Genomic DNA, 71,925 nt, shown 5'->3' with positions numbered 1-71,925 from the left:
AAGGTTCTGTTCCTCCGTTCCGACACACCGTTCCATTGTGGTGTTCCAGGAGGAGTCAATTCTGATAGAATTCCACATTCTTTCAGATGGTCATCAAATTCATAGCTCAGATATTCACCGCCTCTATCAGACCGCAGTGCCTTAATCTTCTTGCCTAATTGATTCTCTACTTCACTCTGAAATTCCTTGAATTTGTCAAAGGATTCAGACTTATGCTTCATTAGGTAGACATAACCATACCTACTGAAGTCATCAGTGAAAGTGATAAAGTAGCTGAAACCACCTCTAGCATTTGTACTCATTGGTCCACATACATCTGTATGGATTAAACCCAATATTTCATTTGCTCTTTCTCCAACTTTAGAGAAAGGTTGCTTTGTCATTTTGCCAAGTAAACATGATTCGCATTTACCATAATCCTCTAAGTCAAATGGTTCTAGAATTCCTTCCTTTTGAAGTCTTTCTAAGCGTTTCAAGTTTATATGGCCTAATCGACAATGCCACAGATAGGTGAGATCTGAATCATCCTTTTTGGCCTTTTTGGTATTTATGTTATATACTTGTTTGTCGTGATCTAATAAATAAAGTCCATTGACTAATCTAGCAGATCCATAAAACATCTCTTTAAAATAAAACGAACAACTATTGTCTTTTATTAAAAAGGAAAATCTCTTAGCATCTAAGCAAGAAACTGAAATGATGTTTTTAGTAAGACTTGGAACATGGAAACATTCTTCCAGTTCCAAAACTAGCCCGGAGGGCAACGACAAATAATAAGTTCCTACAGCTAATGCAGCAATCCGTGCTCCATTTCCCACTCGTAGGTCGACTTCACCCTTGCTTAACTTTCTACTTCTTCTTAGTCCCTGTGGATTGGAACATAAGTGTGAGCCACAACCTGTATCTAATACCCAAGAAGTTGAATTAGCAAGTATACAGTCTATAACGAAAATACCTGAAGATGGAACGACTGTTCCGTTCTTCTGATCTTCCTTTAGCTTTGGACATTCTCTTTTGTAATGGCCTATTCCATCATAATAAAGACAGCTTGATGTGGATTTGTCCTGCTTTGATTTAGCATTGCCCTTGGACTTTCCACCTTTCTTGAACGGTCTCCTTGTAGCCTTGAGTAAATCTTTGGCTTCACAGTCCAGTATTATTTCAGCCTTTCTGACAAGGTGAACAAATTCTGCAACTGTTTCTTCTCTTGGTTCACTTAGGTATAGTTGCTTGAAGCGACCAAACCCACTGTGTAGTGAATTGAGCAAGATAGAGACTGCCATCCTTTCGCTTATTGGTGTTCCTAGTAGACTTAGGCAATCAAAGTGTGAACGCATAAGATCCACATGGAACCTCAGTGGGACGCCTACCCTCTGTTTAGTGCGAAGGAGCTGAACATGTGTTTCTTGGACCTCCATCCTATAACACCTGTTGGGAGAACTAACCTTTAGACCAGACATTGATTCAATCAACTCATGGACGTTCAGGTCCCTGTCCTCCGTGCTTCCACGACAGATATCCCTCAGATTCTTGATGAGCGTAAAAGGTTCATAGGCTACAAACCTTCTAGCCCAATCATCAGGGATATTGTTCAGCATGAGACTCATAACCTTTTTGAGATCCGCATCCCAGGCGTAAAATCTCTCAGGGGTCATGTCTCTGGCATAGTAGCTTGGCTTGGGATGTGACAGTACATACTCAAGTCCATTGAGTTTGACTATTTCAACTAGCTTAGCTTCCCATTCAAGAAAATTTGCCAGGTTCAGCTTGACCATAAGCTCAGAACCTATGATGATGTTTTGATTGTTGTTTGCCATATTTAAAACTACAATTGAAAAAGAATAAACAAATAAATAACCATTCACAGTTTCTCTTAATAAACTTAAATTCTAGCATACATGCATAATTCAATGTTTATTAAGCATTTTATTCAAGTTATGTGTTCCGGCAGGAGTGAATAAAATGATTCCAAGATCCTAAAATCATTGAAGAACTAAGCACAGTTTGTCGACTTAATCCTAAAACATCTTAGGTAAGCAAAAGCCTTTTGCTAATAGTCTAGAAACTATTCTTGGTTGATAGGTACGTCTAAGAACTTATTAGGTAAACCTATCGATTTTGCCACGACATAAAAGGACTCCTTACTTATATCGTTGAGTTTCACCAAAACTAACATGTACTCACAATTATTTGTGTACCTTGCCCCTTTAGGACCAATAAGTAACACCTCGCTGAGCGAAAACTATTACTAGATTGATGTAAAGGATATCCAAGCAAGTGTATATTTTGGCATGGCACCTTTTAACTCAATTTTTAAGTTTGGAACTTAAGGCTCTTACTATGTTGGTTAGATTTTAAGTGAACTAAAATCCTTAATCATGCAACATAATCAAGCTTTTGATCTCATGCATTTTAAGACATATTTAAAAGCAATAAATAACTTAAAACATGCATAAGATAAATGTGATCTAGTTTGGCCCGACTTCATCTTTAAGCTTCAACTTTAAAGTCCGTCTCGAAAATCTCCGTGGGAGGCACCATTTTCTTCAAATAGGATAAGCTATAATTAAAACTAATTACAACTATTTGATGGTACGCAGACCATATTTGAATTGAAAAACGACTTTGGTACTGTAGACCAATTACATTCAAATTAATGGTACGCAGACCATATTTTCTATCCTATTTGGGCCATACTAGTCACTTCATAACCTGCAAAACAGTACATATACAATATATACCATTCACCCATTCATTATCATGAATGGCCCACATAGTTGGTTAGTAAAACACATTATGCATCACGTAAACATTTGCAGCAATTAATCAAGGGCACCAATAATCTACCAATTATTCAGTCCTTATTAATTCTAATCAAGTTGTTTTAACCTTAAGGATTTGTAGACCTAATCAAGAGTTTATGACTAAAAGCGCTCCCACTTAAACCAATAAATTCATATGCTTTACTAATTTTAAACATAAAAATGTATTTCTAGTCTAACCGGAAACATACAAATTTAATTAAAATTTAAAGCTTATATAAGTTTATAATTGAATCCAAAAAAAAAAAATTAATTTAATTTCAGTCGTATTTAAATTAATTCGTGATTTTAATTTTAGTAAAATAATTAGAATAAATAAAATTTATTATAATTATAATATTCAAAATTAAAATCCAAGAAAATAATTTAAATTATTAATTTTAAAATTAATTAAAATTACGTAAACTGAAAATTTCAAATTAAAATTTCAAAACGATCTAATCGCAACGCAAACACCTCACGCATCACACGCCCATGGGCCACACGCACACAGCCATCGCTGGCCATGTGCGCGCAGCCCATGCGCTGCGTCGCATAGCTGCTGCTTCTACCCTTCGCAAGCCATCCCGCGAGCTGGTGCTCGCTGCGCGCGCGCCAGCGCTCGATGCACGCGAGCCATCGCTCGCTGCGTTCGCTCGCTAGCGCTCGCTGCACGCGGGCCAGCGCTAGCTTCGTGCGCTCGCCAGCGCATGCTGTGCGCGCTCGCTTGGTGCGAGCCAGCGCTCGCTGCGCGCGGCATCGTCGCTGGGCGCAGCATTCGTGGCACGCGAGCTTGCGCTCGCTGCGCGCGAGGCTGCGCGCGCTTGCGCGAGGCAGTGCGCGTTGTGGCGCAGCTCGCTTGCTGCCCACACGCGACTGCCGTGCCTTGCCTTCGCCCATGCCCATTCGTCCATTGCTCATAGCCCACGACACAAGGCAGGGCTGCTGCCTTGTGCTCGTCGTCACATGCCCGCTCTATACAACACCCCTTAAGGGTAACACGTAGCGTCCATTGCTTTGTGCGTGCAAGTTATATAAACGAATCGCATAAAATTTAAAAAATTTATACTTAAAATTAATGAAAAATTAATAAATAATATTAATTTCATAATTTTAGGGCGAAAAATCGAAAATTTATTATTCAATTGATTTCCGATTAACATGGATTCAAGTCTAGGTCATAAAAATTTAAAATTTATCATAAATTTACAATTTTTATGGTGGTTTTTAATCATAGGTATCTAATTAAATTATAATTAATTATGAAAATCAAATTAATTCTAAATTATTCTAATTTTCAACAAATTAATCATAATTACAAATTAGATTGCATAATTAACAAGGCTAGGCATTCAAACTTGTTAAACATATACAGTAGGTCAATCAAAAATTCAAGATTTACCAACAAGAATTGCAAATATTTAATTTAACATCTTAAATTTACAAAATTTTGCATTCGAAAAACTAAAACCTTCGAAAAGTCATAGTTAGGCTTCGAATTTGAGAATTCTGGGTTCGGCCGAAAAAACCTATTTTTGTCAAAATTTTAGAATGGCTTTTACATGCGAAATTGACACAAAAATCACTCATTTTGGATGAGTAACGAAGAAACTGCCGAAAAACTGCGTACGTATAATTAAATAAACGCAATTTGCAATTAATTAACAATTACGAAAATTAATCACCCCTTTTAATTCTTGCAAATTTGTAATATTTAATCATGTTTATGCAATTTAGATTATGAAAATAATAAGAGGCTCGTGATACCACTGTTAGGTTATGATACATATGGCAATTCATAAATCATGCGGAAACAACCATTAAGCCAGGAATACATATTATTTACACATAATCATATAGCATAGTTTAGAAGCATACTCTTTGTTGCGTGCCTTCCCTAGCTGCGCCCGAACTGGACAAGAACAAGTCTTTAGGACTCCAAGTGTCGTCCCTCCGTAGATAGTCCACAGCACGTCCGGATCCGCCTTAAGATTGACCAACTAGAATCGCCCTTAAGGTACTAATAATTTCGGCACTTTTAGGCAAGGTATGTGACTGAATTTTTCTCTCAAAAACTCACTTTGAATACTTGAAAAAAACGTTATAAATTGTGAACCCAGGCCACATATTTATAGGGGTATGGAAAGAGAATTGGAATCCTACTAGGATACGAATTAATTAAATTAGAATCCTAGTAGAACTCTTATTTAATTAATTTATCTTTTAGGATTAGGAATTTAATCATTAAACGAATTCTATACGCTTTAGGATTCGAGTAACACACTTCGAGTAATACGCTAGCACCGCACGCAGGCCTTGCGGCCCACGCACAGCGCCAGCCCACTCGTCGCAGCCCCGCGCGCGCGCCCAAGCTTCGGCTGGGCCTGGCTTTTGCGCTGGGCCTGGTCGTATGCTTGGCGTGTGGTTGTTGCGCTTGGCTTGCTGGGCGATGGCCCCGGCTTTGTGCTGGGCCTTCGTCTGGCAGGCCTCGTCCGATGCTAATTCGTACGATGCGCTTCCGATTAAATTCTCGATTCCGGAATTCATTTCCGATACGAACAATATTTAATATTTCCGATTCCGGAATTAATTTCCGTTTCGAACAAATATTTAATATTTCCGTTTCCGGAATTATTTTCCGATTCCGATAATATTTCCGATTCAGACAATATTTCCGTTTCCGGCAATATTTCCGATTCCGGCAATATTTCTATTTCCGATAATATTTTCCGATACGTACCATGTTTCCGTTTCCGGCAACATCTACGACTTGGATAATATTTATATTTCCGATACAATCCATATTTCCGTTTCCGGCAATATCATCGTTTCCGGAGTATTCATTTGCTTGCCTTTGACGATCTCAGCTCCCACTGGAACCAAGATCCGTCGATTCCGAATATCCATAGATGGAGTATTTAATGCCATTAAATACTTGATCCGTTTACGTACTATTTGTGTGACCCTACGGGTTCAGTCAAGAGTAAGCTGTGGATTAATATCATTAATTCCACTTGAACTGAAGCGGCCTCTAGCCAGGCATTCAGCTCACTTGATCTCACTGAATTATTAACTTGTTAATTAATACTGAACCGCATTTATTAGACTTAACATTGAATGCATACTTGGACCAAGGGCATTATTTCCTTCATAAACTTCTTATAAATCTATAAGAATCATGTACATTTTATGAAACTAAAATACTTATTAGCTTCACTAAAATACAATTCCAATTCCCAATTGCTTGCTTAAATCTGTACTTAGATTTTATAAGCTAGCTTTCCTTTTCAAGCATTTATTTGGATCCACAAATCCTATGAAATACCATGTACATAGTTTATTCCAACATTTGATTGAGGAATACGTTTTGTCATCCAATTGCTATATGTACCAATATGCAATCATTGCTTGAATTATAGACTTGAGCATTACGATTATGCATGAGGTTTCAACACAATCCACACCGTGAATTTGCTTGTAACCTTTTAGCAACTAATCTAGCTTTGTGTTGTGAATACAATTTCATGTTTGATGGTTTTTATCCTTAAAACAAACTTGCAACCAATAGGTGTGAAATTATTCTTGCAAATCAACAAAATTTCAATTTTGTCATCAAAACATTGAGTATGTTTTATGGCCTCTAACCATTTAAAACATTTGAGTCTATATATGGCCTCTAACCATGTTAGGGAATCTGGGTTTCGTCATAGCTTTCTTACAGGTCACAAACTCATTAATCTACATGATAATAGTTTGACTGTAAATTGTAGGTTTCTTCACTATCTAATAGAAGAATTTCATAGTTTCAGTGACCCGAACTCCATGTTTTTCACTATCTAATAGAAGAATCTCATAGTTTCAGTGATTTGAATTCTATGCCTACTTGGGTATAGAACATCAAACAATAGAATATCAATAGCCACTTGAAAGTCCTTTGAATATTCTGTTCTCCTTGAAGCACTTGTAAAGTCTTCTAAGAGATGTCTATTCTTTAAAGCCACTTCTAAAGTCCTTAAAGAATAAGTTCGGATTTTCTGAAGCACTTCGAAAAGCCTCCGGAATGTCCGTTTATGTTTGTTGTTCGCCTCGAAAACTTTCGAGGTCTATTTTCTCCCACTTGTCATTTTGGAAACGAATCTCCAAAAGGACATTATTTCGAGCAAACAAACATTATGTTCTCAAAAATTCGTGGTAGAAACAATACCCTTGTGTCTCATTTGAATAAATCACTATGAAACATATATCTATACTTGGGCCTTAGTTTGTTGAATAACAAACACTAAGCTCCCACTGAGTTTAGGAACTCTTTAGATATATTATGAAAAGATATTCTGAAATTACTTTTCAATAGCTTTGACGAATTTGGTTTAGTTTGGTGGTAGTTGAGCATTTTGTTTTAGAAATTATAGGAAAAGTCTTTAGGATTCATCATTGATCGAATCAAGTACTAATTGACTTCGATCATTCCAACGTAGATATGCCATATCTTATGGAGCTAGATTGTGAAATTACAACACACAATCATTGATGATCATATTTGGTCTCAAGTAATCATCAACATGATCTAACCTAGATCTTTATGATTTCTTGCTAAGTGGATTTTATACTTCTGAATCTTTGAACTAGCCAAACAGATTCAACTTATATCACATTTGAGTAAATAAACCTATATTCACTCAAATCCATGTGAAATAATAAAGTCATAAAATCTTTCTTTAGCTTTGAACTCTATCGTCTAGGCGTTCTAACAATAGTTCATATCTTTTGTTACTTTCAACAAGTAAGACTAGTTGTCTTAAATTTATCTAGAAATCAATCAACTTTCAAAAGTCCATCAAAATAGAGCTTTTGAATGTTAACTTGTTGATATGGTCTAAGCAACAATGCCAAAGATTAGTGGAACTCAAATCAAGGGGTTGATTTGAACCTAGTAAAGTTTTATTGTTAAAGAATTATTTGTTTTAATCAAGCATATTGACTCAACCCGTAATTGACCATTTCATTCAAATAAACAAACAAACAAACATTGTTTTTGTTTTCTTGAATGTGAGTCTTTCTGTGTTTGAAACAGAAATTTAGGTATGCTGATTATGGAACAAAATAGCCATTAAGTTCCAGCCTTGAAGGACTTAAAACAAACTAGATGACCCTACAACTAATGTAGCATTGCCATGCTTCATTTTTCACTTGTAGGCCATTAGTGTAGCCTAGCTTCCATTATTTGAGTTATTACCGAAGTAAGAACCTCAAGCGGTATATGATACCAAGGAAGTTTGATTGCTAGGCCACTTCTCTTTAAACATAAACTTATAGGTAGAACCGGAATCGTAAATTCCTTTCATTTGTTCCTTTGTTTTCCTATTTCTTGTACCCTTTCTTATAGTCTTAAGAATTGAATTCTCTAGTGTTGAATTTTATACTTTGTTAGACATATCCAATGTCATTTTATCAAAGTTCTTACCATTTATGTTGAATATTCTGTTTCAACTAGATGATCTTACCAGAAGCTTCTAAAGTTCTCTAAGCATCGATCTATTCGAATGTCTAGGAACTAGACTCATTCGAGAATTAAATGGAAAAAGGATTTTAGGTTGTTAACCATTGGTAAAGCTGAGAGTTTAAACTCAATGCTTTATGATCTCAAAACTACATTGTATTTTGAATTCACAAGCACCAATTGGTTTGCCATTCGATTTTGATATTCGAAAACAACCAGAAAAGTCGATAAAAGAAACGTACATTTTAAATTGCTCATTTTCTCTCATTTCCGTGAATCGTTCTTGGATTCACTACCAATCGAGGAAATTTACTGTTACCTTTCTAAAAGGATTTACTGCAGTGCAAGATATTTAATTATAAACAATAATTAAAACATACATTGAAGCATGCAAATTCTAAACATTTATCATGAGTAATAACTTGAAAAGCAATCATGCAATTTAAACAAGTTATTAGCATTTTATTCGAATTTATTGTTCCGGCAGGTGTGAATAAAATGATTCCAAGACCCTAAAATCATTGAAGAATTAAGCACAGTTTGTCGACTCAATCCTAAAACATTTTAGGTAAGCAAAAACCTTTTGCTAATAGTCTAGAAACTATTCTTGGTTGATAGGTACGTCTAAGAGCTTATTAGGTAAACCTATCGATTTTGCCACGACATAAAAGGACTCCTTACTTATATCGTTGAGTTTCACCAAAACTAACATGTACTCACAATTATTTGTGTACCTTGCCCCTTTAGGACCAATAAGTAACACCTCGCTGAGCGAAAACTATTACTAGATTGATGTAAAGGATATCCAAGCAAGTGTATATTTTGGCATGGCACCTTTTAACTCAATTTTTAAGTTTGGAAATTAAGGCTCTTACTATGTTGGTTAGATTTTAAGTGAACTAAAATCCTTAATCATGCAACATAATCAAGCCACAATCTCATGCATAATTAAGACATATTTAAAGCAATAAATAACTTAAAGCATGCATAAGATAAATGTGATCTAGTATGGTCCGACTTCATCTTGAAGCTTCAACTTCAAAGTCCGTCTCGAAAATCTCCGTGGGAGGCACCATTTTCTTCAAATAGGATAAGCTATAATTAAACTAATTACAACTATTTGATGGTACGCAGACCATATTTGAATTGAAAAACAATTTTGGTACTTTAGACCAATTACATTCAAATTAATGGTACGCATACCATATTTTCTATCCTATTTGGGCCATACTAGTCACTTCATAACCTGCAAAACAGTACATATACAATATATACCATTCACCCATTCATTATCATGAATGGCCCACATAGCTGGTTAGTCAAACACATTATGCATCACATAAACATTTGCAGCAATTAATCAAGGGCACCAATAATCTACAAATTATTCAGTCCTTATTAATTCTAATCAAGTTGTTTTAACCTTAAGGATTTGTAGACCTAATCAAGAGTTTATGACTAAAAAAGGGCTCCCACTTAAACCAATAAATTCATATGCTTTACTAATTTTAAACATAAAAATGTATTTCTAGTCTAACCGGAAACATACAAATTTAATTAAAATTTAAAGCTCATATAAATTTATAATTGAATCCAAAAAGTTTAATTTAATTTCAGTCGTATTTAAATTAATTCATGATTTTAATTTTAGTAAAATAATTAGAATAAATAAAATTTATTATAATTACAATATTCAAAATTAAAATCCAAGAAAATAATTTAAATTATTAATTTTAAAATTAATTAAAATTACGTAAACTGAAAATTTCAAATTAAAATTTCAAAACGATCTAATCGCAACGCAACAATCCCACGCAACGTACGCCCATGGGCCACACGCACACAGCCATCGCTGGCCATGTACGCGCAGCCCATGCGCTGCGTCGCATCGCTGCTGCTCACCATCGCAAGGCATCAATCGAACACGCGAGCTGGTGCTCGCTGCGCGCGCCAGCGCTCGATGCACGCGAGCCATCGCTCGCTGCGCTCGCTTGCCAGCGCTCGATCCATGCGAGCCATCGCTCGCTGCGCGCCTGCCTTTCCCGCACGCGAGCTTGCGCTCATCGCACGAGGCAGCAGTATGCGAGCTGGCGCTCGCTGCGCGCGAGCCATCGACGCTGTGCGTAGCGCTCGTGGCACGCGAGCTTGCGCTCGCTGCGCGCGAGGCTCCGCATGCTTGCGCGAGGCAGTGCGCGATGTGGCGCAGCACGCTTGCTGCCCACACGCGACTGCTCGTGCCTTGCTCTCGCCCCTGCCGACACGCCCATTGCTCACAGCCCACGACACAAGGAAGGGCTACTGCCTTGTGCTCGTGCACCATGCCCTTGCTCGCTGCATTCGTACCGCATGGGCGACGAGCTCCCTTGCTCGTCGTCGCATGCCCGCACTATACAACACCCCTTAAGGGTTACACGTAGCATCCATTGCTTTGTGCGTGCAAGTTATATGAGCGAGTCGCATAAAAATTAAAAATTTATATTCAAAATTAATGACAAATTAATAAATAATATTAATTTCATAATTTTAGGGCGAAAAAATCGAAAATTTATTATTTAATTGATTTCCGATTAACATGGATTCAAGTCTAGGTCATAAAAATTTAAAATTTAACATAAATTTACAATTTTTATGGTGGTTTTTAATCATAGGTATCTAATTAAATTATAACTAATTATGAAAATCAAATTAATTCTAAATTATTCCAATTTTCAACAAATTAATCATAATTACAAATTAGATTACATAATTAACAAGGCTAGGCGTTCAAACTTGTTAAACATATACAGTAGGTCAATCAAAAATTCAAGATTTATCAACAAGAATCGCAAATATTTAATTTAACATCTTAAATTTACGAAATTTTGCATTCGAAAAACTAAAACCTCCGAAAAGTCATAGTTAAGCTTCGAATTTGAGAATTCTGGGTTCGGCCGAAAAATAATATTTTTGTCAAAATTTTAGAATGCCTTTTACATGCGGAATTGACACAAAAATCACTCGATTTGGATGAGTAACGAAGAAACTGCCGAACAACTGCGTACGTATAATTAAATAAACGCAATTTGCAATTAATTAACAATTACGAAAATTAATCACCCCTTTTAATTCTTGCAAATTTGTAATATTTAACCATGTTCATGCAATTTAGATTATGAAAATAATAAGAGGCTCGTGATACCACTGTTAGGTTATGATTCATATGACAAAACATAAATCATGCGGAAAAACCATAAAGCCAGGAAAGCATATTATTTACACATAATCATTTAGCATAGTTTAGATGCATACACTTTGTTCCGTGCCTTCCCTAGCTGCGCCCGAACCGAACAAGAACAAGTCTTTAGGAGTCCAAGTGTCGTCCCTCCGTAGATAGTCCACAGCACGTCCGGATCCGCCTTAAGCTTGACCAACTAGGATCGCCCTTAAGGTACTTAGAATTATCGGCTATTGTAGGCAATTATATGACTGAATTTTTGCTCTCAAAAATCACTTTGAATACTTGAATACTCGATGTAAATTATGAGCCTTTAACTCATATTTATAGACCATGGAATAAGTAATCGAATCCTACTAGGATACGAATTAATTAAATTAGAATCCTAGTAGAATTCTTATTTGATTAATTTATCCTTTAGGATTAGGAATTTTAATCATTAAACAAATCCTATACTCTTTAGGTTTCGTATGTGAACACAAACTCTACACGAGCATGACCCGCAAGCGTGTAGGCCATGTCTGCGCACAGCCCACACGGCCGCTCGGCCCACGCGAGCTACAAGCCCACGCGAGCTGCAGCAATGCTCGCAGCCCATTGCTGAGCGCGCTGCGCGCGCTGCCATGGCCTGCTGGGCCTGGCGTGGCCTTGGCTGTTCGTGTGGCGCGCTTGGCTTGCTGGGCGATGGCCTGGCTTCGTGCTGGGCCCTCGTCCGCCAGGCCTCGTCCGATGCTTATTCGTACGATACGCTTCCGATTAAATTCCCGGTTCCGGAATTCATTTCCGATACGAACAATATTTAATATTTCCGATTTTGGAATTAATTTCCGTTTCGAACAAATATTTAATATTTCCGTTTCCGGAATTATTTTCCGATTCCGATAATATTTCCGATTCTGACAATATTTCCGTTTCCGGCAATATTTCCGATTCCGGCAATATTTCCATTTCCGATAATATTTTCCGATACGTACCATGTTTCCGTTTCCGGCAACATCTACGACTTGGATAATATTTATATTTCCGATACGATCCATATTTCCGTTTCCGGCAATATCATCGTTTCCGGAGTATTCATTTCTTGCCTGTGACGATCTCAGCTCCCACTGAAACCAAGACCCGTCGATTCCGAATATCCATAGATGGAGTATTTAATGCCATTAAATACTTGATCCGTTTACGTACTATTTGTGTGACCCTACGGGTTCAGTCAAGAGTAAGCCGTGGATTAATATCATTAATTCCACTTGAACTGAAGCGGCCTCTAGCTAGGCATTCAGCTCACTTGATCTCACTGAATTATTAACTTGTTAATTAATACTGAACCGCACTTATTAGACTTAAAATAGAATGCATACTTGGACCAAGAGAATTATTTCCTTCACATAATCATTTGAACCCTTGGCTTTTAGTATTTCATTCATCACATATTGGTATGATAACCAAACATTTTCAAGTGTTCTTGCCTCTAACTCATAATAAGCTTGGTTAACTGCATCCATCATGTCATCAACATCCTTTGGCATTTTATTGTGCATTAAACTTTGGATACTTCTGAAAAAACCCAAGTCTAATATGTTCAAGTCCGGACTGTTTGGTGGTTGTTGAACTAGAATGAAAGTGAAGTCACCTTGTTGATGTGCTTGTTGCCATATTGCATCAGATTGAGTGATGTGTGTTCTTACGTTGTCTTGTTGTATGAATATTGTTTTTGGCCCTTCACTTGGAGGCCATTTTTGCATGATTGCTGGAACGATTTGATTGATGAGCATGTCCCTTGTCTCTTCTTTTCTGACTGATTCAACTACTTTAGTCACCATTGTCCCCTTCTCTCTGTTTTTTGAATTCCTCTTTGCTGCTTCTTGATATGTGAATGGAAAGATCCCCAACTTTCCATCAAATATACATTCATTTTGAGCATTAAATCTAGGCCTTGCAACTGCTGCTGTGAACATTACCTTTAGTATGAATTTGCTTGACTTTCCAGATCTGTATTTTCCCCTTTCATGCTTCCCCAAATACACCCTTTGTGTTTTTTTGCTCAAGTAGAACCACTTTTCATCAATCTGCAAGAAATCAAACATTGGTTGGTATTGCCTCTTTGTTTGTGGACTGTCCCCTTCTAGTAAATCTAGGACCCACTGGACCCTTTGTAGCATGTTGGGGTCTTGCAAACCCGGATGTAGTGGATTTGTGTGTGCCCTAACATCACCCCTTTTTATCATTCTCCAAAGTGTTGTTGGTCCAATACCTAGCATCATTGCCAAGTCCCTAATGCATGTTCTGTCCCCCATGGTTAGACTTGTGATTGTGTCTTGTTCAACTAGAATGCGTTTTCTGCAAGCATTTTTTTGCATTTGTTGACACGTTGTATATCTAGAATGCCTCTTTTTGTGCCCTTGCTTGCTTCCAAATTCTTCTGACTGTTCTTGGATGCACATTGTACATTTGAGCAATATGTTTATATGCTCCATAATATGGTTTGTTTTTGTCCCTTTTTCGATGGTTGTTCAACAACCACATCAGAATTTGCACCCTTGTGTCACAGCTGTGCCTTGGCTTCTTCTTGCGTTGATGACCCCGTGTTCCTACATGTTGTTGCTGAAAATGTTGTTCATGCTGCACTGGTGTCTCATTTAGATCAAATGGAAACACTATGTGTTCCATGTCCCCTGTTTCTTCTGCTGCTTCATTCAAGTCGAAAAAAGTCCCCTCCTCATCAACGTGGTCACCATCATCATCTGATTCTGGTATCCACGCATCATTAATGTTCCAAGCAGCATCTTCCCATTCAGCATCTTCCTCCATTTTGTCTGAGCAGAAGAAGCCAAGTGCAATGAAGCTACCAGCCCCTGTTTTGAAGAAATGCTCTGTGTTTTTGTATTTTTTGGATAAAAAATTCTCTCTCCTGATGTATATAAAAATTTTGGAGGGAAAAGTCCCTTTTCTGCTAAAAATTTCCCCCCAAAAAGTGAGAAGTCCCCACTTTTGTTGGTTGATCCATGTAATCTTATTGCTGTTTTCTTATTGGCTGTTGGATTTTTGGAATCAGAATTCTATTGGTTGGTTTTTGAGTTAGTGGATTGCTGACTTGACACCTTTTTACTTTTCTGATTTTCTCTCCTCTTTTTTATGATTTCTTTTTGTACTTTATACAATAAACAATTATCTACTTTTTCCTTTCTCCCAAAAAAACATTCTCAATCATTACCTCTTACACACCATTCAATTTTATAAATTACCGTGTAAATGTCCAAAGTGGACACGTATTTAGGAACGGAGGGAGTAATAAGTATATGTACGAAGTAAGTTAACACCACCGATTATTTGCATAATTTTAAATAATGATATTTTGATAATATGCATCGTGAATAATCTAATACAATTCCTAAGGAAAAAGTCACTTAAAAAAAAAAAGAAAAAAAAGGTGTATGAATAATGTAAAACAAACCTTTAATTTGCATCTAAAGAAACCGAGGAAGTATTAAACCTTTTTTTAAAAAGATTTTTTTTTTTTTGAAAATGTCTCTTTTGTAGACACGGTGTTACCTTTAGGGAATCGCCCATTAAAATATTATATTGTCAACTTTATCTTCTGGTTTTTTATGAATAATTTTTCTATTTATAATCGATTGTACCTTGTGCAGGGAATGACAAAGATTGTTCTTTTTCCACAGGTACTTGTAGCTTTTACCATGCGTGCACATGCATGGAAAAAAACATAGCACCAGTAATACGGTGAAAATCCTCTTACTGATAGAGACATAGGGTAACCGCAATTAAATACGAAGTACAAAATATTTCTTCTGCATTTACGCCTTGTTCTTTTGGATTTCTAGTTTAATTCAGTTCATTAGATACATAACCTTACCATTATTAAATTAATAATCAATGCTTATCACCAAACAACCATTGGTAATGATTAGTCCAGTCCTTTTTGTAGTGCCAATTTCATTCAAAAACCAAAATGAACAACTAGCTAGGTCCAAAATTTGACAAAAAGGGTAATCTTTTTGTTAGGGCAGACCAAAAATGTATGACATTGTTGTCTGTTTTCGTTTGGCTTCCATATATTTAAAGTATAGTTGAATGTTTAAAATATAATGTTAGTCCAGTGAATATATGTGCGTCTGGTACTAAGATGAGACGATAAGTATCTTGTGCACATGCTTGCATTCATAACTTCAAAGCATTAATTTAAGGCGCTATTTGTTTCAACTGAAAACATTTTTATCACGAGATATAATGTTTAAGGGAAAACGCAAGTTTAAGGGAAAATAAACAAATACTTCCTCCGTCCCGGAATACTCGACCCGGTTTGACCGGCACAGAGTTTAAGGAACTTGAATTGACTTATTTAATTTAATAGGTAGTAGTTGATAGTGGAGTATTATTTTATTGTAGTTAGTGGGAAATGTGTAAAGGGGTGGGGTTGGGGGAGAGTAGGGGTTGAATTTTTAATTATTTTTTGTATGGAGTAGGGGGTAGGTGGGTTAATAGGGGTGGAGTGAGAAATAATATAATATTGTTAGAATATTTCCATTTTTAGAAACAGGTCAAGTATTAAGGGACGGCCCGATAAGGAAAACAGGTCAAGTATTCCGGGACGGAGGGAGTAGTTTTTCTATATTTGTTTTCTTACCAGAAAAGTTAGTGAATGAGGAAATAGAAGTTGAAATAAAGGTTATTACGGGTTATCAAAATCGTGATTCTACTTTGAATCGGAATGAACTATTAGAATCGAATCGTAAGATTCTACAAACAAATATAATCAAGATTTTATTCTCAAATTTTATTTAAAGTGCTTATATTATAGGAAAAAACTTAATAATTGAAATATATAGTTGTTAAATAGTTATATAAGTAATAATTAACAATATTTTTCTATTATTTACTTTCTCTACATATTCAAATTTGCAAGATTTTCGTTAGTCAAGAAAAAAGTGTAGAATCGTAAATCGAATCGTAAGACATATTTGAATCGTAAAATCGTAAGATTCTATGATTTGAATCGCGATTTTATTATTTTAATAACCATCTTGAAATGACAAGATAGATGGGGGGAGAGAAAAACAAATGTAAGGGAGTAGAGAGGAAGACGTGGCCAAGTCACCGACATTCTTCTTTCCAAAAGGAAAATATTTTCCAGCTTCAAAGTTTTTGTTGGAAAAATTAATTAAGTAATAGAAAATAAAAAATTATTTTTCCGTAAATATTTTCGTCAAAACAAACTGAGCCTAAACAAACAACGATGAGGACTATCATATTGCAACCGGATTATTCCCGTAAAAGTTACAAAGTATGCACATTGTGTTTAGGATTCACATACTGTCTTTTAGTTCTTAGCTTGTATGTCTGGAATTTGGAATCATAATCAGATTCTACTTTTTAAAGTTTTGTTATTTTGACATTACATGATTCTCATTACATGGATCATAATTAGATTCTTTTAATATCAAGTCAACATGAAATTTATATACAACGTACGTGAGCTACAAGGCTACTATCTTTCTTTTATTAAAACAAGAAGATGAAGATATGTTTTAATATAATGGTCATGACGAAGTCGAGAAAGATAAATTAAGAACGTAAATAAAGAATATAAAATTTAACGTGGTTTATTAATGATGTGTTAGCTTAACTTGTTTACAAAAGAGCGAAGGAACGCTTCCCCGTGTTGGCCTGGTTGTTCGAAATGAGACTTTACCCGTTCAGGTTCAGGCGTTCAGCGAGACCTCGTGCTAGGTTGTTCGAATTGGGACTTAAAGCTGACAACGAGACCCCGTGCTAGCTAGGTTGTTTGAAATGAGACTCAACTTGGTTGGCGAGAACCCCATGTTTGGTTGTTCGAAAGTAATTTAATCGATTAAAGACATATTCTCACAACAACAGTGCTTATTTGTTATCATGGCGCACTTAATAAAAATTGCTATTTCGTATTAAAATTAAAATGTTTTGCCGTCAATATCAAAATATGAAAATATAAAAGTAGCACGTACGAAGTGGTACATAATAAAAGTGTATCGTTATTCGACGCCCGCGTACGCTAAAATCGCCCGCTTTATTTATATGAAAGGACAATTCTACCTCCTTTTGTTTTCACCTCAAACTGTCTTTCTCCGACGGCTCTCTTATTTTCCGGCGAGCAACATCGTCTACCATCACCATATTTTTCCGGCGATGCTCTTGCCATCTTCTTCCACCTTCCCCTCTCCTTCACTACCATCTCCATCCACCTTCTTCCACCTCCCCCCTGTTTCCATGGCCTGCGCACAGCTTTTGCGTGATTTCCTTGGCCGCCGCGCAGAATATGTGCGCCGGTGACACGGGAGTCGTGCACCAGATCTGCATGACTCCCGTGTCGCTGGCGCACTGGCTGTGCGCGGCGGTCATGGAAGCCACGCAAAACCCGTGCGCGGCCACCACTAAATTTTAAAAAAAAATTAAAAAAAGCTTGAATTTACCGACGATAAGTACAGAGGGGAGCGGCGACCATAACCACTACTCCGGTCGATAAAAAGAGAATGGAGCGTCGAGATGGAGCACTTCTCCGGTCGGGTTTTGCTCGGCAATTGTGGACGAAAATAAGGGGTGGCTGACTGGTTTAGGGTTTAGGGAAATGAGGGAGGTGAAAAGAGAGGTGTGGAAGGGAGAACAAACCCGACCGGGGTGGCTGACTTGTTTGCCGGAATAGAGGTGGCTGACTGGTGGCACGAAGGAGGATGGAGGGAGGAAAAGAGCAGAGGTGAAGGAGAGATGGAAAGAGAGAGGGCAAATTCGTACTTTCATGCAAAAAATAAGGGCGTTTTTAACGGATTAGGATGTCGAATAAAAGTCCCCTAATAAAATTTGTTGTTCCAAGTAGATATGGAGTATCAGTAAAGTCATACCAAATACTGAAATACGTAGTAGTTGGATAAGATGATAAGTATAGTTCTATACCTCACATCTTGTTCATCTCATGTTCAAGAATAGCTAGCTTACTAGGTTAGGAGTTCCACGTGTCATGTATATATTTGATTAGAAACGCTTTTTAATACTTTATCCATTCGTTTTTATTTGCAATGTTGGTCAGTTACACGTACGCCAATGACCAACTTTGATAGTTAATATCTTAAATCCTCTTAAAGCAAAAATTATAAAAGTTGATATTTTGAAAATACATATTGAGACGATCTGACCAGATCTCACATGACTATGTTTTATTTGACATATAAATCACCAACAATAGTCAAACTAGAATATGTAAATAGTGTAAAAATTACAAACTTTGCGTATTTCCAAACAGATGAAGTATAAGGGTATTATTGGTGATAAAATCCTCGATGAAGACCATTTAAAGAATAAAATTAATGTAACTTCAAAATCTAAAATTTGCAATAGATAGACAAAAAGAGAGAAATAGGGTGGGTGGTTGCTCGTTGGTGAGGCAGGTAGCTAAGGTCGAATTGTCTATTTATGGTGGGGTTTTGTAGATCGATAGGGTTGGGTTCACTTGCTCAGTTGCTTGTATATATCACGTGTGTTAGGCTTTTTAGATTTCAGTTCATCTCTTGTCTCTTGAGGTTGTCATTTCCCCATCTCGTATTAAAAACCTTTGTGTGTGCTTTCTTTAAAATAAGTTAATTGTTTGAGAAAAATGTGTGTCTTTTTCTTTTCTTTATCTGTAAGTAATGTAGTAATATTATTGTCACTATCAAACAAAAAAAAATAGTATCAAAATAATCAAACATATAATCAAGATATCAAGAGAAGGGAACAACTTTTTAGGAAAGACCCCCTCTTCCAGACCAGTCAACAGGAGGAAGTCTCTGCGGCTATCCGTTATTTGTTTGCTAACAAATAACAAAGTATAGGTAAATAGAAATGAAAATAATTTGGGGAGAAAATGAAATTGTACAGTAAATAACACATGAACCTCTTGCTTACAATGGTATTTTCTTTCAAAGAAATGGTATGTCTTTTTAGAGAAATTGTACTTTTTTAATGAAATGGTACTCTTTTTAACGAAAAGGTACTGATTTTTTTTTTTTTTTTTTTTGTATTTTCCTACTACTACCTTTGCTTCTTTTGTCATTTAGTGAGTGTTATATTTTTGCAATAAATCACGGATAGCCGCAACGACGAGCCCCTGCTAAAGATGGTTGTGGGCCGGACCGGGCCGTGCTTCGTGCCGAGCCCACGGGTCGTGGGCCTAAACGTGTCGGGCCCACGTCAGGCGCACGTTGTTTCATGACGTGCCGTGCCGGGCCGAAAAGTTAAAAATAAGGCCCAGGCCCGGCCCAAGCCCACGTGCTTCCGTGCCGTGCCGGGCCGGCCTGCGTGCCTAAGGCTAATTTGACTAAATTTAACGTGCTTTGTCGTGCCGGGTCGAGTCGTGCCGTGCCTTGTCGTGCTTTTTACAAAAAAATAAGGCCCAGGCCCGGCCCACGGCCCACGACTTCGTGCCCGTGCCGGGCCGTGCTTTATACGTGCTCGTGTCGGGCCGTGCTTTTTTCGTGTCGGGTCGGGTCGGGCTTCGGGCCGGCCCGGCCCACAGCCATCTTTAGCCCCTGCCAACAGCCAAAGCCATACAACAAAATACAACTAATGAACTTTAGACCATATTTCAGAATTTTAGTCTCAATTTAAAAGAACAGATTTAACAACCTGGGACACCTTTTCACTACTACAAAAATGGGCTAAGGAACCATTGATAGGGCACCGTATAAGTCACTTATTAGGTTTCTTAGATGAAGAAACCAATTATCTTAGAAGTGCGGTTTCTTAGGAAAAAATATAAGAAACCTTGTACGTGAAATATATGGTTTCCTAGAAAATATTATATTTAAAAAAAATCAAAGAAACCGTAGATTTTTTAAAATCGGTCTCTTACTCATATATTTCAAATTTTCATTTTTATTTTTTTAATGTAATTAATTAAGGTTGTGTCCTTGTTAATTAAAAAAAATAAGAACAAGAAAAAACGAATTTCCTAATTAACCCAAAATATTCTAACCTCAGAAAACCCTCTTCAATCTCTCTTTCTTCCCCTCCACACCCAGCACGCATTTGGGCAAACCAAAACCCTAAATTACATTTCTTAATTTGTTCGAATTCGATCTTCAAATTTCGTTGATTTTACCAGTAAATTTAAGAGTTGAGGAAACCCTTCAAATTTCTCCTAGATCGGAAAAATTTCTCAGTTTTTGAAGTGTGGGAAAAATGTCGGAGTGTTGTTGTTGGAGATCCGGTTTACATCCCCACCGTCCTTGAGTACCTAGCTTGTTTCGATCTGAGGTATTTTCTCTCTCCTTACCGTGATTTCCATATTCTTTTAATTTTGCAACTTTTTAATATTGTTTTAATGAATCTAGGGTTTGATTGTGTTAGTTGGGGATTTTGATTATTTTTTGTCGATTGTTTAGAACTCTCAGTTTAGGATTTTGATTTCAGATGCTTGTTGTTGGTTTATTGGAGTGATTTAAACATATGCGTATATATTATCAAAGGAAGCAGGTAGCGCACTTCGATTTGACGGAGTCTCTGGCTTAGGGTCCGGCCATCATGTCGTTTTAACGCTGAAGCGTGCAACAAGCAATGCATCGTTATGGATTGGGTTAATTTCAGCAGAAGCAGCGCATCCAGTATTCTCATCTGTGTAATTACTTAAGTTGGTACTTGTATCCATCTTCCCTTCAATCATTGCCCATTTTGTGTTCTCGATGATCTCTTTCTTCCTAGTTTCAACATACACCTGAAATATGAATTGTACAGAGTTCTCCATATCAATCTTAAGGTTTGAATTGTTTTTGTTTGCTCTTGATTAAACTACAAATATAATCTTTGGCTTGTAGGCTTGTAAATGATAGTAATTTGAAGTTTTAAGTTTTATAGATTCTAATTTGTTAAATAACAACCAAAAATTGCCGACATCTTACCCGGTTTTTTACTTCCATTTCTTTGGTGAATTGTCTCTGAGAGATGAAATTTTGTACCTTGGCATACATATATCATATATGTTTCGATTATTATTGAGTTAAGTTCTTGTCTATCGTTGTTTCTTGTAACTTCAAGCTATGTACTAAACAAATTGTAATTTTCTACTTGTATTGATACCATGGAATATAATGCAGTTCTATATTTTTTGGAAATGTGGATTAATTTGGTTAATTTTATGTAGGCGTATGATCTGGTTCTAGATTTTGATGAAGGAAGCTCAAAAGGCGGATACAAGGGGTGTGTGTTATTTGAGCAGGATCCCCTTAAAGGTTTACACTTATATTCTGGCTCATTGTTTATCAATCTTTGTTAAATGTCTTATTTGGGTAAATTTTTTGGATTGATTACTTTGTTGTTTTTTGTATTAGCTTTAGTTTTATTCTGCTTCTTCTAATTAAATTGCATTTTACTGCAAGATTCTTTTGGAGTTGGTACCTCTTAAAGGAATGAAATCGATGTCCGGTTTCTTTAATTTGTTCTTATGTACATAATGATTGACTGAGCTGCTACGTGCCTATGAACTAAATGATTATAAATACTTCAATCGTTGAATTGTTTGACACTGAATGATTGATCTTTAATTGCGCTCAGTTTCATGAGAGTTTTATTAGCAAGTTATTGAAGTTGTTTTGTCTGCTTTATGTCGTGTGAAGTGTATCTTGGTTGAGCTTGAACTGGCAATGTTTTCATTAGTTTTATATTATTACAGGTTTGCGACATATCTTAATCTGTGTATGATTCATCTTCGTGTGTCAGGCTGTTTGAATAACATGAATTTTTGTTTGTTATTGTAGTATCTACTGATAGGTGCCTTGTGGTTACTTGTCATTACTTTCAAGGACTGAGGAAACGAAAGTAGATGGTGCAGATTAATGTGGCACTTTCAAGGTATGTTTCTGTGGCTTAGCAGCATTCACTTAGTCTTTTTTTTACTGGCACTTATTTGTTTCTTTTATGCCTTAAATGACTGTTAGACAGAAAATATAAGTGGAGAGTTTATATGGATGACTTCGGCCAATATGCAGATTACTACCATATGTCTGGTGTCTTCATTAAAAGCCTAGTCTATAATTTAGACTGGATATCAGAGCGGTTAGAAAACTAAAGTAAATATACAGGTTACATATAGTGCAATTTTTAATGTGCTATCCCGTGTGCAAGTTTCTTGCAGCAAGTTTAAAGATTACAGATCCATGTCGTTACTTCTGGTGTTAGAAGTTACCAGTAGAGTGAACATGTTACAGGCCAATGCACATTGTTTACCGTAAAGTCTGCATTTTCTCTGTTGTTTTTGAGTCCGAGGATTAGTACATCGTCTTTGCAGCATTGTAATTTGGATCTTATTCTGTGATGGCTAGAAAACCTTACCAGACTCACAGGAGTTTTCTTGTAATATTCTTTATACTTCATATTACTTTACTACTCCGTAGTCCTTAATCCATGTTCATTTATTTTCAGACTGAGATTCCAACTCTAGCTAATTAGCAGGTCATCCCAGAGTAACTACCCTATAAGTTGCATAGCCTCTACCTATTGTACTCTCCTCTGTTCCTGCTACCAACTCATCTCATTCATCTGCTGCTGGTGTTGCAGCTGGTGTTGCTGCTGGTGTTTCAGCTGGTGTTGCTGCTGGTGCTGGTCTAGCAGTGTTTTGTGCTGGCAGGTCTATGCTACTGAGGTACTTCTTCTCTCATACTTTAATTTGCGTCTTATTTTGCGTCTCTCTTATGCTGAGCATTCAGCCATTGTCTGAATTTGTTGGTCAATTGGTGAATCTCATCACATGTATGATCTTTAGTCCATTGTCGAGAAATGTCTTGAAGACTTATTTGATAGATCCTGAGATTGGTCTTGGTATTTAAAATATTCCCCATGTGCTTAAATATGTAATATCTGCACAATTACTTGGAAACAAATACAGTTAAATGCTGCTAACACATTGAAGTTTAACCACCATTATACTACAACGGAGTTACTTGCAATCCAATATGCAACCAAGAAACAAGAGTATAAATCCTGAAATCCAATATGGCCGAATAGGGTCATTTTTTGTATATTAAAAAACCAGTGAATAAGCATGGTCCTTTCCATTGACAGTTAAATTCCATCCGTTGATGTTTCCAACCCTACATCAAAATTCCCCTGCAAAAACAAAATGAGACGCAAAACTAAATTGATGTAGTCGGGTTGTTGTTCCGGGTTCTTGCTTTGTGGAACAGTTGATCTTTGTTAGCTTATTACTGGTTTTGAGTCCTCCAACTAGTGAGACGCCTAATGGATAAATAAGTACATATACGTCTCATCTTTGATTACAGCTGAAATTTTAATGAGAGCAAGAACAGGTTGAAGTTTACTAAAACTGTTGTAAGAACCTTTAAGTTAGACAAGAGTCACAATCTTGTTGTTGGCCATCTGCTAGCTGTTTGTAACTGTATACTTCTGCTACAAATCATTATTAAGGAGAGTGGCGCTTTAGGAAGTATCCTTATAAGTTAGTACGGGACTATAGATGTCTTGGGGAATAAGTTAGCGGGTTAGTTAGGGAAGAAATACTACATATAGAGAGCTTATTAGAGAGAGAGAGTATGCTGAGTATTGTGGAAAGTAATCAGAAGTTTGTAGCTTGGGAGAGTTCTATTCCTCTCGAAAGATTAGCAAGGCTGTAATTGGTGATTAGTCACTTGATTAGCGTTAATAAGTCATCTCCTTACTTGTTCTCCACTAATCATCTTTCTTCCTCCCTGAATCTCTCTTTTCTGCCATTAATGTACTATTTTTGGTCTGTTATCTATGCTAATTCACAGCAACTTGTTAATTCTGACAGGTTGGCACAGTTCTTCTCAGTTGTGCGTTCTTTTATGATATATTTTGGGTCTTTGCTTCCAAATGGTTCTTCCATGAGAGTGTTATGATCATGGTGAGTTGTGTTGTCTTGTTTAATAGTGAAGGTGGTTGTTTCTCCATTCGGCTTCAACTTTAAAGCAGATTTTTTATTAGGGCAGATAACAAATCAAATAAAAAACAGTTCTAGACACCATAGCAAATTTCAACTTCCATTCGGCTTTATATCCTTTAACATATAACTATTCTAATCGTTTTTATGTCTTGTATGCAGTACTTTCCTCAAGTTCCTGCCACTTATTCTCAAGAGATGATTTACGAGACACGGGATACTTTGGTTACATATTTTTCAAGCAAAAACAAGTTTTCAATGATCAGATTGGTGAAGATGAAGAAAATGATATTTTGGACGTTGATCATGAATGATCTTTGTAGCTAGTGCATATTGACACTTTCTAACAAATGTTTTGCGAATCTCATAGCAAGTTAATACATTTGAAGTATTCTTTTGGATTTAAGCTTGTGATTGGAGTTTGGAGAATGTTATATATTACAGTAGTTTTATTTAATTTATTGTTTTGGAGAACAAGAAGGTACATTGGTCGGTTTGGAGTATTTTTATGCATATATATAATATAGAGTTAATGGATTTTTACCATTAAATTGAACCAATTTGGATATTGGATGGAATCTAATAGGTACCATGTAATTTGAAAATATATTATCTGTCACTAATTTATTGGTTGTACCAGCCATTTAAAATTTAATATAATAAAAAAAATCAAAAAAACCAGATATTTAATAAAGAGCATCAAAGAAACCGTATATCTTAAAATACAGTCTCTTTAAAAAAAATCAAAGGAACCGCACTTTGTAACAAAGTGGTTTCCTAGTACAGTCAAAGTAACCGCATATTTTCTCAATTCAGTCTCTTTTTCTTTATATTTAAATTCACAGGAAATGATCTAAGAAACCAGTTTTCTGCCAAAATCGGTTTCTTAGATAAATCAAAGAAACCAGGCCAAAACTCCGGTCTCTTATGCTAAGAGACCTACTACCTAGGCACCGTATAAAGTGAGGTTTCTTTGCCTTGTTTTGCCCGGTTTCTTAGGCTATTTTTGTAGTAGTGTTGTACCAATGATACAAATCATACGATCAATGATTCAATTCCTTGCTTTACTATAGTTTGTATCTCTTTGATCGTATATATGCACATTCGAACTAGGTAGAGAGGCACACAATTAGTACGTGTAGGTGCAATTATCATAATGGCATCCCTACCTCAATCCTAGAATAGGTCAAATTCCTACGTAATAAGTAATAACTAAAGGATTTCGGGGACAATTAGAAGTTAACTAGTTATTTGGCCGAGGATAGGGGTGCAAATGAGCCGAGTCGAGCTAAGCCGGTTAATAAACTACTCGGGCTCGTTTAAAGCTCGTTCATGTTCGTTCATTTATTAAACGAGCCGAGCTTGAACAACTTTTGAAGCTCGCTTAATAAACGAGCTTGAACATGAACATAGGTATGCTCGTTCATTTAAGTTCATGAACAACTCGTTCATTTATGTTCATGAACAACTCGTTCATTTATGTTCGCGAACAAGTTCGTCTAGTTATGTTATGTATCATATTTCACCATATATACGTTTTTCAAATATAAATAAAAATCATGTTTTTGACTTTTAAAATCTATAATAGAATAAAAAAATTTTGAAATAAATTTTAATTGCTAAATTAGTGCTCTTTAATTTGACTCTTTCTAAATTATTAGTTTGTTTATCAAATAAAGTAATGTACTTTAATATTTATTATTAGATATGATTATAATTTGTTAGATTTCAAGTGGTTATACTCTAAGCTCGTTTAAGAAAGCTCGTTTAAGAAAGCTCGTTCATGAAATAAACTCGTTTATAAGCTCGCTCGATTAATAAATGAGCCGTTCACGAACAATTCACGAACACAAACTCTTTTAAACGAACCAAGCTTGAACAGATTTTTGAGCTCGGTTAAAAGCTCGGGCTCGGGCTCAAGCTCGCATAAGTTAAATGAACATGAACATGAACAGGGTAAAGCTCGGCTCGGCTCGGCTCGTTTGCACCCCTACCCGAGCAATAACCCGGATAGTACAAAAAAAATCAATTAGATGATAAATAATTAGTTTTTGAAGACTATTAAGGAATAATATTAGATCATATTTTTAATCATATTGACTTAGACTACGTTCTATTCGACTTATTTTGTTTGAATTTATGTTATCCGAATTTAACTGAAGTTGTTTTATCTGAAAAAACTTATTTTGTCTCAAATAAACTTAGTGCATGCCCATAATTCTATATCGGACATTCCTTAATAATTGCCGACTTTCTATTTTTGGATATACACTTTTCCATAAATCATGATTGTTTTTTCCTTAGTCACTTTACACTTTTCCCACTTTTTTATCCTCACATCCACTGAACACTTATTTAGAAACGGATGGATTACTTTGTACTAAAAAATATGTACAATTAACCTTTTTAAAGCAAAATCACTTTCATACCCTGGGACCTGGGTATATATTGATCAAAGAACCCAATCCCTGTTAGTGGTATATGAAGTTATGAACCCTCTCAGACCAGTCACCCTTTTTTCTTTTATATATTCATCAGTTTTCAATCTTTTCATAGATACATTACTTTCATAAAACAGAACTCTTTTTTGTTTCCATTCTTAATTTTGTCTTACTTCAAAAGTAAAATTAAAGTTGAACTGTCAATTTCTTCGATTCGTTTTGCCCCAAAAATATTTCTTTTGGATCGTCTCCCTATTACTCGTACTATCTTCCCTTAAGTCTCGTCTCTTTCTTCCTCTTGTTTCTCTCTCTCTCTCTAAAACAGTATAATGATGCAATTCACTGAATTCTCAAACCCAATTTCTCTCCATCAAACTACCATCATGAACAGAATCAAACCATGGCCTGGTTTTCCAACCCCAACTTCATCAACCTTATCTTCTTCATCTTCTTTAAACATTAACCATAATTTCACAGATGCTAATTGTATGGAACAACTCTTAGTCCATTGTGCTCAAGCTATCGAAAACAACGACGCTACCCCTGCTCAACAAATCCTTTGGGTACTCAACAACATCGCCCCACCCGACGGCGACACCAATCAACGCCTCACCTCCGCCTTCCTCCGCGCCCTCATCCTCCGCGCCGCCCGTACCCCCGCCTGCAAATTTCTCCTCAACTCCACCACCACCGCCACTCTATCTAATCATGGTTTAAATATTCACAAATTTTCTCTACTAGACTTAGCTAACTTCGTCCACTTAACCCCATGGCACCAGTTTGGTTTCACAGCGGCTAACTCAGTCATCCTCGAAGCCATTGAGGGTCGCAGTAGGGTCCACATTGTTGACCTGAGTGTGACTCACTGTATGCAAATCCCGACTCTTATCGACTCCATTGCTACTCGTTATCAAGGGCGGAGACAACCACCACCTACGGTGACGCTAACGGTGGGGGCGTTTACCCAACAAGTGGGTCAAGTGACGACTCAAGTTCTTCCGCCTATGTTTGATATTGTTTCTTATGATGATTTAGCCGTTAAGCTCATGAACTTCGCTCGTTCGAAAGGGGTGGCGCTTGAGTTCAAGGCCGTCCCCACCACCCCTTCCGACGGGTTCGCCTCCGTCCTTGACGAGGTCAGGCGGAGGCAACACCAAACGAGATTCGTCTTTTCAAACCACCATCAAGAAGAATTAGAAGAAGAAGTTTTGATTGTAAATTGCCAGATGGCTTTACATTACTTAAACCATACTGCGGCGGAGGTGGCGGCGGCGGTGGTGGTGGAGGAATTGTCGATGAGGTCGATGTTTTTGAAGGCGTTGAGGAATTTGAACCCGACGATGGTGGTGGTGGTGGAGGAAGACGTTGATTTTACGTCGAAGAATTTAGTCGGAAGAGTGAAATCTGCGCTTAATTATTTTTGGATACCGTTTGATACGGTGGATACGTTCTTGACAAGGGAGAGTAAACAAAGGGAGTGGTATGAGGCGGATATTTATTGGAAGATTGAGAATGTGATTTCTCATGAAGGGGATCAAAGGGTGGAGAGGCAGGAGCCGAGGACGCGGTGGGCGCGGCGGATGGTGGAGGCGGAGTTTCAGGTTGTTGGGTTTACGGCGGGGGAGGCGGTGGCGGAGGTGAAGGCAATGCTAGAGGAACATGCTACAGGGTGGGGGTTGAAGAAGGAAGAGGAGGATCTTGTGCTTACTTGGAAAGGTCATAATGTTGTTTTTGCTACTGCTTTTACACCTTCTTATTGAATTGTATGGGGTAAACGTAATCTAATGATGGAATATGATTTAATGTTTAATTTAATTAGCTAGGTTAATTGGTCGGTCATATTCTTAATTTTGCCAAAATTGTTGTTGCAAACTTGCAACTAATCCACTACTGAGTTTTTTTTTTTCACCATGTCTTTCAATTCAATCTCAATCTGCTTCTGTCAATGAAAACATGATTGTTGTGATTCGCCACATGTCTTCTCCGTCTATGTTACTTACAATCTTCATTTTACTCAAGTACTCGTGTCCCATCCTCGACACTCGGACATGAGTATGGATATTGGACACTTCATTTGGACTAAAATCATGATTTTTTTTCTTGCAACAAAGCTTAATCGGACACTTAAATACGACACCAGGAATTACACGTGTCACTAATATAACATAGAGCAGTCGTCATCCCTGTCTTTTTTCTTTTGATCGAGAATTCAAAAGTACTCCTTAAATTAGAGGCTGGTACTTGTATTGCTCTATCAAAATTAAAGATACCCCGTAGAAGAATGTTGTGTGAAATGAGACAAAAGTAGGTCTTTGATGTCTTAATATGGAACATTTAAAATGTGTCAAAGAGTATAAAAAAGAAGCTAGCTAGCGGCATCTATCCATAAGACAAGCAGGAATTGATAAGAAGAGTTAATTAGTACTCCGTACTATACGTCTATAACTCTATACTACTACGGAGTATTGTTACTTGGTTAGAATGATGTGCATGTGCAGCATGCATGTCCAAAAAGAATTTACTAAACTCCGACTAATCATCAAGATATAGATTCATTTTTAAATAATAAAATTTCTTGAGAAAAGACGTGATTAATTTTACAGTGAATCTTATTTATTATTCTTTTTACCAAAGTCTCTACTTGCAAATGTTCACATTTGTGTCATATCAGTCCGTATCTAGGGCTATTAATTTTTTAATTTAATTTTTTTTACAGCAACTTATAAATATAGAAAATTAAATTAAATTACAGTGAATTCTCAACAAACCTTGGCCACCTTATGAACTCTATAGGCAAAGTTGTATACATCAATGAAAAAATGGTCAATTTTCTGATCGATCAGCTAGAGATGTATTCTACTTGTTCTTTTCATACTAATTGGAGTTGGTGTGAGTCTTGTTCCTTAACCATAGTCTCGGGTTCGAGTCTTGGATATGAAAAAAACTCACCTGAAAGGAATGTTGTCCACCGAAGTATTCATGTCTAACACGTGAGAAATTAGTCCACTCACTCTTGTAGTAGAACCAAAAAAATATTTGTTCTTTTTTATCTGGTTTATTCTAAATGCTTTAGTGGAATTTTGGTGCACTATCACCCTCAAATGTCTACTCCCCAATATGCACTCACCGATCTACCAATCCGTGGTCGTTGGGTAATATAAGTCACTAAGTCAACATATATAGTTGACTAAGTTGTCTAAGTTTGTTATGTTTTTCCTAATTTCAAGATTAGTTAGTTGTTAAGTTATTAAGATGTAAGTTTGTGTTGGACAGACATATAGTACGCTACTTTATTTGGTGGACATGTCTAACTCAGAGTATGTTTGTATTAGTGCATTAGAATATATGATTAATTAAATATCGTGTCTATCCTAATTTTCCTCAAAAAAGGTTAGGAACATATACTTATAGTACTGTAAAACATAAATGCATTACATTACTGTTTATGCCAAAATTCGTATGGGGGCGACTTTCGGCTAGGGTCGACACTAACTAAGCAAAGAATCAACGACACAAATAAAGAGACACGACACAGAGGAGTGTTGACGCGGAAAACCTAGGAATAAGGTAAAAAACCGCGGATAGCTATGAGGCTATCAATCCACTAAGTATTCTATATGATTGTTTATGCTTTTCTTTCTGAGGATCGATATCAAGAATCTCAAGTACAAGAATGAATACTGAAACAGTTTATAGCTTAAGAGTTTTTGTACTTCAATGAATGTCCTTGCTTATCATTATCTTCGTCCTTTTATAGGATATTCTCAACGGTCTAATCGGTTGAGAAAATCCCACAAAGATAGGAGTATCTTTGTCACACGACTCTTCAACCTTCAACTGCTTCCGCGCTTCTCGCGTGTGTCTTGGACTCGTTCTTGCTAGCTTGACGGCGCTGCCTATCATGGGCTTTAGGTCAACTTATCTTCATCAACCCGTCTCTCGAGGACGTGTCTCAGTTGCCTGTACTTTGTCGCCTGCCCTTCGTCGGTTATACCTCGTCGTACGATGCTACGTCGGACGTATCTCCCTGGAGCTGTGTTTACCTGCGACACGACAGGACCTGGCTGACACGACATGATCAAACGTTAGAACGGTTATGTCGTTAGTCCAAAAAGTGGGATAACAGTTTGCCCCCAATTGTGAGTTTGCGGAGTCACACAGAGCAAAAGAAACAATTCAAATTAAAAAACCGTCTTCAACTGCCTAGTTCGTGGGATAAAACCGTTCAAAATTCTAGAGTAATAAATACCAATTCACGACATGCAATAAAGTTCTTCACACCAAGTTTTTCAAAAAATTTCTAGATCCGAAAGCAGGAGAGAGAAGAGGGAGAAAGCGAAGTCGATTTTCGCACTGAGTTTGTTCGATTTCAGGTAAAATTTGCTTTCTTTTTCGATTTCCTTGTAGATTTTTGTAAGTGAGATGGGTAGATCTAAGTCGGTTGTAGCGAGAGGAAAGGGGGAGTCGGGTTCCACTCGGGTTAAGTCCCTTAACCCGATATATTCTACTGTGGTGGATCCGGCGGCTTTTGTTGAACTTGCTGGTTTGCCGCCGTCGGCGGAAGTGAAGATTCCCGGCTCGGATGAGGAAGCCTTTGACTGTCCAGAGGGGTATGTGGTTATGTATGAGTATCCGTTCACAATTGGCTTCAAGTTTCCTTTCACTCCTCTAGTTAGGTCCTTTATCGAGGTTTTCCATTTGAGTCCGGGTCAGTTGATGCCCCAGATATGGCGGGTTTTCACGGTGGTGCACGGAGTTACTGCGAACTGGCGTACGCCGTTTGACCTGTCTGATTTGATGTACGCTTACGACCTAGCACTGCAGAAGTGTTGTAGGTATACCTTGGTTACGAAGAAGGGGAAGACGAACTTAGGTGTTGGTTTAGGTGTGAACGACAGGGGTTGGCAGAGTCGTTTTGTCTTTGTAGGCAAAGATTCTCTGGGAGATAAAGGGCGGTTTCTGGTCGAGGGATGGACGATGGAAGGTAAATGTGTCGTTTTATCTTTGTTTCTCGTCGTTTTACTGAACGTCGCCTTACTTGGTTTTGTTTTGCAGTTGTCAAGGCGTCGTCGTTGACTGAGTTGAACGCTGATTCTGAGGATAAGTATCGGAGGTTCTTGGGTTGTTCTGTCGAGGATAGGTCTTTCAGTCGCGACGGAGAGTTTTTAGACGAGCAGGAGGTGGGCCGGTCAGGCGACGTTGCCGAGGAGGAGGAGGTAGACGAGGAATCAGGTCAACTGACTCGTCGTCGGAAAAGGTTGGATTTGCTTGAGGAGGTAGTGGCAAACTCATCGTCCGCCGAAGGTGAAGTAGGTGATATGGCTGACAACTCAGGTATTTGTCGTTTGTTTATTTCGGGGTTTTGTATATATTTTTGTTTTTGCTTTGGGTAATGTTTGACCTTTATTTTTTTGTATTGGGTGTAGAGCATACTCTTTCGTCTCGTCCTGTGTCGAGGATGTCTCAGAGCGAGATTCAGGAGCGTGCAAGGAAGCGACTGAGGTCGTCCTCGACTTCTGGTGGACGAGGTATGACGGTCGTACCTCGGTTTTCTGCGATAGGTTCGTCGGCCGAGACGCCTGTCGTCATAGGAGCCGAAGGCTTTCATCCGATTGCTTCGTCGTCGCCTCCACAGCCGTTCAAGGCGTCGTCTGCTGCTGTCGACGTTAGTAAAGTGTCTACTTCGTCGGCCAAGAAGCGACCTGTCGAGACGGATCCTGTCGAGGAGACGGTTATCACTTTGCCCCCAAGCTTCTTGGGTGATGAAGAGGCGTCGGTTATATGGCCTTTCGCTGATCGCTTGATCTTGCCTACGACGTATCGACGATACCACGAGGTGGATCCTCTTCCTGTCGCGTCGGACGCCGCTGAGCTTAGTCTGCGGGTGAGTTTTATTTAGTTTTTTCTTCTTTTCTGTTTGCGAAAGATGTATGTTGTGTGAATCTGTTTTGGCATTGGTTTTTGCGCAGGCGTCGCAGGCTGCCTTGGCTGTACGCAGGCAGTGTTCGTTGCTGTGCGATGAGGTGACGAATGCAAGGCAGCTGACAGCGACGGCGAAGAAGGCGGCCGCGTCGTGGGAAGCGAAGTGGAAAGCTGCTGAGAAGAAGGTCGTGGATCTTGCTGCGGTGGTTAAGGCCAAGGGTGATCAATTGAAAGGTAAGGATAAGCAGTTAGCCGACGTGGCCAAAGATCTGGAGAAAGTGAAGGAGGAGTTGACCTCGACGACGGAGGAGTTGGATGGATTGAGGAGCTTGTACGACGCCCTGCAGGAGGAGGCGAAGGACGTCGAGGCTCTTGCTATATGGAGGACGCGGGCGCAGATGATGTATTCCTGCCTGATTGGGGAGACTAGCCTTTGGCCGTGTCAAAAGGAGGTGGATGACTATCTGGCTAATGGCGACACTATGGCTGACCTGTCGGTGCCTGTGGTGGATTCGGAGGAGTTGGCGAAGACGGCTGATACTGCTAGTACTGAGGCGACGGAGGTGGATGCGGCTTTGTTGGTGGTGAGTGCGCCTGTTCCGGACCAAGAGGGGGAGGTTTTAGCTGTTGGGTGCGAAGAGGAGGCCCTCGTCGTCGTTTCTCAAGACGAGACGTTGGACGTGGCGTCGGTGGAGGCGCCAGTCGTGCCCCCAGAGCAAGAGTCGGAGCAGGAAGCCGCGGTCTCTACTCAGGAAGAAGGGATGTAATAGTTTGTAGTTTTCGAATTTTTGTTGGTTTTTGTGTTTTGTTGGTGAACTTCTTTACTCGTCGTCGATGGCGGCGACGAGGTGGTTTGGATGACTTGTGTTTTGTTTTTGTGTTTGGAATGTTTTTATTCGTCGTCGGTAGTGGCGACGCGGTGTTTGGATAATGTTTTGTGTTTGAATTTCGGAAGTTGTGGCCTTAGGGGTCGCGCGTCGTGTATGTTAAGTTTGTTTTTCTTTTCCTTAGTCGTCTGTTCTTTATGGTTATCCCGTCGCGTTTTGATGTCTTAGTTTCGTGTAGCAAATGCTTTGCAAGTAATAAGTATTGAACCGAGTGATGTGTAAAATCATACCTGCGTTGTTAGTTCGTGGTCTCTTGCGATCTCGTTCTGAGTCGTACGTTGTTGCTTATGGATGTCATTCGTCGTGCGTCTTGCATTCTGCAAAAGAAAACAGGGGTCGCTAGGAGGATTGGCCGTTGGGGATGCCAACTGCCCTCCGATGCCTAAGTCAGTAATGGTTTTTAAAATAAAACGATAAAGAAAAGTAAAGATGACGATACGACGACTGATAAAATTGGTCACGACGAGATTTCAAAAATGGTAGAGTTTAAGATGTGTTGCGTTCCAGCTTCGGGGGACCGACTTTCCATCTTTGGTAATGAGTCTGTATGCCCCCTTTCCGACGATTTTGTCGATCAAGTACGGTCCTTCCCAAGCTGGTGCTAACTTACCCGCGTTTAATTCTTTCGTGTTTTGAAATACTCTGCGCAGTACCCAATCTCCTTCTTTGAACATTTTCACTTTGACATTTTTGTTGAAGCATTTTGCCACGATCTGTTGTTGTGACGCCATTCTTATCAATGCTGCTTCCCTGAGATCTTCTGTGTTGTCGAGGTTTTCGCTGAGTTCTACGTCGTTTTGCTCTGGCGTCATGAGTCCATATCGTGCACTGGGCAACGTCACTTCAGGGGGAAGTACCGCTTCGCACCCGTAAACGAGTGAGAAGGGAGTCTGTCCCGTCGCCGTCCTAGGCGTCGTCCTGTTGGCCCATAGGATGGATGGCAATTCTTCTGCCCATCGCCCCTTCTTGTCGTCCAACCGCTTTTTCAGCGACGCGATGATCGTTTTGTTGCTGGATTCCGCCTGTCCGTTTGCTTGGGGGTATCTGGGCGTCGACGTCTTTAGCTCGATGTTCCATGTTTTGCAGAAAGCTCTTGTCTTGTCGCTGATGAATTGTGATCCGTTGTCGCAGATGATTTCTGACGGTATTCCGAACCTGCATATTATGTTAGTCCATATGAACGAGCATACCTCTTTGTCCCTTACTTGTTGGAATGCACCTGCTTCTATCCACTTGGAAAAATAATCTGTTAGGGCTAACATGAAGACCTTTTGTCCTGGGGCGACGGGAAATTTGCCAACGATGTCCATCCCCCATTTCATGAAAGGCCACGGAGTTAGGGTTGGATGCAGGAATTCGGATGGTTTATGTGTCATACCTGCGTGTCGTTGGCACTTGTCGCACTTGGATACGTACCTCATGGCGTCCTTAAGCATTGTTGGCCAATAGTATCCATTTCTTTTGATTCTGGTTGATAAGCTTCGTCCTCCTTCGTGTCCTCCGCATTCTCCTTCGTGGTATTGTTTCAATAGTATTTCCCATTCGATCTCTTCGGCACATCGCATCAACATTCTGTTTGCTGATCGCTTAAATAGTACGTCCTGCAAAATAACATATCGTGAAGCTTTGAAAAGTATCTTTCTGGCGTCTAGCTTGTCGTCGGGTAGAGTTTCGTGCTTTAGGTAATCGAAGATGGGTTTGGTCCAACTGTCTGTGTTTAAGGTTGATAGGACGAGGCTAGCGTCTTGTGGTATGTCTTTTTCGACGGCGGGCGACAGTAGGTGTACTAGAGGTATGGTCGAGAATGGTGATTTTCTGAGTGCGGATCCTAGGTTGGCAAGGGCGTCGGCTTGCGTGTTTAGGTCTCTTGGGACTTGTTTGATGGAGAAGGGTTTGAATTTGGAAGTTAACTCTTTTGCTTTCTCGAGATACAAGGTCATTTTTAGGTCTTTAGCTTCGTAGTCGCCGTTAATCTGGTTGACGATTAGTTGTGAGTCGCTGAAGATGTTGAGTCCGCTTGCCCCTAATTCCATAGCTAATGTCATTCCGGCAATTATCGCCTCGTATTCTGCTTCGTTGTTAGTTGCCTTGAAATCGCAGCAGATTGCCTGTGCTATCATGTCCCCTTGTGGTGACTTTAGTACGACGCCTAAACCTGCACCACGAAAGTTAGATGAGCCGTCGACGAAGAGTGTCCATATTCCTTCTATGTTGTTGATGAGTTTGACTTCGTCGTCTGCTATCCTCTCTAAGTCGGGGCTGAAGTCTGCCACAAAATCTGCTAGGGCCTGTGATTTTACAGCCGTCCTTGGTTGATACTTGATGTCGAACCTTCCTAGTGCCATTGTCCACTTCTCCATTCGACCTGTCAGTTCTGGCCTACGCATCACGGACTTAATTGGATAGTTAGTCATCACCACTATTTGGTGAGTTTCAAAATAATGCCTTAGTTTTTTGGCTGCGGTAACGAGTGCTAAAACGAGTTTTTCGAGGGAGGAATACCTGGTCTCTGCTTCCAGTAGTGACTTACTGATGTAATAAATGGGTAGTTGTTGTGCTTCGTCCTCTCGAGCCAGGACCGCGCTCACTGCCGTCGAGCTAACGGCTAAATAGAGTTGTAAGACTTCTCCTTCTTTTGGCTTGGATAGGAGGGGCGGCGACATCATGTATTTTTTGAGGTTTTGCAGGGCTGCTTCGTGGTCGTCGGACCAGTTAAACCCCTTGTTTTTGCGCAGGACGTCGTAAAATAATCGACACTTGTCCGACGACCGTGATATAAAACGGTTCAGTGCCGCCACTCTCCCTGTCAAGCGTTGTACCTCTTTTATGTTCCGCGGGGATTGAATGTTGATGATCGCGCGCACTTGGTCGGGGCTGGCCTCGATTCCTCGTTGGGTGACGATGTAACCTAAGAATTTTCCTGCGGACACTCCGAAAGAACATTTAGTCGGGTTAAGTTTCATACCGTACTTTTTTAGTATGTCGAATGATTGTCGTAAGTGTTCCACGTGATCGTCAGCCTTCCTTGATTTCACCAGCATGTCGTCAATGTATACCTCCATTGTGTCTCCGAGTTGGTCTTTAAACATCTTGTTGACTAATCTTTGGTACGTCGCACCTGCATTTTTAAGACCAAAAGGCATGACTTTATAACAATAAATTCCTCTATCTGTTACAAAAGACGTTTTTTCCTGGTCGTCTGGGTGCATAAGGATTTGGTTGTATCCTGAGTAGGCGTCCATGAATGTGAGTAGCTCGTGTCCGGCTGTGGCGTCGACCAGGGCGTCGATGTGCGGTAGAGGGAATGGGTCCTTGGGGCAAGCTTTGTTGATATCTGTGAAGTCGATGCAGACTCTCCATTTTCCGTTCTTTTTGCTGACGACGACGACGTTTGCTAACCAGTCTGGATATTTGACCTCTCTGATCTTCCCTGAGTCTATCAGGTTTTGGACTTCTTCGTCTATGATTTTATTCCTTTCGGGTGCGAACTTGCGTCGTTTCTGCTTTACTGGTCTGAAGCTGGGGTCGACGTTGAGCTTGTGGGTAATCACGTCTGGGCTGATTCCTGTCATGTCCTCGTGCGACCAAGCGAAGCAGTCCGAGTTTTCTCTTAGAAACGACACTATCTGACTTTTGATGCTGTCAGGTAGTGAGGCTCCGATCCTTATGACTTGGTCTGGCTTTGTCTGGTCTAGTACTATCTCGTCGATTTGTTGGTCGTCGGGGTCGTCCGACGTCGACCCTGGCTGTAATTGCTAGATGGGTGACTTGGATGGTTTCAGTGCTGTCTCGTAGCATTTCTTCGCATCCCTTTGCTGCCCTTTGATTTCCATGACCCCCCACTTGGTTGGAAACTTGATCGATTGGTGATATGTTGATGGCACTGCCTTCATTTTGTGGATCCATGGTCGTCCTAGGATGACGTTGTACGCTGATGGACAATCGACGACGTTGAACTTGGTCATCATGTTGACGCCTTCTGCGTATGTAGGCAGCGATATCTCTCCTACCGTCCGTAGTGCTTCTCCACTGAACCCTACCAGGACTGTTGACCTCCTTACTATGTTTTTCTCTTCTAATCCCATTTCTTGTAGTGCTTCCAAGAACAGTACGTTGGCTGAGCTTCCGTTGTCGACCAGTATCCTTTTGATCAATGCGTTCCCTATTGGGAGAGATATTACCAACCCGTCGTGGTGCTCCCGCTGTGTATCTACAGAATCTGAATCGTCGAAAGTGATAGCCATTGCGGTCAGGGACCTGTGTAGTGCGACCTCGTCTTCGGTTTGTCCCTCTTCTACGGTCTCAGATTCTCCCCTGTTAATTTTTTTAGCTGCAGAAGAGGTTAGTCCACAAATATCTGAACCACCGGAAATAACATTTACCACTTTACTGAATGGTGGTGGGTCTGGTCGCTCGCTGCTTGTCGCTGGGCCGGGCAGGGTGGTTTGCTCTTTGGAAAATGTTTCTTTTCCCTTGTCGCTCAACAGTTCCTTTAGATGCCCCCGTTTCAGGAGGTACGCGACTTCCTTTCTGAGGGAGATGCACTCCTCGGTTGTGTGTCCGTTGTCGCGGTGGAAGTCGCACCATTTGCTCATGTCCTTCATGGAGTCCGGTCTGTCGTTCTTCCGGGGCCATCTGACTGTTCCACCTACATTTTGAAGGGCGTTCACCACACCTCCAATGTCGACGTTGAAGCCGTAGTCGGAGATGTTAGGGTGTTCGACCCGCTCGTTCCTGTAAACATTGTTAGTATCATAATACTGATTGACACTTTGTACCTGGTTTTGCCGAACATATGGTTGGTGTCGCCAATTGTTGTTCCTTGGGGTGTACGATCTTCTGTCGCTGCTGCCCCCTATCGATCGTTGAGATGCTGTTCGGATAACCTCGTCGTCTTCGATTCGCATCTGGGCGGTGGCCCTTGATCGCACCTCTTCGAAAGTTGCACAGGGGTATTTGGTTATTTCCCGGTATAGCTCCGAATTGGGGATGAGGCCTCTCTTGAACGCCTCAATAGCAGTCCTGACATCACAATTTTTTATACCAATTTTTTCACAATTAAAACGGTTAAAATAATCGCGTACCGACTCGGTTGGCCCTTGAACCAACCGATAGAGATCACTGGTTTGTTTTTCTAACTGGCGACTGCTGGCGAATTGTTGATAGAAGGCGTTGATGAGGTCGAACAAACAGGAGATGGATCTGGGAGGGACGTTCGTGAGCCATTCCAAAGCTGCTCCATCAAGGGTGCCGCCGAATGATTTGCACATAACAGGTTCCACTAGGTCGTGCGGAATCCCGATCTGCCACATGCGCTGCTTGTAGAAGTTGACGTGCCTATAGGGGTCGGATGTCCCGTCGTACAGGGTGGTCCAGGTTGGGAGCCGGAGTGTGTGCGGAACTTTCACTCTAGCGATCGCTTCACAGAACGGCGACGCGCCATACCCGTCGGTCGGCTCGGTCTCCACTGGTGTAGGTGCCCCGGGGAACCTGGTCATCAACTTCATCAGGCGGGAATAGTGTTTTGTCATGCGTGCATCCATCTTGTTCAGGCGTTGGGTCACCGGATCGGGAGCTTCTTTGTCTTCTTCCTCACGGGTTTCCTCCTCATCGTCGGTCACGTCTTCAAAGTCATCGGGCATCTCGAACGTTAGCTTTTTTGGCTTCCCACCTTTGTAGCGGGACTGGTGCTTGTTGCTCTTTACAGATTCGAGCTCTTTCTGGAGGGTTTCGTTGGATGCCCTCTCTTGGGCTAGCTCGGCTTGGGCTTTCTCGTAAGCCGCCTTCATCTCTGCGATCGTCATCTCTCCAGTAGTCATGGTGAAAGGGGTGCTTTTGTGTAAAACCTAGTTAATGTCCCCACAGACGGCGCCAAACTGTTTATGCCAAAATTCGTATGGGGGCGACTTTCGGCTAGGGTCGACACTAACTAAGCAAAGAATCAACGACACAAATAAAGAGACACGACACAGAGGAGTGTTGACGCGGAAAACCTAGGAATAAGGTAAAAAACCGCGGATAGCTATGAGGCTATCAATCCACTAAGTATTCTATATGATTGTTTATGCTTTTCTTTCTGAGGATCGATATCAAGAATCTCAAGTACAAGAATGAATACTGAAACAGTTTATAGCTTAAGAGTTTTTGTACTTCAATGAATGTCCTTGCTTATCATTATCTTCGTCCTTTTATAGGATATTCTCAACGGTCTAATCGGTTGAGAAAATCCCACAAAGATAGGAGTATCTTTGTCACACGACTCTTCAACCTTCAACTGCTTCCGCGCTTCTCGCGTGTGTCTTGGACTCGTTCTTGCTAGCTTGACGGCGCTGCCTATCATGGGCTTTAGGTCAACTTATCTTCATCAACCCGTCTCTCGAGGACGTGTCTCAGTTGCCTGTACTTTGTCGCCTGCCCTTCGTCGGTTATACCTCGTCGTACGATGCTACGTCGGACGTATCTCCCTGGAGCTGTGTTTACCTGCGACACGACAGGACCTGGCTGACACGACATGATCAAACGTTAGAACGGTTATGTCGTTAGTCCAAAAAGTGGGATAACAATTACCTTTATACTTTTTTTAACTAATGTAAGAAAGCAAAGTGTACTCGTAGTCAGAAAAAATAATCTCATAGCTCTTCGCGCAATCATACCTTTCCTTAAAAATAAAGTTTTTCTTCTTCTTCTTCTCCATTATTTTCAAGCATTTTTTTTCCAACTTTTTACAAGACTAAAATCCTAACTCTTGTGTACTTTATTTCTTTTAAAAAAAAATTAACATTTTTGTGTTCTAGTATATAGTACTATATACTACGTATAAGCTTAATCATGATCGAGTTTATTTGTCTAAATTTTTTTGCGATACTTGTTTGAATAATGGGTGTATGTTAATTATGTGGGAGGGAAAACAAATTACTAAGTTTCTTGAATAATAATTTAGTTGGACCACTAATCAAGTGGCAAATGCAAATTGACAAATGGGTTAAAGACTGATATGAATATAATAATGTCACATGTGAATGTGAGAGTGACCATCTAAGGGTAAAGGATATGTTTCTTTGGGTTTATATTATTTGATTGATTATGATGCTTTCTTTATCTTTGATAAGATGTGGCATATTATACGGGCCAATTACAAGCTGAAGTGTATCATCATAATGGAGGGAAAGTCAGAAACATTCCTCTATACATTCAGAATTCGAACTTCCTTAATCAAGACTTTAATTAAATAACTCTCTTATTCTAAAAGTGCAAAGTTTATCAAATACTGGATGTCAACTAGTTTAATTGTTAAAGTTTTGAGGAGTATTACCTAAAAATCAAATTTTGTCTACATCATTCTAAAAGTGTAAAGTGTAAAAAGCGTATCAAATATTGGATGTCAATTAGTTTAGTTGCTAAAGTTTTGAGCAGGTGTTACCTAAAACTTAAAATTGAATATTTTCTACATTCATTCTGGAAGTACAAATTGTAAAGAGTATCAAATATTGGATGTAAATAGTTCAGTGGATAAATTTTTGAGGGGGTGTTACCCAAAATCTGAAATTAAATCTTGTCTACATCATTTGTTGTTTTACCTTTGGTGGCTTTTTTACAACCCAAAAATAATTACATCAAAAAACTTTTAAAAATACTTCGTAAAATGTATGCCTTACGGTAATTTTAAATTTGATGCTTGCGGAATGGATACTTGAGGGATAATTTAGGGGGATTTTTATTCGACACCTTGTTCCGTTAATAACGCCCTAATTTATTACGTGAAAGTACGATTTTGCCCTTTAAAATCAAATTTACCCCCCCTCCCTCATCACCCTTCTCCTTCTCTGCTCTCTCCTTCCCTTCCTCCTGCTGGCACCCCTCCTTCAACGCCGCCGCCAATCTCAGCCCAACTCCGGTCGGCCATCTCAGCCCATCTCCGTCGCCATTATAGTAACATCACAACAATCTCGTCGGCCATCGCAAAACCGACCGGAGTTGCCTCAAAAAACCCCAAATTTGCTCGCAAACCCAATATTAATTTTGCGCATAATAACTAACATAATTTCTAAAATACATAAATTCTAAAATAAATACATTCTAAAATAACTACATAATTTCTAGAAATTTCTAAAATCACTAACATAATTTTCTTAAATAAATAAAAATTAAATTAACTAATTATAATATTAATTCGAATAACTTTACATCAAAAATTAAAATTTTATTTAAACAAATTTGAATTTCAGATTTACTTCCCGCGCACGAACTTTGCATGAACGACATGGGACTGGCGCACAAACTTTGCATGAACGACATGGTAGTGGTGCACAGATTTTGCACCGTGCACATGGAAGTGGCGCAAATTCTGTGCGCCAGTTCCATGTCACTGACGCACAGATTTTGCACCACTTCCATGTGCATGGTGCAAAATCTGTGCGCCACTACGTACCATGTGTACGGTGCAAATCTTGTGCGCCAGAAATGATCGAATAAAATAAAAATAAATAAAAAAAAACACCATTTTTTCCTCCTCCATTGAAGCTTACGATCAGATTTTCCGGGAACCGATTTTTCGGGACAACTACCACGACTTTAACCACCGCCGCAACTCCCACATGAATTATGAAGAAACTAACGTTGCCAACAACTGATTCCGACGAAATTACAAGTTAAGATACCATAATGAGTTAAAGAGGGGAAAAAATTTCTTGCCGGAATTTCAGTTTTCCGGCGAAATTCCAGGAGCCAGCTTGGTGGGGAGGGGGGGTTGAGAGAGAGGTGAGGGAAAGGTGAGGTGAGAAGGGTAAAAAAAATGAAAGGGAGGGGTAAGTTTTTATAAGGGTAGTTCTGTACTTTCGCTATGAATAGTAGGGCAATTTTAGCGTGGGCGGGCGTCGAATAGCGATACATTAGTTTAGTTTGAGTTTATACTAGTATTTGTAGGAAATGATGAACCCTTTTCAAAATGAATTATGATATTAAATTGATATACATAGACACATAGTACAACTCTAAATATCGTAAATAAGATATACGGTATTTAAGAGATCAATATTTCCTTCGTTCCTAAAATATTTTCCTAAATCGCATGTTTCACTTTATTATGGTAGGGAGCAAAAAAAAGGTGGAATGATTATTGATGTGGGCTTGAATATCTCCACCACAAAGCCCAAAGAGGCAGCCGACGATCAATACCGGCCAGTTGGGCTCAAACCTAGAAAGAAGGCCCAAATTTTGGTACCCAGCCGAAATAAGAGCAGAGCCCCATTTTGGAAGGCCCATTCTCTCTGAGAAGGCAGGTCCAAATGGAGAAGGTTCATCACTGCGGGCCGAATGCCACGTGTCCTAAATCCCCAAGGGGCACGCACCCCACAGCTAGGATTGAGGGCACAGTCACCAAGAAACCCTAGCACTATAAATAGCTCAGATCCCAAGGTAAAAGGGCATTCAATTCATTCCCACCAACAAAAACTTATCTTTGCTCTGCCTTCTCTCTACAAATTACTTATCTCTCTAGCTTATACTTACTTAAGCATCGAAGGGAATATTCTTACGGGAATATTCTTGTTTTGCAGGTTGCCAGAAGTTTGTGCCAGGTCATACTTGATACTGTGAGGGGGTCGAAAAAGCGCGAGGCTAATGCGTTACCTTGTCCCTCGTGGGTGTGACGATTCTTTTTATTCAATCAAGTGTAATTGGATTTCCTGTGAGTATACACCCAATTGACTAGTAATATAGGAGTCGCCATTCAGTTTTTAACGACAATGAGAAAAACTGACAAAACCCGGTTATCGTGAGATAAAGGGAGTGCAATTATATTTTACCACGACGGCCGTAGGTTCCCTTGTGATCCCTGGTGTGGGGGTCTCTCAATATACACCCGCAAGGTAGAGATTGAGGGTTCGGGGGACTGTAACTACCGAGAGGAGTACTTCGCTCGTCGATAACTCCAGAGGCAGGATATCCTTACCAGCTCAGCATAAATAATTGAAGGGACATGCGTTAACTATTAAACTAATCTGAGTTGATTTTAGCAATATGCAACATATAATACTAATTCGATCGTGATTATCTGATTTAAATAGCATTAAGGGACCTAGCATGTCTTTCCGATTTCCCAAAAATATTATATTTGTTAGGCGTGATAGAACAATCAGATTAGGTTAGTTTAACAGTTCATAAAAAGGGCGAGGAAAGCAGTTAAATCATCGAAAAGGCACACATTACGACGCACCCTTGAGAGGTGCGTCACGGTTCTCAGAAAACTAACCACTTTGACTTTGCTATTTCTCCTTTTTATTTAACGAATCTCAATTATGGGACAAGATACGTTCTGTTCGATTTATGGATCGATTGTTACAGAACGCGTGAACAGTTTCGCAGCGAGAGGCTTAGGCTAAGGGTTGGAGTCAATACTCAGAATATAATTTTGTGTTGTTGTTGTCTCCTTTCACGTCGAATTTAGGGGCCTATTTGTAGGGAAGAGTTCGTGGAAAGATAGAATTGCAGAGTTCTAATCTACAAAGAATTAGGGAAAAACACGTACCCAGGTATTTTCAGCGCCCAGGGCCAGGCGTCAAAGATTTCGGCGCCCAGCTCTGGGCGTTGAAAATATGATCCAGGCAATTTCAGCGCCCAGGGCTGGGCGTTGAAATTGCTGTTTGGGCCGTTTCTTTGTCAGATTCGGATTCCTGGAATCCGTAGAGTTTGAGATTAATTCGAGTCTTTTATCGCGTATCAATTTTATGACGGAATGCGTCTGGGCCCGTTACGAACTCTAGGCTCGTTAGGATTTTAATTAATACGTAACTCTTATTTCTGAATCATATTAGGAATAGGATTCTCGCAGTTTTCTATCTCATTTAGGATTTATGTTGGAATGCAACACCTAATTCTGACAGGTTTCTATCTTTTATGATTTGCCACTTTTAGAAGCTACCTTTTACGGCAGTTACTATTTTTAGCAGGTTTCCATAAATAGCAGGTTTCGGGTGAAATGAAATGGGAAATCGAGATTCGTTTATTTTATAGGAGATGCGTTGTCAAGTGGAGATTTACGTTTTCATCATCGAACCTTTCCCTTGCGGGAACGGGGACAAAAGTAGGTGTCTACAGTTAGCCCCCACTTTGATTGAGTCTTGGAGTAAGACGATGGTCAAAGTATTAAACGGAGTGCGTCACACAAGCCATGGTGTATGTGACCTGTTTTGCGAGGGTCTCACGAGCCCCCGAGTGATAACATTTGACTTAAGGGTCATCACTTGAAGTGTCGACATATCCCTCACGTGTCATTGGGATTTGTCAACTGATAGTATAGAAACTTCCTCACTTTGTCATTGGAAGAATCTAAAGGTGCGTAGAAACTCCCTCACTTTGTCATTGGGAGTAGCTACAGAGTTTTTCGAAATCAAAGCTATAAAGTGTAATTGGGCCTGGCCAAGCCCAATCACGAGTTAAAAAATGTTTTTAAAGATTCTCATTTTCAGGGCTAGCTAAACGAGAAAACCCCCTTGTTTTTATAGGACGTAAAACGAAGGAAAATCCAGCACCCTTATTTTTATAGGACGTAAAACGAAGGAAAATCCATTTAAAAGTTATTGCTGCAGCGATTAAGGACCTGCGCGGTTAGTGACGCAGACCCCGCCCGCTGAAGGTCGGCGAGCCTGTCCATTGAGGGTGGACGCCCCGCCCGATAGAAGTGGACGAATCTGTTTTGATGTTTTGAAAATAAGGACCTACGCGGCTTGTGACGTAGACCCCGCCGGCTGAAGATGGCGAACCTTGTCCGCTGAGGGTGGACACCCCGTCCGATAGAAGTGGACGAATCTATTTTGAAATTTGTTTTGCTTTTTTGAAAATAAGGACCTTCGCGGTTTGTGACGCAGACCCCGCCGGCTAAAGATGGCGAGCCTGTTTGTGTTTTGAAGATCTCATTTTTTGAAAACTGAGGACCTGCGCGGTTAGTGACGCAGACCCCGCCGGCTGAAGACGGCGAGCCTGTTTTATTTTGAAGATTTTATTTTCTTTTCATTTTTGAAAACTGATGACCTGCGTGGCTAGTGACGCAGACCCCGCCCGCTGAAGGTGGGCGAGCCCTGTCCGCTGAGGGTGGACGTCCCTGAATTCGTTTTTAATTTGGAACTCGCGTGGTTCGATCTTGCCCGATTGAGGTGGGCAAGTTCTATTTCATTTTTTTCTTGTGATTTCTTTTGAGAATTTCTTTTTATTCATTCTTATAGGAGCGAATTCTTCCGAGGGATGCTCGGATTTAGTTGCAACCTGAATGTGGGTTGACAATGTGTTTAGATGGACCATAGTCTCGTGGTCATCTTCTTTCATGGTTTTGAGCTAGTCTTTATGGCTCAATTTTGCCATTACCTGAGTCCTTGATCAGGGGACTATGTACAAGCATCAACGACGACCTTTGTCTTGAGGTCGTAAACTGGTTTTATTTTTTGAGACATCCAAACACGGGACTTCGTACAGCGTAGTTTGGGAATATTGTTTTTAACTTTGCATAATATATATTTTCTTTCGAGCCCCCAAGCACTCGTGCTTGACGGTCAAAAGAGGTTCCTACGCATTTTGTAATGTCTTTGATCGTGTTTGGGATCGTGCTCGTAAGTGCGAGCGATCTTTGTAGTGGTGTGCTACTTTGACAAAGTCGTGAGGTGCGACTTTCGGCAATTTTCAAGTCGAATGAGTATGGCAGGGCCCATTAGAAGTTAGGGCCTTTTTTGAGCCTGGGTACATTTTCGGCGCCCAGGCCTGGGCGTTGAAATAATTCGCGCCCAGGTGGGACGTTGAAAGTGTTGTTTGGGCTGGTCTTTTGATGACACAGTCGGCCTCTTGTTCATTCGTCTATTTCACTTGGGAGTTCTATGTATTCTCTTCTCTTTTGTTGTTTTTTTTTCTTTATTTTTAGAACGTGATGATTTTCTTGAGAAGCCGTAGCCGATTGGTGGACTACGGTGCTTGTCGCTTTGGGGTGATTATTTTAAGGAACTATTGCTCTTTAAGGCGTACAGTTATTGCAACAGTTGGGCGAGTCTATATGGCCCGAGGAACATACCTTAAGGCGTAAGACTTTGATCGCTCTTGTATATATTTTTTTCTTTTGAATGAGTTCGTGAATGATGACATGTATGTGCGAACGAGTGTTCATAGAATGGCCGTTGTGTGCGGTCCATTAATCAGTTTGCTTGAATCATTTTTTTGAGCAATGACTAATTTTGAATAGTTTGCTTGGAAGCTTGATAGGGTTCAGGCCCATTCATGAAGTGGGCTCAAACATCATACCCTTTCTATTGTTAAACATTTGCTTCGAGATTTCTTTATTTTGCTATGGTTGTTTCGTAGCTTGGAGCCCCCAAGTATGTATGTTGGGATGCTTCCTTTTGGCGTATGATTCTTGTAGGTTCTTTCGAGAAAGATGCCTTGGGGTTCCGCTCGTGTAGGTGCGAGCTATCCCTTTCGTGGTAGGCAATATTTTACTACCTTTAATCCTTAATGAAGAAGTCGTGTGGCTTGCATTTTGAATTTGGGCGATAAGTAATCTTTGCCTCTTTTACACGTGCTCTTGGTCGTGCCCACATTAGTGCAATATGCCTTACTCTTTTTTAGACTTTTACCGTGGGATGGTTGAACTTATGGTGCGACGTAGGCTTGTGTGGCCTAACAGCGTGTCTTAGAACATTCCTCCAGGTGTTGGGATATCATTATTATTTTTTGCATTGGAATATTTCATCACGCCTCGTTCAGGTGCTCGAACAAGTGTAGCACCTTCTGCGTGGGTTTGCACGGCTTATTACTTCGTTCGATGCGAGGATTCATAGGTGTTTCTTTCTTATTTTTATATCTGGGCAAAACTTGGCCAGCAGAGAGATTCAGCGCCCAGGCTGGGGCGTTAAAGATATAGGCGCCCAGCTCTGGGCGTTGAAAATGATTTCCGGGTATATTTTGACAGTTCTTATCCTTGATTTTTTTTCTTTCGCTTTTGCTTTGGAACGAGGTAGACTGTGTAACAGGAGCTTGTAGGGCGAGCGTTATGTGCAGTAGTTTGATCGGAATTTTGGTGACTCGCGATTTTCAGTTACCCTTGTTGGTGGGGTGACTTTATATATTCTAAGTAGTGCTTTAGAATTTGGGAGGGGTTGTAGCCATTCTAAGGTTCAATTTGCACGTTTAAAGCTTAGGATTGAGCCCCTATGACATATGTATAGCATTAGCGTCGAGAATTTGCGATAAAATCGTCATTTCGAGCATTTTTAGAGTGTTTTTTCTCAAGCCCCCAATTGTAGCTACGGGATTGGCTTGGTGCTATAATGCCCTGCATACGTTTTTGTGCATTCATGGTGACATGGATCATGAATAGTTTGAACCAGACTCGTTTAGTGCGAGGTACGCTCGAGTAGTGATTTTGCTGCTTCTCTTGTAAATGTCGTATTGTGCGACATTTCCATGGTCAAGGTAGTCACATGTTGAAGTGTGCCTTGTCCAAAAGCTAGGTGCCTTTCTTTACCCATAATCATATTTGGAAATCTTTTGACTCACTTGCAAAATTGAGATAAACGCCTACTGTGTACAATCCGAGGTGTCCTAAGTAGGTTGACTTATAGAAGAGTTCGTACAGGATTACATGAGTGAATCAAAATACTGTTACGATTTTTGGAATGCTGTCTAAGGATTTGCTGGAAGCCAGGGTGCAGGCGTCAAGATATACTTGTGCCCGTTTGGCATATGCTTTAGGCTTTTAAGGCCATCTTTTCCAGCATTGCGGGAATATAAACCGTTTTCAAATTGACTTAGATTTACTTGGTGTATGTCTGTATAAAAGGTCGAGGTATACTTAGTTCCTTCCCTATCTCTTTCATTTCAATTTTTATCCCCCAGTTTACTGTTATGTCTTCCCATTAATAATGTTTTCAGATTTCGATTTTAGATGCCCGTGTCATATGTCTGGGTAGGGTGAGCCTTGGTTAAGTGCCAAGTCTTATTGACAATGTCTGATTTTTTTTCTCTTTTCAAAGGGGATTCGCAAGCATTTGAATTACCACGAACGGGTGCCCTGAGTTCGAAGGAACGATGGGGCAATGCCGTAGAACAATTCTCTTTATTGCAAGCCTACTGCCTTACTACTTGTTGGCGATCATGACTGTGTCTAGTGGTGAAAGAAAGTCTTTAAGTGAGTTAGTTCGCTTTAGGGAGGGTCAAGTCGAGTACTTTAGAGGTCATGGACGCTTGCGCTAGCCCCCACTTAATTGAGGCAAAGCGGTCTTTTGAGTCTTGGCTAAGTGCCTAGGAGTGTGAGTGTTCCTTCTGGCAAGGGTACGTGCCTGTTAGGTTATGATACATATGACAATTCATAAATCATGCGGAAAAACCATTTAGCCAGGAATACATATTATTTACACATAATCATATAGCATAGTTTAGATGCATACTCTTTGTTGCGTGCCTTCCCTAGCTGCGCCCGAACCGAACAAGAACAAGTCTTTAGGACTCCAAGTGTCGTCCCTCCGTAGATAGTCCACAGCACGTCCGGATCCGCCTTAAGATTGACCAACTAGAATCGCCCTTAAGGTACTAATAATTTCGGCACTTTTAGGCAAGGTATGTGACTGAATTTTTCTCTCAAAAACTCACTTTGAATACTTGAAAAACTCGTTACAAAATAATGACCCTAGGCCTTTATTTATAGAGGTATGGAAAGGGAATCGTAATCCTATTAGGATACGAATTAATTAAATTAGAATCCTAGTGAAACTCTTATTTAATTAATTTATCTTTTAGGATTAGGAATTTAATCATTAAACGAATCTTGTACATTTTAGGTTTCGTATGTGAACACAAACACACACGCACGCACAGCAGCCCACGAGGGGCGCCATGCGCGCGCGCGCACAGCCCGAGCAACGTAGCCCACGACTGCCGCAGCTTTGGGCGCGCGCTGGGCCTGCCTTGCGGTGGGCCTGGCGCAGCCTTGGGCTGGCGTGTTGTGGCGCGCGTTTCCCTTGCTGGACGTGGGCCTGGCTTCGTGCTGGGCCTTCGTCTAGCAAGCTCGTCCGATGCTAATTCGTACGACGCGCTTTCGATTAATTTTCCGATTCCGGAATTCATTTCCGATACGAACAATATTTAACATTTCCGATTCCGGAATTAATTTCCGTTTCGAACAAATATTTAATATTTCCGTTTCCGGAATTATTTTCCGATTCCGATAATATTTCCGATTCAGACAATATTTCCGTTTCCGGTAATATTTCCGATTCCGGCAATATTTCTATTTCCGATAATATTTTCCGATACGTACCATGTTTCCGTTTCCGGCAACATCTACGATTTGGATAATATTTATATTTCCGATACGATCCATATTTCCGTTTCCGGCAATATCATCGTTTCCGGAGTATTCATTTCTTGCCTGTGACGATCTCAGCTCCCACTGAAACCAAGATCCGTCGATTCCGAATATCCATAGATGGAGTATTTAATGCCATTAAATACTTGATCCGTTTACGTACTATTTGTGTGACCCTACGGGTTCAGTCAAGAGTAAGCTGTGGATTAATATCATTAATTCCACTTGAACTGAAGCGGCCTCTAGCTAGGCATTCAGCTCACTTGATCTCACTGAATTATTAACTTGTTAATTAATACTGAACCGCATTTATTAGACTTAACATTGAATGCATACTTGGACCAAGGGCATTATTTCCTTCAGTCTCCCACTTGTCCTTAGGGACAAGTGTGCATTTCCTAATTCCTTTGTCGCTCGATGCTTGCTCTTGAACATAAGGTAAGAGTTGTCATCCTTATTATGTCCAGAGGTGTTCCTCGGTTTCAGAGTTCAACTGATCAAATAAACAGATAATCATAGCCTATGATTCATCCGAGCATGGCCATGCATTTCACAGTTTCTAGCTCTCCGAGTGGCCTTGTACAACTTTTAAGCATCTCATCCCGATTTATGGGAGGACAATCCCAATCTTGCGATCTTGAGATTAGACTTCGTTTGATAGGTGATTACCTGAGCGTTGCCTTTATAGCCTCCTTTTACGGTGCGACGGTTGGTCAACGTCAAAGCAACCAGTTCTCAAACAAGTAATCTCAAATCACTCAGGTATTGAGGATTTAGTGTCTAATAATTTTAATGAAATTTACTTATGACAGATTTTCATCTCTTACAGTAAAGTTTCATAGGTCTTGTCCGATACTAGTCTTCCCAAAGTAAGTATCTATGCAAATGATTATGACATTGCCATGTCCACATAGTTCAAGAAACAGAACTACTAGTCATCTTGCATTCTAATCGTCTAACGTTTTCTATGCGTCCAATTTTTATAGAAAACTCCGACTAGGGACCATTTTCAACCTTTGACATTCAAGTTCACTTGATAGACATTTCTTAGTCACAGGACTGGTCCTGACAGTCTATCTTGAATATATCGTCAAATTTGAAGGGACTCATCATTTAATACTAAACCAAGATTAAATGGAATATGAAAATACATTTCATATATGATAAATGTTCAACCCCAATGTTTTATAACCATGGGCCTCAAACCCATCTTCTAAAACAATTCATGGAATTCAAAGCTATGCTTGATTTCCAGTGCGACAATGTGAGTGTTGCTTCTCACTTGTTGCATAGGTTTAGTTATCATGCTTTGCCAATCTTAATATCCTTTTTCATCGAATGTTCTTCGAGATATGATGATAAGATCTTTTGAGTATGTTTATTTTGTGATCTAGTCTTTCTTGCTACATTAGTGGTTCTACGCATTTTGCAATGAAGGACCATCAAGTTAGCAGACGTTTTTCTTGCTTCAAGAGTGGTTCTGCGCATTTTTCAATGAAGAACCATCAAGCCAGCAGATAGGTGATCTACCCAAGTTCAGTGAAGAACTTTAAACAACTCTGTTTTATTGCTTTGTAGGCAATAATTACTTTTACTTCAACTTTATAGGTTGCTAGTGATGCTTTGTTTGGAATTACTTATCCAAGCAGTTCACAGATATGTGGAATACTTTCCAGCTGTATCTTAGAACATAGAAATTAATATTTTAATATCCCACGCAACAACTCATGGTCTCCAATCCATGTTGCCATTTCAAAACACGATGCTCTATAGCTCGTCCTTATCAATGGTTAACTCCAAAGGGTCTTGCTTGATCCTTTGCCAGTGTTTATGCGTGTAGCATCAATATTTAGCATATCTTTATTTCCTTGAATCAAGAACTATTCCTATGTACCTTTTCAAGTACCATAAGTATTCTTGATCTCAATCTAGTTGATCTTCACTTAGATCAATAGAGATTGGTATATGTTCGTCATGCCTAAAGTCATACGATACGTTTTTGGCGATCCTCATATTATATCATACATGATAAATTCTTTTGCAGAATAATTCCCAATTGAATTCTATTCATGTAACTTTAGCTCATTCAATTTCAGCAGATACTGAATCCAACTAAATTCTTTGACATATAATATAGGTTTAAGAATCTCATTTAGACTCTTTGATGTTTAACTTAGTAAATGCTTATACATAGTTCAAACATCCTTTACTTAGATTTATTCACATGGGTCGAATATCTCCAATGGAGTCTTTCGTGTTTGATTTAGTAAATTCCATTACTTAATCCAAAACATTAATATAAGATCTTTGCAAATAGATCTTAATACCCAGTATGTACTAAGTTTCGCCTTGGTCCGTCATTGATGAATAATTTCAAATCTAAGTCATTATCATTTGAATGTTATTTCACAATAGAGAGATATGTGTGTGATACACATAGGACCAATTAAGTTTTATGTACTCCCACTAAACTTCTTATATATCTATAAGAATCATGTACATTTTATGAAACTAAAATACTTTTTAGCTTCACTAAAATACATTTCTAATTCGCAATTGCTTGCTTAAATCTGTACTTAGATTTTATAAACTAGCTTTTCTTTTCAAGCATTTATTTGGATCCACAAATCCTATGACATACCATGTACATAGTTTATTTGACTGAGGAAGATGTTTTTTCATCCAATTGCCATATGTACCAATATGCAATCATTGCTTGAATTATAGACTTTAAGCATTACGATTTTGCATGAGGTTTCAACACAATCCACATCGTGAATTTGCTTGTAACCTTTAGCAACTAATCTAGCTTTGTGTGTGAACATAATTTCATGTTTGATGTTTTTTATCCTTAAAACAAACTTTGCAACCAATAGGTGTGAAACTATTCTTGCAAATCAACAAAATTTTAATTTTGTCATCAAAACATTGAGTATGTTTTATGGCCTCTAACCATTTAAAACATTTGAGTCTATATATGGCCTCTAACCATTTTAGGGAATCTGGGTTTCGTCATAGCTTTCTTACAAGTCACAAACTCATTAATCTACATGATAATAGTTTGACTGCAAGTTGTAGGTTTCTTCACTATCTAATAGAAGAATCTCATAGTTTCATTGACCAGAACTCTATGTTTCTTTACTATCTAATAGAAGAATCTCATAGTTCCAGTGACTTGTACTCTATGCCTACTTGGGTATAGAACATCAAACAATAGAATATCAACAGGCACTTTGAGAGTCCTTTGAATATTCTATTCTCTTTGAAGCACTTGTAAAGTCTTCTAAGAGATGTCTATTCTTTAAAGCCACTTCTAAAGTCCTTAAAGAATAAGTTCGGTTTTTCTGAAGCACTTCAAAAAGCCTCCGGAATGTCCGTTTATGTTTGTTGTTCGCCTCGAAGACTTTCGAGGTCTATTTTCTCCCACTTGTCATTTTGGAAACGAATCTCCAAAAGGACATTATTTCGAGCAAACAAACATTATGTTCTCAAAAATTCGTGGTAGAAACAATACCCTTGTGTCTCATTTGAATAAATCATAATGAAACATATATCTATACTTGGGCCTTAGTTTGTCGAATGACAAACACTAAGCTCCCACTGAGTTTTGCAACTCTCTAGATATATTTTATGAAAAGTTATTCTGAAATTACTTTTCAATAGCTTTGACGAATTTGGTTTAGTTTGGTGGTAGTTGAGCATTTTGTTTTAGAAATTATAGGAAAAGTCTTTATGATTCATCATTAATCGAATCAAGTACTAATTGACTTCGATTATTCCAACTAAGATATGCCATATCTTATGGACCTAGATTGTGAAATTACAACACACAATCATTGATGATCATATTTGGTCTCAAGTAATCATTAACATGATCTAACCTAGATCTTTATGATTTCTTGCCAAGTGGATTTTATACTTCTGAATCTTTGAACTAGCCAAACAGATTCAACTTATATCACATTTGAGTAAATAAACCTATATTCACTCAAATCCATGTGAAATAATAAAGTCATAAAATCTTTCTTTAGCTTTGAACTCTATTGTCTAGGCGTTCTAACAATAGTTCATATCTTTTGTTACTTTCAACAAGTAAGACTAGTTGTCTTAAAATGATCTAGAAATCAATCAACTTTCAAAAGTCATCAAAATAGAGCTTTTGAATGTTAACTTGTTGATATGGTCTAAGCAACAATGCCAAAGATTAGTGGAACTCAAATCAAGGGGTTGATTTGAACCTAGTAAAGTTCTTTAAAGAGTTGTTTGTTTTAATCAAGCATATTGACTCAACCTGTAATTGACCATTTCATTCAAATAAACAAACAAACGTTGTTTTTGTTTTTCTTGAATGTGAGTCTTTCTGTGTTTGAAAACAGAAATTTAGGTATGTTGATTTTGGAACAAAATAGCCATTAAGTTCCAGCCTTTGAAAGGACTTAAAACAAACTAGATGACCCTACAACTAATGTAGCATTTCCATGCTTCATTTCCCACTTGTAGGTCATTAGTGTATCCTAGCTTCCATTGTTTGAGTTATTACCGAAGTAAGAACCTCAAGCGGTATATGATACCAAGGAAGTTTGATTGCTAGGTCACTTCTCTTTAAACATAAACTTATAGGTAGAAACGGAATCGTAAATTCCTTTCTTTTGTTCCTCGTTTTCCTATTTCTTGTACCCTTTCTTATAGTCTTAAGAATTGAATTCTTTAGTGTTGACTTTTATACTTTGTTAGACATGTCCAATGTCACCCTAACAAGGTTCTTACCATTTAATTTATGTTGAATATTAAGTTTCAACTAGATGATTTTACCAGAAGCTTCTAAAGTTCTCTAAGCATCGATCTATTCGAATGTCTAGGGACTAGACTCATTCGAGAATTAAATGGACAAAGATATTAGGTTGTTAACCATTGGTAAAGCTGAGCGTATTAAACTCAATGCTTTATGATCTCAAAACTACATTGTATTTTGATTTCACAAGCACCAATTGGTTTGCCATTCGATTTTGATGTTCGAAAACAACCATAAAAGTCGCTATAAGAAACGTACATTTTGAATTGCTCACTTTCTCTCATTTCCGTGAATCGTTCTTGGATTCACTACCAATCGAGGAAATTTACTGTTACCTTTCTAAAAGGATTTATTGCAGCGCAAGATATTTAATTATAAACAATAATTAAAACATACATTGAAGCATGCAAAGTCTAAACATTTATCATGAGTAATAACTTGAAAATTAAAGCAATCATGCAATTTCAACAAGTTATTAGCATTTTATTCAAATTTATTGTTCCGGCAGGTGTGAATAAAATGATTCCAAGATCCTAAAATCATTGAAGAACTAAGCACAGTTTGTCGACTTAATCCTAAAACATCTTAGGTAAGCAAAAGCCTTTTGCTAATAGTCTAGAAACTATTCTTGGTTGATAGGTACGTCTAAGAACTTATTAGGTAAACCTATCGATTTTGCCACGACATAAAAGGACTCCTTACTTATATCGTTGAGTTTCACCAAAACTAACATGTACTCACAATTATTTGTGTACCTTGCCCCTTTAGGACCAATAAGTAACACCTCGCTGAGCGAAAACTATTACTAGATTGATGTAAAGGATATCCAAGCAAATGTATATTTTGGCATGACACCTTATAACTCAATTTTTAAGTTTGGAACTTAAGGCTCTTACTATGTTGGTTAGATTTTAAGTGAACTAAAATCCTTAATCATGCAACATAATCAAGCTTTTGATCTCATGCATTTTAAGGCATATTTAAAAGCAATAAATAACTTAAAACATGCATAAGATAAATGTGATCTAGTATGGCCCGACTTCATCTTGAAGCTTTAACTTCAAAGTCCGTCTTGAAAATCTCCGTGGGAGGCACCATTTTCTTCAAATAGGATAAGCTATAATTAAAACTAATTACAACTATTTGATGGTACGCAGACCATATTTGAATTGAAAAACAACTTTGGTACTTTAGACCAATTACATTCAAATTAATGGTACGCAGACCATATTTTCTATCCTATTTGGGCCATACTAGTCACTTCATAACCTGCAAAACAGTACATATACAATATATACCATTCACCCATTCATTATCATGAATGGCCCACATAGCTGGTAAGTAAAACACATTATGCATCACGTAAACATTTGCAGCAATTAATCAAGGGCACCAATAATCTACCAATTATTCAGTCCTTATTAATTCTAATCAAGTTGTTTTAACCTTAAGGATTTGCAGACCTAATCAAGAGTTTATGACTAAAAAGGGCTCCCACTCAAACCATTAAATTCATATGCTTTACTAATTTTAAACATAAAAATGTATTTCTAGTCTAACCGGAAACATACAAATTTAATTAAAATTTAAAGCTCATATAAATTTGTAATTGAATCCAAAAGTTTAATTTAATTTCAGTCGTATTTAAATTAATTCATGATTTTAATTTTAGTAAAATAATTAGAATAAATAAAATTTATTATAATTACAATATTCAAAATTAAAATCCAAGAAAATAATTTAAATTATTAATTTTAAAATTAATTAAAATTACGTAAACTGAAAATTTCAAATTAAAATTTCAAAACGATCTAATCGTAACGCAACAACCTTACGCATCGCACGCCCATGGGCCACACGCACACAGCCATCGCTGGCCATGTGCGCGCAGCCCATGCGCTGCGTCGCATAGCTGCTGCTGCTATCCGTCGCAAGGCTCCACGCGAGCTTGTGCTCGCTGCGCGCGCGCCAGCGCTCGATGCACGCGAGCCATCGCTCGCTGCGTTCGTTCGCCAGCGCTCGCTGCATGCGACCCAGGGCTCGCTGTGCGCGCTCGCCAGTGCTCGCTGTGCGCGCTCGCCAGCGCTCGCTTGATGCGAGCCAGCGCTCGCTGCGCGAGGCATCGACGCTGGGCGCAGCACTCGTGGCACGCGAGCTTGCGCTCGCTGCGCGCGAGCCTGCGCGCGCTTGCGCGAGGCAGTGCACGTTGTGGCGCAGCTCGCTTGCTGCCCACACGCGATTGCCATGCCTTGCCTTCGCCCATGCCCATTCGTCCATTGCTCATAGCCCACGACACAAGGCAGGGCTACTGCCTTGTGCTCGTGCACCATGGCCTTGCTCATTGCATTCGTGCCGCATGGGCGACGAGCTCCTTGCTCGTCGTCGCATGCCCGCACTATACAACACCCCTTAAGGGTAACACGTAGCGTCCATTGCTTTGTGCGTGCAAGTTATATGAACGAATCGCATAAAATTTTAAAAATTTATATTTAAAATTAATGACAAATTAATAAATAATATTAATTTCATAATTTTAGGGCGAAAAATCGAAAATTTATTATTCAATTGATTTCCGATTAACATGGATTCAAGCCTAGGTCATAAAAATTTTAAATTTATCATAAATTTACAATTTTTATGGTGGTTTTTAATCATAGGTATCTAATTAAATTATAATTAATTATGAAAATCAAATTAATTCTAAATTATTCTAATTTTCAACAAATTAATCATAATTACAAATTAGATTGCATAATTAACAAGGCTAGGCATTCAAACTTGTTAAACATATACAGTAGGTCAATCAAAAATTCAAGATTTATCAACAAGAACCGCAAATATTTAATTTAACATCTTAAATTTACGAAATTTTGCATTCGAAAAACTAAAACCTTCGAAAAGTCATAGTTAGGCTTCGAATTTGTGAATTCTGGGTTCGGCAGAAAAAGACCATTTTTGTCAAAATTTTAGAATGCATTTTACATGCGGAATTGACACAAAAATCACTCGATTTGGATGAGTAACGAAGAAACTGCCGAAAAACTGCGTACGTATAATTAAATAAACGCAATTTGCAATTAATTAACAATTACGAAAATTAATCACCCCTTTTAATTCTTGCAAATTTGTAATATTTAACCATGTTCATGCAATTTAGATTATGAAAATAATAAGAGGCTCGTGATACCACTGTTAGGTTATGATACATATGACAATTCATAAATCATGCGGAAAAACCATTTAGCCAGGAATACATATTATTTACACATAATCATATAGCATAGTTTAGATGCATATTCTTTGTTGCGTGCCTTCCCTAGCTGCGCCCGAACCGAACAAGAACAAGTCTTTAGGACTCCAAGTGTCGTCCCTCCGTAGATAGTCCACAGCACGTCCGGATCCGCCTTAAGATTGACCAACTAGAATCGCCCTTAAGGTACTAATAATTTCGGCACTTTTAGGCAAGGTATGTGACTGAATTTTTCTCTCAAAAACTCACTTTGAATACTTGAAAAACTCTTTACAAAATAATGACCCTAGGCCTTTATTTATAGAGGTATGGAAAGGGAATCGTAATCCTATTAGGATACGAATTAATTAAATTAGAATCCTAGTGAAACTCTTATTTAATTAATTTATCTTTTAGGATTAGGAATTTAATCATTAAACGAATCCTGTACGTTTTAGGTTTCGTATGTGAACACAAACACACACGCACGCACAGCAGCCCACGAGGGGCGCCATGCGCGCGCGCGCACAGCCCGAGCAACGCAGCCCACGACTGCCGCAGCCTTGGGCGCGCGCTGGGCCTGCCTTGCGATGGGCCTGGCGCAGCCTTGGGCTGGCGTGTTGTGACGCGCGTTTCCCTTGCTGGACGTGGGCCTGGCTTCGTGCTGGGCCTTCGTCTAGCAAGCTCGTCCGATGCTAATTCGTACGATACGCTTCCGATTAAATTCCCGATTCCGGAATTCATTTCCGATACGAACAATATTTAATATTTCCGATTCCGGAATCAATTTCCGTTTCGAACAAATATTTAATATTTCCGTTTCCGGAATTATTTTCCGATTCCGATAATATTTCCGATTCTGACAATATTTCCGTTTCCGGCAATATTTCCGATTCTGGCAATATTTCCATTTCCGATAATATTTTCCGATACGTACCATGTTTCCGTTTCCGGCAACATCTACGACTTGGATAATATTTATATTTCCGATACGATCCATATTTCCGTTTCCGGCAATATCATCGTTTCCGGAGTATTCATTTCTTGCCTGTGACGATCTCAGCTCCCACTGAAACCAAGATCCGTCGATTCCGAATATCCATAGATGGAGTATTTAATGCCATTAAATACTTGATCCGTTTACGTACTATTTGTGTGACCCTACGGGTTCAGTCAAGAGTAAGCTGTGGATTAATATCATTAATTCCACTTGAACTGAAGCGGCCTCTAGCTAGGCATTCAGCTCACTTGATCTCACTGAATTATTAACTTGTTAATTAATACTGAACCGCATTTATTAGACTTAACATTGAATGCATACTTGGACCAAGGGCATTATTTCCTTCAGTGCCTTTATTATTTTTCGATGTGTGCTCGTTTTGGCATTTTGATGAGTTGGATTCTTCCTTTGACTTATATTTTTCTTTCGACTTGGGTTGCTAGTAATTAAATTTCAATAAGGGACTTCTATTTTTATTCTTATTATTCTATAGGTTTTAATATTTTTGCAAATTGGTTGGACCGAATCATGGATTGCCTACGTATCCGCCTTAAATAGATTTAATTTGGAATCAGGTCTTGCGTAGTTCTTAGCCTAGAAAATGGTTTCTTAGAATGCCGAATTTGATAAGTATGTGCTGAGGTGGAAACATATTATTTGAAACGGTAGAATAAGTGAAGTCTATTATTATTTTAATCTGCTGCCTTGCCGTAAGCCAAAAATTTGTTTTATATATTTTTTTTTGAGTACATGTATTTTTTGGTGGTACGTATATCTGAATACGTGCTGTACCCCCCAAGTGTTCGTTATTTTTCCGTGTATGTGCGGATAAAATGACGAGCACTTCTGGACAAATTTTAGCAAGCAGAGAGATTCAGCGCCCAGGCTGGGGCGCTAAAGATTCCGGCGCCCAGCTATGGGCGCTGAAAATGACTTATAGGCGGATCTTTTCTGGTGCGCTAAATGCTTTTTTTTTCTTTTTAAACGAATTTTTTTTAAGGCGCTTTGCAAAGTTTTCTTTTTTATTATTTATTATTATTTTGTACTTTTCATTTGTTTTCTTCTTTATTCGTGACTCAAGACGGTTTGAAAGATGGGTTGAATGAGGTAGGATAATTTGTATAGGTAAGCACGAGAATCATATCTGCTAGGACTCACTATTTGCAGCCTCAAACTAGTGTCATGAGTTTACGTCAACCAAGGCCAATGAGTAGCATGGGGACGACTCAAGGGTATATCAACAGGATGTATCCAAACAAGTTATATTGTCATTATGCTAATGGTGGTGTAAGAGCAGGTTTGGACTTTAGAAATGATGAGCATGACGCACGTGTCAATGGCCGTGCGTGGTTTGCGGTTGATAACAAGAGTTGAGGTAATGGTTTCTTGGGTTATGGCAATGAGAACATGGATGGGTTAAATGAGCTAAACAGGGACCCCAGAGCGAAGGCGTCTAAGAGCATAAGGATTGGAAATGGTAGACATCGTAGAATTTTATGATTTGGATTGGTTGACTCAATTCTTTTCCTTCGTTTACTTAGGTAAATGTTGCACTACGGGATAAGTATTCCATGGCTTGCTCTTTATGCTCTCCCTTTTCTCTTTCTATTTTTTCTTTCTTTTTTCTTGGGATTCCTCCCCAACATAAATTCTTCAATTTTTAATTTGGGCTAAAAGGTAGATGGTTGTGGTCTTTGAGTCACGAGGCGAGACTGAGTGAGCCTCGTTTGGTAGGCCTATAGTGGACCTTTAATTTTAGTAGGCCTAGGGTGGACCTTTAAATTGTCTTACTTTGCAAGCGTATTTAGTCGTTTCTTAAAATATGCAAATAGCGTAGATTCAAAATGTTGTTTTTACCTTATTGAATTTTAACGAAAGAATTACATCGAAAGTAATTTTTTGTTTCTTTTCAGATTCCAGTTTCTGGGATTTAATTGGAAGTTGTGATTTAGACTCAAACTTTCATTAATCTTTCTGATTATAACCCGTGTATGAATACAAGGAGGTGGCCTAGACTCAAAATAATGACGTGGCGTAAGCCTATAATACTTGACCAAGCAACTCTTAGACTTAGGCTAATTGGACCATAACTTTCGTTGGTTGACACTTTAGATTTTAACCCTTGGGTGTTCATTTGTCATGCGCCATTTTGCTTAATGTTGGCAAGGTAGTTAATTGGGGAGATCGAATTTTTATTTTTGCAAGACTAGAATCATTAGTGCGGCTTCTCTCTTAGTGTGTATTGCTTTACCCCAATGGTAGCCTTATGGTATGCCGATTTGGGTATTTTCATGGTTGGTCATGTTGCATTCATGGAAAATCTTTTAATCCGTACTTAGTAGTATTTCAAGGAGCGAGTGGCTCGAGAGGACTATGATAGTCGTGACCCAATGTGATTATAAGCCTTGAGGCCATTAATTTTTTGCTAATGGTATTGACACCTTAGGTTCACTTTGGGGGTTGTGCGACCATAGGGGAATGATTTCCAGAATGTGACTGTTTCCATTTTGCAAATACTATATATTATTTTTATTGGTGAGAGAGAGTATTGAGGCCGTGGATTCCTAGCAAGGGATGACAATTACGTATGGGTGCTCATTGATTTAAATGTTAGGAAGGGAGACTCAAATATGGTTTAACCTTTTAACTTGCAGAATGACACCAAGCATTAGGACCGATTCTATGGATAAGACAACTAAGACTTAGGATTTGGATTGTATTTTGGCATAGCCTAGTCTAGACTCGGATTTATTTGAACATTTATTTTTTTTAAGACTTTATTCGAACATTTATTTTTTGAATACTTTGCCCATGTGACATTCAAGGTTTAATTAGCATGCTCGGCTTTGGTGCCGAACATCGTCGTCGTAGGAGGCCTAACAACGACACAAAGAGTTATTTATTTTTTACAAGTCGCTTTTAGAATCGAGTGCTTTTTCATACGCCCTCGTAGCAATTGTTTTTACGAAATTTTTTTTTTTGCTACGTATTTTCTTCATGCGTGGGCACCGAGGTTGCTGTGCCTGACCAAAAGGCCAGGCAGCAACTTCAGCGCCCAGCAGTGGGCGTGAGAAATATTGGCGCCCAGCCAGGGGCGCTGAAAATGCGTCCCTGACTGGTACTCGTTTTCTGTTGGCGTATATTCTTTTGTTTTATGCGACTTAATTTTGCGTGCTTGCCTAATAACGTCCTTTACGCGTTGTGCAACGTTTGTGGGATTCGTTACAGGCTATCCCGAGCGTCGCTTATTTTGTGGCGATCATTCGGGTTTGCGGAACACGTGTTTCGGTATAACTCTTTGGCAAATTAGTCTATGAATGTTTGGGCAGTTTTTAAGGTCGTTGGTTTTCTAGGATAGTTTGTCACACACAATCACATATTTCGCTACACATAACTACATTACAAACATGGATTTGAAAATTAAATGTGCCACGTAGTTTATGATAGGCTTCTATGGGTAGTTTATTTGCGCCTGGCTTGGTACCGCTTCTATCGTAGATCTAACACATGCCCCGGTCGAGGTAGTGTCTTCAACAGACGAATTTCGCCCAAGAGGCCAATCCGCAAGTGCAAGCCAAGGGGGCATGCAGGCGAGAGGGACCTAATGAGCGAGCGATTGGGTTCGGGATAGGTGTACTACCTGCACAAGTACCGAGTGGGAAACATGCGCGGCGTATGCACCCCCCTATTGGCGAAAAAAGGTATCCTTAGTCCCAACTCCCGAGGGAGCCGAGATTCGTTATGCGGTTCTGCCCGTTCACATTAATATGCTGATTTTCAGGTCGTCCCAACTTGATGGGGAAATAAACGCGGGGTAGGATCGTTTCACCCTTTGGCTATTTTGATTACCTACAAGCACGAGTATTTCCTTCACTATCCCCAGCGGAGTCGCCACTGTGAGGGGGTCGAAAAAGCGCGAGGCTAATGCTTGACCTTGTCCCTCGTGGGTGTGACGATTCTTTTTATTCAATCAAGTGTAATTGGATTTCCTGTGAGTATACACCCAATTGACTAGTAATATAGGAGTCGCCATTCAGTTTTTAACGACAATGAGAAAAACTGACAAAACCCGGTTATCGTGACATAAAGGGAGTGCAATTATGTTTGACCACGACGGCCGTAGGTTCCCTTGTGATCCCTGGTGTGGGGGTCTCTCAATATACACCCGCAAGGTAGAGATTGAGGGTTCGGGGGACTGTAACTACCGAGAGGAGTACTTCGCTCGTCGATAACTCCAGAGGCAGGATATCCTTACTAGCTCAGCATAAATAATTGAAGGGACATGCGTTAACTATTAAACTAATCTGAGTTGATTTTAGCAATATGCAACATATAATACTAATTCGATCGTGATTATCTGATTTAAATAGCATTAAGGGACCTAGCATGATGATTCGATTTCCCAAAAATATTATATTTGTTAGGCGTGATAGAACAATCAGATTAGGTTAGTTTAACAGTTCATAAAAAGGGCGAGGAAAGCAGTAAAATTATCGAAAAGGGACACATTACGACGCACCCTTGAGAGGTGCGTCACGGTTCTCAGAAAACTAACCACTTTGACTTTGCTATTTCTCCTTTTTATTTAACGAATCTCAATTATGGGACAGGATACGTTCTGTTCGATTTATGGATCGATTGCGACAGAACGCGTGAACAGTTTCGCAGCGAGAGGCTTAGGCTAAGGGTTGGAATCAATACTCAGAATATAATTGTGTGTTGTTGTTGTCTCCTTTCACGTCGAATTTAGGGGCCTATTTATAGGGAAGAGTTCGTGGAAAGATAGAATTGCAGAGTTCTAATCTACAAAGAATTAGGGAAAAACACGTACCCAGGTATTTTCAGCGCCCAGGGCCGGGCATCAAAGATTTTGGCGCCCAGCTCTGGGCGTTGAAAATATGATCCAGGCAATTTCAGCGCCCAGGGCTGGGCGTTGAAATTGCTGTTTGGGCCGTTTCTTTGTCAGATTCGGATTCCTGGAATCCGTAGAGTTTGAGATTAATTCGAGTCTCTTAGCGCGTATCAATTTTATGACGGAATGCGTCTGGGCCCGTTACGAACTCTAGGCTCGTTAGGATTTTAATTAATACGTAACTCTTATTTCTGAATCATATTAGGAATAGGATTCTCGCAGTTTTCTATCTCATTTAGGATTGATGTTGGAATGCAACACCTAATTCTGACAGGTTTCTATCTTTTATGATTTGCCACTTTTAGAAGCTACCTTTTATGGCAGTTACTATTTTTAGCAGGTTTCCATAAATAGCAGGTTTCGGGTGAAATGAAATGGGAAATCGAGATTCGTTTATTTTATAGGAGATGCGTTGTCAAGTGGAGATTTACGTTTTCATTATCGAACCTTTCCCTTGCGGGAACGGGGACAAAAGTAGGTGTCTACAGATACCTCCGAGGAACGCGTGCCACGTCAGCACCGTAAAAGATCCCACAACATTTGTCGCCGTCTGTTGGGAGGTACAGTGTCATGGCTGAACTTCAAACTGACTGCGGAAAAACCAAGGGCAAAACAGAACTCCCAGCCAGAGAAGGGGTGTCTAAAGATGGGTCCTACACTCATTGTGACGCGGCAGCTAGCCGGCATGCTGCCGCCATTTCTGTGCGGCACTTGTTGGATGGTTCTCACGAAGTCAATCCTAAGCACGATAATGGCAGGATGGTAGAGTTTTTGTCAGAAGATCCCGACTCACCTATGAAGAGACGCACCCTGGAGGAAGAGAGTCGACATGTCAAAGAGGAACGTCCAGGAAGATGGACGAAACGAACTTTACAGAAGAAAAATGAGGCCCAGGGCCATTACTCTCTAGAGGCTCCTAGAAGACAGCATGAGAGCGTCACCCGAAGGAAGAATGGTCGTGGCTCCGAGGGAAAAAGAGGGCGAAGGAGGTCGTCCTCTAGGGGTCCTTTATGTTCAACACGGCTCTTGAAAACATCCTCCTTGCTGAAGGACCGAGTCTGGGAATAGAACCGTCCCCCCGACGATTGACCACCTCCTGCCAACAAGCCCCTTTCTGTGCTTTCCACAACGACGAAGGACATGACACCCAAAGTTTTCGGATGTTGAGGAAGATATTAACTGATCGCGCGGCTGAAGGACACCTCCGCCAGTACGTCCATTTAGAGGACGCATGCAAAGAAGTGAGCCCCACCTCTAAGTATCCAAACGAAAGAGTTATGGTAATATCAGGGGGAATAGCTGCAGGAGAACCATGTAAGGAAGGACGGCAAAAAGGTCCATCTCATCTTCGCCCAGCACATAAGAGTCTACCCTCTGTAGAAATTTCCAAAGACGATTACAGAAGGACGGCAGCACCATGTGATGATGACCCTCTGGTTATAGAGATTAAGGTGGCTAACCTCAAGGTGAAAAGAGTACTGGTGGACACGGGGAGCTCGTCCGACATAATCATTCTGCAATGTTTGCGGAAATTACGACACAATCCTGAAGACATAGAAAAAGTGTACGGGCCCTTGGTAGGATTCGGAGGGAGCATCGTTCGTCCAATCGGCTCCATTTTACTTCCGGCCTCTGTTGGAGTTCCCCCCAGTGACCAAAGAAGTTGTCATCAGGTTTATAATTGTAGCAAACCTCACCACATTCAACATCATACTTGGCCGTCCAACACTCAACGACCTAAAAGCTGTGATCGTTCCTCATTTACTGTTGGTCAAATTTGTCGGAAGTAACGGACGCGTTGGGTCTCCCTATGGAAATCAAGAGTTGGCCAGGGATTGTTACTTATCGACGTTGGAGCCGACGACCTAGGGAGCTTCTCCGAAGGGAAAAGAGCAAGCTAAACCTCTGATAAGCCGTCGTAAAACCCGGGAGACACCAACGGAGCACAATGCAGAAAGACGACCTGAGCAAGTGGGAGCACACTATGCTATAATTCTGGACTTAGCGGACCCGTCTCGGACGGTCCCCATTGGGGTCCACCCTGACGACCCCATGTCAGCAGCATTAGTGCAACTACTCCGAGAATACAAGGAGATATTTTCCTTCACGGTAGAGGAGATGCCAGGCATAGACCCGGCGGGGGCCGTGCATAAGTTGAATGTGGACAGCGCTGTAAAGCCAGTACGACAAAAGAAGAGGAATCATGGAGAGGCAAGAAATTTGGCCGCCACTACCGAGGTTAAGAAACTAATGGATGCAGGCTTCATACGTCCGTGTCAGTACCCAGACTGGGTAGCTAACGTGGTCCTGGTACCCAAGCCCAATGGGACGTGGAGGATGTGTGTTGATTACATCGATCTCAATAAAGCTTGCCCCAAGGATAGTTTCCCACTGCCAAAGATAGACCGACTCGTCGACTCAACGGCCGGACATGCCATGATGAGCTTTATGGACGCCTACTCCGGATTTCACCAGATCCCATTATGGCCCGAAGATCAGGAGAAGACATCATTCTTCACGGAACAATGATTCTACTGCTACAAAGTAATGTCGTTCGGTTTGAAAAATGCCCCCGCCACCTTCCAATGGTTGGTGAACACAGTTTTTGCAAAACAGCTGGGGAGGAATATAGAAGCCTACATCGACGACATGATTGTAAAAAGCAAACAGAAGATGGATCACCTCGACGATTTGAGAGAAAACTTTGAGACTCTTAGGATATACCAGATGAGACTCAATCCCAAGAAGTGCATATTTGGGGTATCTTCTCGCAAGTTCCTCGGCTTCTTGATTGACGAAAGGGGCATTGAAGAAAATCCGGACAAAGTGCAGGCGGTCATCAATATGACGTCGCCAAGGACAGTCAAAGATGTGCAACGCCTGACTGGGTTCCTTGCCGCCTTGGGACGATTTTTATCTAGAGCTGGAGACAAGTGTCACTACTTTTTCAGTACCATCAAAAAGGGCACCCAGTTTGAGTGGACGTCGCAAGCTGAGGCTGCTTTCCTTCGCCTAAAAGAACATCTGCATACCTTGCCACGACTGGTCAGCCCTCTCTTAGGGGAGGTTTTGTGTCTGTACCTTGCCATCTCAGAATACGCACTAAGTGCCGTCTTGCTTACAGAAAGGGATGGGACGCAACTACCTGTCTACTTTGTCAGTCACATGCTGCAGAATGTTGAACTCAAATATCCAACAGTCGAAAAGTTTGGCTTTGCTCTGTTCTTGGCTAGTAAGAAGCTTCGTCCATATTTCCTGGCTCATCGACTGGTAGTATACACGGATCAACCGCTAAAGAGGCCTTTCACCAATCTTGAAGCGTCCGGAAGAATGCTCAACTGGGCAATTGAGCTTAACGCGTTTGGTATCTCGTATGAACCGCGAAAGGCAATAAAGGGACAGGCATTTGCTGACTTCATCGCGGAACTGACCAAGCCACCCTATTTAAAGAATGAGAAAACCCGGTGGATAGTACATGTGGACGGCTCTGCCACTCAGAACGGGTCAGGAGCCGACATCATCTGCGAATCACTAGAAGGGGATATCTATGAATACGCAATGTGGTTTAACTTTCAGGCGTCAAACAACGAAGCTGAATACGAAGCCCTGATATGTGGAATTCAGATGAGCAGAGCCGCAGGGGCAACAGACGTCCTGATTTTGTCTGACTCGCAGTTAATCGTCAGTCAGGTCAAAGGAGAATATGAGGCCAAGGATGAGGCCTTGATAAAATATCTGGAAAGAGTCCGTCAAGAAGTTCAACAGCTGTCTAACTTTGAAGTACAACACATACCCCGGTCTGAAAATAACAAGGCAGACGCTTTATCCAAACTGGCAAGCTCAGCATCCTGCGACACGCCACATCATGTATTCTGGGAGGTAAAACTGTCCAAAAGCATTGACGCCTTGAGAACAGACATCTTAGACCGAACAGCCACCTGGATGGATGATATAGTCAACTTCAAAATTAATGGAGTACTCCCTGATGACCCCAAGCAGGCAGAAAGATTACAGAAGAAATGCACTTGGTTTGAGATATGGAATGGAACTCTATACAAAAAAGCCTTCTCACGGCCTCTCCTTCGCTGCGTAACCCCCGAGAAGGGGCAAGAGGTACTGGAAGATCTTCATCAAGGATTATGCAGCTCTCACATAGGAGGGAGGGCCCTGGCCGAAAAATCTTTAAGAACCGGATACTATTGGCCCACTCTCAAAGAAGACGCCCTCAATTTGGTCAAGCGGTGTGATAAATGCCAACGATTTGCTCACCAAATTCGACGACCAGCACAGAGACTGACGCCAATCACCAGCCCTATACCATTTGCCAAGTGGGGGATGGACTTATTAGGCCCCTATACGACGGCACCAGGAAGACTGCGTTATGTAATAGTAGCAGTCGACTACTTCACTAAATGGGTAGAAGCTGAAGCTTTAAAGAACACTAAGGCACAAGATGTGAGAGTGTGAGGGGGTCGAAAAAGCGCGGGGATAATGCGTGACCTTGTCCCTCGTGGGTGTGACGATTCTTTTTATTCAATCAAGTGTAATTGGATTTCCTGTGAGTATACACTCAATTGACTAGTAATATAGGAGTCGCCATTCAGTTTTTAACGACAATGAGAAAAACTGACAAAACCCGGTTATCGTGACATAAAGGGAGTGCAATTATGTTCGACCACGACGGCCGTAGGTTCCCTTGTGATCCCTGGTATGGGGATCTCTCAATATACGCCCGCAAGGTAGAGATTGGGGGTTCGGGGGACTGTAACTACCGAGAGGAGTAATTCGCTCGTCGATAACTCCAGAGGCAGGATATCCTTACTAGCTCAGCATAAATAATTGAAGGGACATGCGTTAACTATTAAACTAATCTGAATTGATTTTAGCAATATGCAGCATATAATACTAATTCGATCGTGATTATCTGATTTAAATAGCATTAAGGGACCTAGCATGATAATCCAATTTCCCAAAAATATTATATTTGTTAGGCGTGATAGAACAATCATATTAGGTTAGTTTAACAGTTCATAAAAAGGGCGAGGAAAGCAGTTAAATCATCGAAAATGGACACATTACGACGCACCCTTGAGAGGTGCGTCACGGTTCTCAGAAAACTAACCACTTTGACTTTGCTATTTCTCCTTTTTATTTAACGAATCTCGATTATGGGACATGATACGTTCTGTTCGATTTATGGATCGATTGCGACAGAACGCGTGAACAGTTTCGCAGCGAGAGGCTTAAGCTAAGGGGTTTAGAGTCAATACTCAGAGTATATTATGTGTTGTTGTGTGTTGTTTCACGTCGAAACTAGGGGCCTATTTATAGGGAAGAGTTCGTGGAAAGATAGAATTGCAGAGTTCTAATCCGCAAAAAATTAGGAAAAGAAACGTACCCAGGTATTTTCAGCGCCCAAGCCTGGGCACTGAAGATTTCGGCGCCCAGAGCCAGGCGTTGAAAATAGGGTCTGGGCAGTTTTTGTTTAGTCAGATTCGGATTCTAAGATCCGTAGAGTTTGGGATTAATTTGATTCTTTCAGCGCGTATCAATTTGTGACGGAATGCGTCTGGGCCCGTTACGAACTCTAGGCTCGTTAGGATTTTAATTAATACGTAACTCTTATTTCCGAATCCTATTAGGAATAGGATTCTCACAGTTTTCTATCTCATTTAGGATGTATGTTGGAATGCAACACCTAATTCTGACAGGTTTCTATCTTTTATGATTTGCCACTTTTAGAAGCTACCTTTTACGGCAGTTACTATTTTTAGCAGGTTTCCATAAATAGCAGGTTTCCATAAATAGCAGGTTTCGGGTGAAATGAAATAGGGAATCGAGATTCGTTTATTTTATAGGAGATGCGTTGTAAAGTGGAGTTTTTAGGCTTTCATCATCGAACCTTTCCCTTGCGGGAATGGGGACAAAATTAGGTGTCTACAGTTAGCCCCCACTTTGACTGAGTCTTGGACTAAGATGATGGTCAAAGTATTAGACGGAGTGCGTCACACAAGCCATGGTGTATGTGACCTGTTTTGCGAGGGTCTCACGAGCCCCCGAGTGATAACATTTGACTTAAGGGTCATCACTTGAAGTGTCGACATATCCCTCACGTGTCATTGGGATTTGTCAACTGATAGTATAGAAACTTCCACACTTTATCATTGGAAGGATCTAAAGACGCGTAGAAACTCCCTCACTTTGTCATTGGGAGTAACTACAGATGTTTTCGAAATTAAAGCTGTAAAGTGTAATTGGGCCTGGCCAAGCCTAATCACTAGGTAAAACGTTTTTAAAGATTCTCATTTTCAGGGCTAGCTAAACGAGAAAACCCCCTTGTTTTTATAGGATGTAAAACGAAGGAAAGTCCAACAAACCAATCCTTTAATTTTTGGAAAAAGGGAAAACCAATAAAAGTTATCGCTGCAGCGACTAAGGACCTGCGCTGTTAGTGACGCAGACCTCGCCCGCTGAAGGTGGGCGAGCCTGTCCTCGGAGGGGGACCCCCCGTCCGATACAAGTGGACGAATCTGTTTGATGTTTTTGAAAATAACGACCTACGCGGTTTGTGACGTAGACCCCGCCCGCTAAAGGTGGCGAACCTTGTCCGCTGAGGGTGGACACCCCGTCCGATAGAAGTGGACGAATCTGTTTGAAATTTTTTGAAAATAAGGACCTACGCGGTTTGTGACGTAGACCCCGCCGGCTGAAGATGGCGAGCCTTTTTTAAATTTAAAGACTTCATTCTTTGAAAAACAAAGGACCTGCGCGGCTAGTAACGCAGACCCCGCCCGCTGAGGGTAGGCGAGCCCATTTTGAATTTCTTATTTTGCCTATGTAGAAGGGCTTTTGTGATTACAACCTGTTGGTGGGTCGTAATATTTCCTGATTAGATGTGTCCTATAAGTGGGTCCACATCGTGTATATTTTTGTTTAACGATATTTTATTTTATTACTTTTTTATTTATTATTATTTTTTCAAAATACCGTTTTTTTTTCTTTTTTGGGATAGAAATAAGATAACGGATATCTTTACACAAAGTAGGGGAGTACGCGTGCCCGACAGCGAATATTCGCTGTCTGGGAAGCATTTTCAGCGCCCATGCCTGGGCGCGAGAATTTCTAACGCCCGGAGCTGGGCGTTGAAAATGCGAAAGGGGGACTGGTCTTTAAATTCGCGGACCGTCTCCTTCCTTTCCCATTTCCACCATTTTCGCTCAAACTTCTTCACCTCTCTCTACTGATTTTCGCTCGTTTTCTTCACTTTCCTTCACGAATTCTACTCCAAATTACTTCCCAATCTTCCCAATGTAAGTAATTTTCAATGATTTTAAGCTTTTCTGACAATTTCAGTATTTTTTGTCAAGTATTTTCATGCATGAAATTGATTTGGGGGTTTTTGATTTTGTGCCCCTTTTCTCCAATTAGATAGTTGGAAATGTTCCACATAACATGTTAATTAGTTTGTGCATGTTAATTTTTGCAAGTATGTTGATTTTTGTTGAATTTGGGCATTTTCATGCTAGCCCCCAAGTATACCTACGAATCTAGTATTTTCTTATAATGTAGGTGTTCTTGGTATATTGCTTGCGTTCCTCATAATTCATCAATGACAAATTATGGGAGAATTTTGATTTTGCTGGAGTTAATTTTTACTTAGGGAATTTTGCTAAGTATGAACTTAGTATCATGTTTTTTAGGGAACAAATATTGTATGGCTCCATTTCATGAGTGAAATGCACTCTTTTTAGGGATCGGTATGAGTGCCGATTTTGTCAAAGGTATAATTCCTTGTTGTATTGTTGATCAGCATGTCTGACGAGTCGTTACCCCCTCCTGGTGGCCACGAGGTGCGTGGCATGACGCGTCAGTCGACTGGCCCGGGTCCCCTATGGGTGGGCCTGAGCTTTACGATGGTCGTGATCTGCACTACGACTTAGAGCACCATGTGACTTCC

General features: G+C 39.9%; 4 protein-coding genes across 13 annotated transcripts; 3 read left to right on the top strand and 1 right to left on the bottom strand.

The window, feature by feature from the left end:
* Positions 1-20,469: 20,469 nt before the first annotated feature.
* On the top strand, positions 20,470-25,002 carry LOC110790337 (uncharacterized). Of its 10 annotated transcripts, XR_008931254.1 has the most exons (8): positions 20,470-20,791; positions 21,004-21,164; positions 21,675-21,762; positions 22,288-22,381; positions 22,952-22,981; positions 23,087-23,171; positions 24,318-24,410; positions 24,609-25,002. XR_008931254.1 is itself a non-coding variant. In XM_056840919.1 (7 exons), exons 4-7 carry the CDS (start codon positions 22,353-22,355, stop codon positions 24,771-24,773), a joined length of 477 nt encoding a protein of 158 aa, XP_056696897.1. In that variant the 5' UTR covers positions 20,471-20,791; positions 21,011-21,164; positions 21,675-21,762; positions 22,288-22,352; the 3' UTR covers positions 24,774-25,002. The 10 variants fall into 10 exon arrangements, 8 of the variants coding, with proteins under 8 accessions (XP_056696897.1, XP_056696896.1, XP_056696895.1 ...); XR_008931253.1 differs by having other exon boundaries at positions 22,952-23,171; XM_056840919.1 differs by lacking the exon at positions 22,952-22,981 and having other exon boundaries at positions 20,471-20,791; positions 21,011-21,164; positions 22,982-23,171.
* A 2,012-nt stretch (positions 25,003-27,014) lies between these two features.
* On the top strand, positions 27,015-28,860 carry LOC110790339 (scarecrow-like protein 32). The gene has a single exon (XM_021995122.2). It carries the CDS (start codon positions 27,217-27,219, stop codon positions 28,645-28,647), a length of 1,431 nt encoding a protein of 476 aa, XP_021850814.2. The 5' UTR covers positions 27,015-27,216; the 3' UTR covers positions 28,648-28,860.
* Positions 28,861-31,871: 3,011 nt separating this feature from the next.
* Positions 31,872-33,604, top strand: LOC110801143 (uncharacterized). The gene is made up of 3 exons (XM_022006470.2): positions 31,872-32,221; positions 32,314-32,771; positions 32,857-33,604. The coding sequence occupies exons 1-3, from the start codon at positions 31,876-31,878 to the stop codon at positions 33,574-33,576; spliced, it is 1,524 nt and encodes a 507-aa protein (XP_021862162.2). The 5' UTR covers positions 31,872-31,875; the 3' UTR covers positions 33,577-33,604.
* A 3,847-nt stretch (positions 33,605-37,451) lies between these two features.
* LOC110800873 (uncharacterized) lies at positions 37,452-39,515 on the bottom strand. Its single transcript, XM_056839795.1, has 2 exons — positions 38,806-39,515; positions 37,452-38,718 (listed from the first exon to the last, which is right to left on the bottom strand). The coding sequence occupies exons 1-2, from the start codon at positions 39,513-39,515 to the stop codon at positions 37,452-37,454; spliced, it is 1,977 nt and encodes a 658-aa protein (XP_056695773.1).
* Between the last annotated feature and the right edge of the window lie 32,410 nt (positions 39,516-71,925).

Source organism: Spinacia oleracea, chromosome 3 (genome assembly GCF_020520425.1).
Source record: "Spinacia oleracea cultivar Varoflay chromosome 3, BTI_SOV_V1, whole genome shotgun sequence".
NCBI classification, from domain to species: domain Eukaryota; kingdom Viridiplantae; phylum Streptophyta; class Magnoliopsida; order Caryophyllales; family Amaranthaceae; genus Spinacia; species Spinacia oleracea.
The sequence above is the reverse complement of the archived record's forward strand: the minus strand, read 5'-3'. Positions and strand labels throughout refer to the sequence as shown.

Bases quoted from the DNA above. Each gene is read 5' to 3' on its own strand.
- LOC110800873 (XM_056839795.1), bottom strand. From the start codon at position 39,515: ATGACTACTGGAGAGATGACGATCGCAGAGATGAAGGCGGCTTACGAG. The intron at 38,719-38,805 runs GTTGGTTCAAGG...TTGTGATGTCAG, and splicing joins CAAACCAGTGATCTCTATCG to GACTGCTATTGAGGCGTTCA.
- LOC110801143 (XM_022006470.2), top strand. From the start codon at position 31,876: ATGTGTCGTTTTATCTTTGTTTCTCGTCGTTTTACTGAACGTCGCCTT. The intron at 32,222-32,313 runs GTATTTGTCGTT...TATTGGGTGTAG, and splicing joins TGATATGGCTGACAACTCAG to AGCATACTCTTTCGTCTCGT. The intron at 32,772-32,856 runs GTGAGTTTTATT...GTTTTTGCGCAG, and splicing joins CCGCTGAGCTTAGTCTGCGG to GCGTCGCAGGCTGCCTTGGC.
- LOC110790339 (XM_021995122.2), top strand. From the start codon at position 27,217: ATGATGCAATTCACTGAATTCTCAAACCCAATTTCTCTCCATCAAACT.
- LOC110790337 (XM_056840919.1), top strand. From the start codon at position 22,353: ATGGTGCAGATTAATGTGGCACTTTCAAG. The intron at 23,172-24,317 runs GTACTTCTTCTC...TAATTCTGACAG, and splicing joins GGCAGGTCTATGCTACTGAG to GTTGGCACAGTTCTTCTCAG. The intron at 24,411-24,608 runs GTGAGTTGTGTT...TCTTGTATGCAG, and splicing joins ATGAGAGTGTTATGATCATG to TACTTTCCTCAAGTTCCTGC.